Source organism: Quercus suber, unplaced genomic scaffold (genome assembly GCF_002906115.3).
Source record: "Quercus suber isolate HL8 unplaced genomic scaffold, Cork oak 2.0 scaffold_545, whole genome shotgun sequence".
NCBI lineage: Eukaryota > Viridiplantae > Streptophyta > Magnoliopsida > Fagales > Fagaceae > Quercus > Quercus suber.
In genome coordinates this window covers 408,731-480,819 of record NW_027069993.1, presented here as the reverse complement: position 1 = coordinate 480,819, position 72,089 = coordinate 408,731, and the positions used below count along the sequence as shown (strand labels likewise).

Sequence of the window (72,089 nt, the reverse complement as noted above, 5' to 3'; positions counted from 1 at the left end):
CTTGGAATCAGATATAGAAGAAGAGTTGTCATTATAATTGCAAGTAGAAGCGTCCAAATAGAAAGGAGAATTCACCGGTTTTTCACAACTCATCAAAACCAAACTCCGTGATAGTTCGTGATCATTGATGAGTCCAGAAATATCATTAAGGTCGTCCATTAATAGGGATGACCTTGCATCATTAGTAGGCCATCAAAAATAACCGCTCAACATATTCAATAACGACAATCAAAGGTCATAAACTCTCATCAAGACAAAGAACGTTACAATCAAGGTAATAATCACCCTAAATTATGTACAACAACTACTTAAGTCACCTATAAAAAGGACAATCTGTCTCACTAGCTATGGTATGTCAAAAGCTACTACAAAACACTGTCTAAATACGAAAGATATGAGTGAATACTAACTTAAGCATCGGAGGCTCCCCCATCGGGCACAACCCGGTGGTCTCTTTGATCTATCTCTCCTTTATTTTGCAGGTCCTATGAGATCGTCTAATACTTCGGATTGGATAAGTAATCCAACTGACGATTTTAGCATCATCAGTTTGGCGCCGTCTGTGCGGAAGATTAGCCATTAAGCTCTTCCTGCAACAAAGGGTTACTCTTTTTCAATTTGGAGTAATGGATGGTAAAGTACAGTACCAAATAACCCAAAATAACACTCCAATCAAGGAATCCTCCCATTTGAATCTCTAATACACTATTGGAGCACCTTCGTCGTTTTGCTGGTGAAGGGCGCATGTAAAAAAAAAAACCCTTCTTATAAGTGGGTGTTAAATGGATGCATTCCATGGGCTAACCCACTAATCCATCCATTGAGTGTAATCGTTCAGGTACGTTTGACGGTTTGATTCTCCTTATACTAATATTTCTATTTGGTAGAATTATGTTTTGCCTAAGATTTTATAGTCTCACCTCTTAGGTGACTCCAAATAAGGCATAAACAATTTTTGGAAACAATTATGTTATAGCTATCAGATCGTGTATTTACAATTTGGTATTGCATAACTTAATTTTAGGCTAGTATTCTAGAAAATTTGCTTAAAAACGAATAGTCCCAGTTAAGCAAAGCACCTATAAAAAAGGTCAACTATGGAGACAATGGATACATGTATAACAATTCAATTTTTTTTAAGAAATTTACCATAATCGTCACTACACCAAAAATAGTGAATAATTTCACAAGAATAGTGTAAATCTCATATTACTTATTTCAAATAGTCACAGAAATCACAAGAGGAATAAAAAAATTTTGTGGCCAAAAATTAGCGAAATATTATGATCTTGAATCCGATTTATGCCATTGGAAAGGCTTTTACTACCTTTCCTAATATAACAGATTGTTTTTATTTTCAATTGATATACTAATAACACCCTTATTGATGTTCATGCATTATGACATTTTATATCACTATTTTTCTTTCCTAATAAATCTTGTAAGATAAAGAAGATGGAAAGCGAAATATTATTTCTTTACCAAAAATAATACTCCATAAATCTTAACTTTCGGCATGTGAGAAAAGTGAAAGTGAAATGTATTATCTTAATAGTATTATAGTATGTCATAATTCTAAGCATTAAAGAAGTGAATTCATATCTCATTGCCTTTTCAAGTTTGATAACCCCAATTTCAGACCAGAAATTATTCATACATATTTTCAGAAATTTGATTTATATCTCAATAAAGCTCTTCAACAAAGAAAGGAAATAAATGTACTTTTCTACATTTAGTTCCGTAATGAAAATTATGGATCTCGTTAATGTTCCTTAGACGGTATTCACATTAAATTCGTCATTTGAGGTCAATCAACAAAAGCTCTTGGAAAGGTCCAAAACACACATATTGCCTCCCATGGTTGATGCTTCGTGGACTTTTATTTCCACAAGGAAGACTAGTTCAACAACAAACCATTGATAAAGCTATGTAATTTACACTTAGTAGAAAGTATGTGGACTGCAAAGAAATTATTACTCAATAGTGAAAGAAGCAGCAAAGCATAGCAGGTATGTTCATAATTACACTCTCTTGTCATGTTTCAATATCTACTATTTACGCAACATAGTAGGGCCTTTTCTTTCTTAATGCATTTTGATAAGATTGGAAATAAGGAAGTCAAATATTATTGTGCATGATAATGTATCATAACTTTAGGCATTTAAGAAAAATGAAGCCGAAACTTTTTTTTACTAAAATTATGATCTTAAATATAGGCATTAAAATAGGAAAGAATACCTTAATTGCTACAACCTACACACTTCAAAGAAAGTCAATGGCTAAGAAGCCAGGATGATCTCTTTGAAATCTTTGTCATTAAAGCCAAATATATGTCATATATTGTGGCCTTAATATCATAATTATGGCCATTAAAGGGTTTCATTACATTTTCTACTATAACTAAAACAATCCGTTTGTGCCATTTTATGTGTCAAATTAATGCTATGCTAAAGAAGGAATATAAATGATAAACAACAGAAGGATAATACCTTGGTTGATAACTTGATATTCACGAGTAGCAAAGTTGTGTCATAGGGCCATCCCCCAAATTTATATTTGTATTTATTGATAACAACAGTAAAAGATGAAAGTATAGAAATAGAAAAAATACACTCTCTACAGTTATGAATGAGTTATTGGTTCATCGACTGACTAATGACACATTACTAAAAAAAAAAAAAAAATCCAAAAAGATTTAAAAGAAAGCTTAAGAAATAAAATGCATGAATGGCCTATTTGGCCTTGCGTACAGAATAATTTTCAAAGTGAATGCAAGGTAGGACTAGGGTTGAAAGGCCCAAAGAATTACAAACTTCAGTCCTTACAGAAAAACTGCAATAGTTAAGCAAAAATCATTTTCAAAATATTATGAAATTTTTACCTTGAAATGTCCCACAATCAAACGAACAAAATTTACTATTCAAACTTTTCCATGTATCAATATATGTTGCTCTGACTTTGAGAATGGAGAATTTAAATGGTTCGATCTATACACAACCATGCGTTCGAGCATTCAAAGGGAAAAATGTGGGACTCTTACTGTGTCACAACCCACAAGTATGGTTCAATAGAAGTGGCTATACAGGTACGATGTTTTTATTTTATGCTCGCACTTGTGACATCACCAGAGTAAATACTTACTTACATATGTGATATACAAGCAGAGCTTACTGTCTCTAAATAGTAAGTAGTGTCAAATTGTTTCCATGTGATTCCATTAGACAAAAATTAGTTAAGGACCATGTGAATGCACCTTAAAGTAGTTGGCCAAATATATATTTTGACCCGAATGACATGTACTCTATATCAAGCTTACCATTTGAGAACAATCGAAATTATTTAGTATTTTTTGGAGCAAAGTGAAGCTAGTAAAGCTAAAAAAAAAAAAAAAAAAAAAAGGATCAACAAAAAGCTCAACATGAAATAAATCATCCAGCAGAAAAAGGTCATGGACATGGACCTGCAATAATTGTTGAGAATATTGCAGATGTTTTCCTAGCAGGTTAGGTCCCTATACTTGAATTTCCTCTTATTTATATTATAACATTACTTGCTTTACTTAGAATAGAGCAAATTCTAAAAGTATTCAAACCACAATATGAGGGAAAGATATTACACCCTCCTTTTAGCAACCTTATTTATGGGTAATCTATTTCCCCATCGTAGTTGCTATTGTCTAGATAATTTCTATGTTAAGGGCCAAGAGTTGAACAATTGTATGCTTAAATAGTTGTTGACAGATTTCATAGTCAACTGATGGAGGGAACATATTTCATAAAAAGAAAGCAAATGAGACGGTAGGCTAATTCTGCATGCTTTATTGCCACAAAACTTGGCAACCAATGTGCACATGCATGTCATATGGGCTGGAATATATACAATAATTTATTCTCTTATTTGTTTACACCAAATTCCACCACTCTTTAAAATACTTTGCCTAGTGTTATTTAGTGGCATGCGAATAAGGTACTAGTTATGAAAATGATTGTTGGAAAGGCAAATTGCTAAATTACAAGATTAGTACAAACATGCACAATTGACACAAAAGGCTAGACAATTTCTTGCTAAAGTTAAAAGGCTTGACTAGTAATATCTACTCTAGCTAGTGTAACCTATTTTAGACTTTTGATCTCTAGCCGATCAAATGATCTTAAGTTAGTCCATTTCTTTTGCTATTCTACTATCGCCAAAACAAAGAAAAAAGTGGAAATGGTTGAACTACCTATAGAGCATGCACTTCATACATAAAAATAAATTTTGAAGGGGATGTCATAATTTGACGAAGAAAAACCCTCAAGAAGAAAATAGAGATATATCTAAAAGTTGTGAAAATTCCATCTACATCACAAATGTCGAGTTTAACTCCTGTAAATTATGGAGTTGTACAAATCCAACAAAGAAGAGTTGTATAAGTAAGAGTTCAACGACAAGGAGTTCATCAAGAAGACTACAACAATGAAAAGATCGAGGTATTTACAAAGTAGTATCGAGATTTAAGGTCTTCTATTGAGGCAACTCATTTCTTTCTTTCTTTTTAAATTATCCATGAGATTATTTTATTGAAACTAAATAAATATCAAGCTTGCATGATTATTACAAATGTGTATGTGGCACATGTTGAAAATATTGCTATAAAATTATTACAATCATCACAATCAATATAACTATATTATTAGTAGCATATGTTTCATTGTCAAGAATCTGAGAAGTTCTATCAAGTCTCTTAAACTTAAAATGCTAGATGATCGTGTTCATGAGTCTCAATAAATTTCCGCTATCTCTGTCAACTCACCAAAATATTTTTAAATTACTTTAAAGATTATACACGGTGCAAGCACCTAACAAAGACCAGCTTAAAGAAGCATATAGTCAAATAGCTTCAATTTTTATACTTCTCTATGATTCATATAGAATGCACTTTGTAAAAAAAAAAAAAAAAATGAAGCAAAAGAGATCTAGGCCTTAGACATGAAGTATCATGTTGAGCTTAAAAAATCTTGAAAAGAGAAGAGCTTGTCATCTTAAAAAGAGAAGAGCTTATCAAGAAGATCCTAGTAATGAAAAGATCGAAGTATGTGACAAAATAATGTCGTCATTTAAGACAGATCACAAAAAAGGTAAAACTCTAGGATTATAAGGAAATAAGAAAAATGTCCACCTAGGCTATTGGTAACTTACTATTTATATATGAATTGTTCTAAAATTCTTGTTTAACCAAGTCTTGGCAAGTGCATGTGCTACTTAATGCAAATATCAACATGGCCTCAAGAAGGTCCAAAACGACATAGTGTCAAGGAATCTTTCCAACAATAAGTGACAAAATTTCTTAAATGGATGTAAGTCGCAAAAAATGGCTAAGTGATAAGATTCTGCCAAGACGGATGTAAATCACTGACAAAGTCTAAGTGACAAGATTCCTTAAATGGATGTAAGTCACCAAAAAATGGCTAAGTGAGCTAAGTGATAAGATTCCGCCAAGACGGATGTAAATCACTGACGAAGCCTAAGCAACAAGATTCCTTAAATGGATGTAAGTCACCAAAAAATGGCTAAGTGATAAGATTCCGCCGAGACGGATGTAAATCACTAACAAAGTCTAAGTGACAAGATTCCTAAAAATGGATGTAAGTCACCAAAAAATAGCTAAGTGATAAGATTCCACCAAGACGGATGTAAATCACTAACGAAGCCTAAGTGACAAGATTCCTTAAATGGATGTAAGTCACTAAAAAATGGCTAAGTGGTAAGATTCCACCAAGATGGATGTAAATCACTGACGAAGTCTAAGTAACAAGATTCCTTAAATGGATGTGAGTCACCAAAAAATGGCTAAGTGATAAGATTCCACCAAGACGGATATAAATCACTGACGAAGCTTAAGTGACAAGATTCCTTAAATGGATGTATGTCACCAAAAAAATAAAAAGAAAAGGACAAGATTCCGCTAGACAGATGTAAATCGCTGACGAAGTCTAAATGACGAAGCCTTGTAACTGGATTTAAGTCACCCAAAAGTGGCTAAGTGGCTAAGTGACTAAATACCCTTAGACAAGTGTAAGCAGACAAGGATTCTCACACAAGTCACATGCAAATCAAGAATATCAAACGTGACAATCTAAAAATGAATAAAAGAAGAAGCATCGAAGTGATAAAAAATGGTCGTCCAAAGAAATCATCTTGCCCTTCAGCAGTGATAAAAAATGGTCGTCCAAAGAAATTAGCTTGCTCTTCAGCAGTGAAAAAAAAAAAAATGATCGTCTAAAGAAATTAGCTCACTTTCAAGATCAAGCTATGATCCCTCAAATGTCCAAAAAGACCTTCAAAAAGCAGATACTAAGAAGTCATCACAGAAATACTAACATTCCTGAAGAAGAAAGTAGTTGAAGATAAAGAAGCCTAAATCTAAACAAGTCAAGAATATTCCCTAAGCCTGACCAGCATAAAGCAAAATCAGACTTAGGAATGGGGGGCAACTGATGAGTCCAGAAATATCATTAAGGTCGTCCATTAATATGGATGACCTTGCATCATTAGTAGGCCATCAAAAATAACTGCTCAACATATTCAATAACGACAATCAAAGGTCATAAACTCTCATCAAGACAAAGAACATTACAATCAAGGTAATAATCACCCTAAATTATGTACAACAACTACCTAAGTCACCTATAAAAAGGACAATCTGTCTCACTAGCTATGGTATGTCAAAAACTACTACAAAACACTGTCTAAATACGAAAGATATGAGTGAATACTAACTTAAGCATCGGAGGCTCCCCCATCGGGCACAACCCGGTGGTCTCTTCGATCTATCTCTCCTTTATTTTGCAGGTCCTATGAGATCGTCTAATACTTCGGATTGGATAAGTAATCCAACTGACGATTTTAGCATCATCTCCGACTCCGTCCTTTTTTGCAGATACGTGGTATATGGATCAAAGCTGAAATTGTATCGATATAAAGAATAACTCGGAGTGGAGAAGTAATTGTCCTTTTGTATACTCGAGTCCACGATCCGGATTGTGTAGTTACTGTAAATGATTTCCTGTACGTAGTATTTGTATCTTCTTTCAAATAAGTATAGCACCATACGATTGTTCTCATCACACGACAGTACATACCTTGAGTCCCCGCAGTTTTCTGGGTCGCTATTCAATCGAAACGGAAAGCTTATGTTGGGAATATTGCCACAGGAAGAAGAATGGCCACAGGGAGGATTACTGCAATAAGTTGGAGGGACTAATAGAAGAAGAGCAATAAAGACCGTGAGTCCTGCAGCGAAGCCTAATCCTCTTACCATTATGGCTTTATGAGAGAGAGGAGTTTTTCCAATGGTTACAACTGCCTCAGATTTAGACAAAGATTATAAAGGGAGTGAGAGAGGAGCACAGCTGTACATAAAGGATAACAAACCTTTTTTTATGCTTTTATGGTAACCGTTAATTTAGTTCAATAACTTTTTTTAATAATATATATCGTAAAATAATAATATTTAAAAGTTATTTTCAATTTTTTTTTTTAATCTTTCAATAATGTGCATGTTTAGTGGGTCTAGTCTCTTTACGAGATGATTCTAAAAAAAAATAATAATAAATAAATAAATAAATCATTTTACGAGATGAGTTCAATGTTGAAAATGTTTAGTATATGAAATTCCCCTGAAGCAACCTTTGTTTGACCCCTTCACAAGTGTAGGAGCAATTGCATCAGTCACAACAAAATAGAAAAAGTACGAAAATTTACACAACATAGCACAAAATACACATGCATTAGTGTTTCTAAACCTTTATAAATATATAAAAATACTACAGTAACTGCGTAAATATACACAAGTACTGTAACTTTGTATACAATATTTTATTAATTTCTCTTTTTTTTTCTCTCTCTCTCTCTCTCTCTCTCTCTTCTTTGTTTGTGTCCATCCTTGTTTGCTGCAAATCCACCCAACACTGCCCAACCACTACTCAATCACCACCACCACAACCCATCACAACTCATCACAATCCATGATATTCCAATCACAAAATCAACCAAAAACAAAGGAAAATCAAACCCATCACACCGCCTAGCCACTGCTCATGGAGAGCTTGCTACTTTCTTTGCTCATGGAGAGCTTCTTGCTGCTTTCTTCCTCTTGTTCTCTCATTATCTCATAGAACCTGCAAGAGCACAACCACCAAAATGCAAATCCCACCATCCAACCACCACCACCACAAAACCTTTTAAAACAATATAACCACCACCAAAACTCGTTAAAAAAAAATGGAAAACCCAAAATACAACGAAATTCAAATCCGATCAACCCAAAATCCATAGAAAATCAAATCAAAATTAAACCATCAACTGAAAACCCATAACCCAAACCCAAAATCAAAATCAAACACAAATCCAATGGTGACAGAGCACTTGAAATCAGATAAGAGAGATATCTAACAATGCAAGCAGAGAGAGAGAGAGAGAGAGAGAGAGAGAGAGAGAGAGATTTCTTCAGATCCTTGAGATTCGACGAGCGTGAGATAGATATGATAAGAGAACATGAGTTTGGGGATCAGAGGAAAGAGAAGAGAGATATGGGCTGAGAACTGAGGAGAACGCGTGAAACAGATAAAGACTTCAGATAAAATATTAAAAAAATGAATTAATATGAATATTTAGATAAAATGGAAGATAGAATAGATATTTTGATATGGGTGTTTTGTAAAAGTGGTCTTGAAAAATAGAAAAAGTAGGTTGTTGGTGTAAAATAGATGGAAAAAATTAGCCGGACTAATGCAAATTCTCTAACATTGGCAAATAGCCAGAATTTGGATTTTAACCCTCGATATAAGGAGTATATATCGTAGGAGATTGAGAAGAGTACAAAAAAAAAACCTCTATATAAAGAATTTTTAAATGACAAATATGGATATCTAGGAGATTTGAGACCATAAATATGGATATTTCTCATAGAATTGTTATCCCAACCTTACTATTGTTTGTACTTTTCAACGTAGACCTTGAAGAAGGCCACAATACGTGTCCCAAATTATGGTGTGGAGAAGATGGCCCAGGCATTCGATTTCCTTTCCAACTCAAAGACAAGGCGATGGCAGTTGCTTGGAGAAGAATGCCTGAGGCAGGAGGCCACCATCTCCAGTGGAGGGCAGCAGCGTTGTGGTGGCTAGGGTTGGGCTTGTTCAATCTCTCTCTCTCCCCTTCTCTCTCTCTCTCTCTCTCTCTCTCTCTCTTGATAGGCCAAGAATGTATTGATCCCTTGTGATAAATTAACCAATTGATTTAGCCAAGTTAATTAATTAATTCATTTAACATGCAAAATGCGTGGTAGCACAAAAAAAAAAAATCACCAATTAATTAAAGTGCAGCGGAAATTAAATTGACATGGTGATTTGTTTACGAATGGGGAAAACCTACACGGCAAAAACCCTACTAGGTGATTTTAAAGTCACCACTTCCGAAAATCCACTATTATCAAAACAAGTGGTTACAAGTAAAGGAATCTCAGTACCTTATACCAACCTATAGTTGAACCCTTACCTTAATACCTAATTGGACTTGTTCTGTAGTAACAATCTCTCTTTTTCAATACACGGCTCCCAGTACGTGACTAACCAATAGATGCGCGGATCCCAGTACGCAACTTAATCACCAACTTGAGAAAGATGTTAGCTGCAAAGTTTTTCAATTCATCACACGATGAAGATCAAGAAATTTTTTGGTTACAAAACCCTAAATTGTACAAACACAGTAACTTCTTCAAGAGAAAGATGAACTAAGGCAAATTCTATCTCCGGTCACAATTTGCATGAATAAAACTTTGTTTCACACACTCATGCTACTATGTAACCTTTTACGGTTCTTAAGATAATCCTTATATATATTTTGGGCTGTGAGAAAAGAAAGTCCAAACATATATTCACGGATTGAATGAAAAACAGATCTGAAAAACTGAGTTCCATAAACCTCGATAGATAGCCATCTATCAAGCTAGCTGTCAAGCCATAGGCTAAAACAACTTTTAAACTTCAATAAATGCTAGTTGTCGAGATTTAAAATCCAGCACTTTCTCACTTGATTCTTGGACAGACTTACATGGTTTTAACACTTAAACTTGAAATCTTGTTAATTGAAGTATTAAACACATCCTAGATCTACCTAATTACAAGTAAAGTGCATTTATCAAAGGATTAGCCAATTACATGAAATAGTGACATATGTTCCTAACATTGAATCACATATGTCCTGACATCTCTCTCTCTCGGGTTTGTGAATCTCACATTAGATTTCAAATTTCAAATTTCAAATTGCAAATTGAGTTTTGTTTTGGAACCGAGTTAGGATTAGGATTTGAAATTTGGAACGGGTTTACTTTGTTTCTTAGGTGTAAATTCAATTTGTAATTTTTTAATAAAAAGAAATGCCAGGTTATTATTCCATTAGCCAAGTAAGCAAAATGACTTATATTGCTCATTTTGAAACCAATTGCACTCATTTGAAACTTGAGTGACCAATTGTGCTTATAGGGTAAACTTAAGGGACCAATAGTGTAGTTTTGCCTAAAATTAAATATCTCATTAAAACAAAGATTAATTGAATGAGTGCAACTAGAATAGCAAATATAAAATCCTATTTTCAAGAAACCACTCAAAGGTTTTCTGAGCTTGATCTTATGAAGTTGCATTAGTTCATATGACTTTCTGATAGCATTCCTATTTTCATGTTACCTGTCGTGGTCTCAATGGCAGTAAATATTAATAATTCTTAAAGTAATTCTTATTATTATTATAGGAGGTGTGATTCGAATCACCAACATGAAACACCACAAAATATTAATGGACTATCACTTCGACCCATACTTCTCACAGGTCTAGATTTGATGCTAGCAAATCAATGGATAAGATTGAAAATTAAAAATCACTTTTAATTTTAGTCAAGGAATGTTTGGAAACAATAGCTCTAAGGAAAGCTTTTGAATGAAATCCATGTTGCCATGAAGATCCTGAATAGTTCCAAATGCAATGGAGATCGTGGTCTCAATGGCAGTAAATATTAATAATTCTTAAAGTAATTCTTATTATTATTATAGGAGGTGTGATTCGAATCACCAACATGAAACACCACAAAATATTAATGGACTATCACTTCGACCCATACTTCTCACAGGTCTAGATTTGATGCTAGCAAATCAATGGATAAGATTGAAAATTAAAAATCACTTTTAATTTTAGTCAAGGAATGTTTGGAAACAATAGCTCTAAGGAAAGCTTTTGAATGAAATCCATGTTGCCATGAAGATCCTGAATAGTTCCAAATGCAATGGAGAAGAATTCATAAATGAAGTGGGAACAATGGATAGAATCAACCATGTTAATGTGGTTTGCTTGGTTGGCTTCTGTGCTGATGGATTTAGAAGAGCTTTAGTTTATGAGTTCTTACCAAATGATTCACTAGAGAAGTTCATTTCCTCAGTAGATTCTTACTTTTTCCTTGGTTGGGAAAAGTTACAAGTTGTTGCTCTCAGCATAGCAAAAGGAATTGAATATCTTCACCAAGGATGTGATCAACGAATCCTTCATTTTGATATTAAACCTCATAATATTTTGCTAGACCAAAATTTCAATCCAAAAATTTCTGATTTTGGTTTGACCAAGTTGTGTGCAAAGGTTCAGAGTGCAGTGTCTATGACCACAGCTACGGGGACCTTGTGTTACATTGTACCCGAAGTATTCTCTAGAAACTTTAGGAGCATGCCTTGAAAGTAAGATGTTTACAGTTTTGGAATATTGTTACTTGAAATGGTTGGAGGTAGGAAAAATCTTGATATAACCGTGGAGAACACTAGCCAAATATATTTCCAATAATGAATCTAAAATATGTTAGAACAAAAAGAAGATCTACGAGTCTATGTTGAGGATAATTGAGATGCTAAAATAGCAAAGAAACTAGCAATTAATTGTGGGACTCTGGTGCATCCAGTGGATACTTCTATGAAAGTTGTGGTTCAAATGTTGGAGGGAGAAGGAGATAAGTTAACCACACCTCCTAAATTCCTAGTCCATTTGCTACTATAAGCCCTACAATAATCAATGCAAGTATGCCTCTAAGGCGTCTAAACCAAGAGTTAGAAGTCATCCCAAAATCTAAGTAATTTTTTTTTTTTTTTTTGATGATGTAATTAATTATTTTTAAACTATGAGTATCCAACGATAATATAGGTCGTAATCATATTGTACTTAGGGATTAAAATTTTTAATGTTGCTGTCATTGTAGGGACTTCAAGTTTTCTTATATCAAGTATAAGCAAAATGATGCTTATAAAAATGTATCTCTTTATTCCAATTGAGGTAGTAAAAAATATGCCGTTAATTTTTTGTTGTTTATTAATGTTTTTATATTTATTCTTATAAAATTTAAGAATTTTGTAGAATAAGGCTTTATTTTTCCATAGTTTAGATAGTTTTTAAGATTATTTTAGTCAAACTTGAAATCCTTAAGATTTTTTTAAGAGTAATTTTTGGCTATATTTTTTTTCCCAACTTGTAGCCTTAAGGCATTCATACTTTTCTTTAATAAAAACTAGTCGCTAACTCGTGCGATGCACATGATAGTTAAATTTAAAATCACATATATTTAAAAAAAAAAAAACAAATAGAGAAATTATTTTATAATTTAAAATAGTTTCTCATAGGTATTGTTTAGGTATCAACAAAGTAGGATGCATATTTTAAATTTAAAAAAAGAAAAAAAGAAAAAAGACCGTAATGGTGGGCGGTGGTTGCTTTTGTTTCATTATTTTTCCCCCTAAAAAAAAAAAGAATTTGATAGGATATGAACAAATAAATTGTAGTAGAATTTGAATAGTTTCCCATAGGTATTGTATAGGTATAAACAAAGTGAGATGCATATCTTAAATAAATAAAAAAGACAAAACTTTATCTTCTAACTCTCACATGCACCAACACTACACCACCACCATATGTATAGAGGTTATTACATGCACTTGTTTAGTTTTTTTATCAATGTGAATTGGCACTTTTAATATGAATAATGCACCTCCTCACTCCAAATTATTCTCTATACTTCTCCTTTTTTCTTTTTCTTTTTTAAATACCTATGGACTATATCACAACAGTAATATAAAATTAATTATTGATGATAGAAAATTTGCGGTTTTGATGGTCAGGAATAAGCTCTTCTTGTTATTGATGACAATTTTTTTTATAGAGTTGTTTTTCCAAAATTATAAAAGGGTTCTATATATAACATACATAGTAGTACAAATTACACCAACGTTAGAGAATTTGATTGATGAAATTGTTAATTATTAAATCAAAATTACGATTAAATCTAATGTTTTAATTGTAAAAAAAAAATTTCACAATTAAAATTTTCACATGTAGATTTTTCATACTAATAAACTCACTCACAAGTCACAATAGTAACAATATTATAAAGTAGTAATCATAGAGAGTTAGAGCAAGAAAGACGACAACATGTCCTTACCTCTGCATTTACTCTAAGCAACTCCATTGATACAACATTACAACATTGCAAAATCTTCAATTTGCTGTATGTGTTTTCTTTGTGAAAATTTGAGTGAGTATGAAGGGTTTCGGTTTTATATATATATATATATATGATATTGGTGTCATTGAGGAATTCAAATAAATACCAAATTGTATTTACATTAATTAGCATTTGGATGTGTGTGAATTGTAAGTTGAGGTGGATAACCTAACTGAAACCTCTCCAAAAGAGATGGGTGCTGAGAATATGCTTACGTGCTCGCATCTCAGTGGCCAAATTATTCCATAATTGAGTTTTTAGCCTCTATTATTTTATCTTTGTATTCTATGCTTGTAGGGTTAAGATTTGTGGCCCAAGCCCAAAACAATAAATTTGTAGAGCGTGAATGATAGAGCTAAGTTGATTACGAAATTAACAACGATTAGTTACAACCTTCAAGTATAAACCAGCAGAAAGATACACGTAAAGACGAAATGAATTGAAGTTCGAAGAGGTTTATGATAAATTGAGTAGTGATTACAGTTCTTAGAGTTACAGTAAAGCCTCTCTATTTTCTCTGTCGTCTCTTTCTCCCCCCCCCCCCTTTTATCAGGAGCCCTTCTTCTTTATATAGCATCTTTCCCCATCATCCCCATCATCCACTTGTTTTTCATCTGAGTACCTACTTGAGTGTATGTCATGTCATATATCTTCTTTAGCTTTTGGTGAGTAGTGGTAGCTGAGGTTACATTATTCAGGGGTCTTCTCCACATAAATGCGGCCAGAAAAGTTGCTACAGTGCATTTAATACGGTGGTAGTAGTTTTTCCTTTAGATATTTCTTCGTTCTTATCCTTTCCAGACACACTCAGAGCTTATCTTTATCATTGGGGTTGCTAGGAAGATCATTCGGACCTTCCACGCATTTGATTAATCAAGACTATTCATATCCGAGGAGTAAGACCTCTTCGGACCGCTGGTGACCTCTTCGGATTGTACTCCTCCTTCGTTTCCAGGTATCCTTCTTCCAGATGGACTCCATCTCAATCGGTTCATTCTCTTCGAACAAACAGTAATCCTTAAATAGGGCGCTAGGCCCACTACGTAAGGTTGGGCTTTTCCCCCTCACAATGCTATTCTTCCGAATATTATTTACTAATATAATAGGTGAAAGTTTCTAAAATATATATATGTATATATATAATATAATACATGAAAAAAAATACTTAAATAAAAAGAGTAGGGGTTTATATTTGTTAAAATGTTTGTTATAGAATTTTAGTTGAAGTAGAATTTTCAAGCTCTTGAAACATATATCTAATAGAGTTTTACTTAAACTAAATTATTTTAACACTTATAAGATAATTACACGTTGAAGAGAAATAACAAATATATAAGATATAAAACCTAAAATAAAAAGAATTAAAAAAAAAAATGATGATGTGAAAAATTGTGAGAGTTTCAGAGACTTCGATTATATATATATATATAGATTTTCAAACAGTGTTTAGAACTTTTCGCTCATTCTATAACATTTTCTTGTAATCAAATTAAATTCTTAATATATTTTATTTTATGTAAAATTGGTTAAATTATATTAAGAAGAGCTTGAAGAATTGTTGTTGAAAGAAGCCTACTCAAGCCATGTGTCAATTTCACACAGTGCCACAAACAGCGCTAGTACCACATAATTAATGTGCCACATCATTTGCAAGTTGCAACGTTAGAACATTTGCAACAACATTTGCCAACGCTACAACATTTTCTCTCATATATTTTTTTTCTTTCCACTTCGAATTACAATGTTTGGATTTCAAAGAAGATAACATCTATAGGAAAGAAGATTTATGTTATAGTTGACCAAGACTAGTAAAAATGTTCAAAAACAAGATATACAATCTGGCATCTCATTCACACTAAAAACCAAAACAAAATGGTAGCTAAACGCGTAACTCTCTGCAAACTGCGAAGATGATGAGAAATTTCACTTGCAAGTTGACTGAAGAATATATGGTCCTCCTCAGTGACGGCAATGACCAAAAAAAAAAAATTCCTATCTTTTAAGCAATCATGTATCCAATAATTATGTTACGTACACGCACAAAAGATTGAAAGGACCACAATCCAAACTGGAGGAGAATGATTCTTTGTTCGAGTAAAAAAATCTGTTCTGATCACTTTGTCATGTTCAATCAATTTCATACTCTCAGCTTTTTTCAAGACGAATTTGTTTGACTTTTGAAAAGCTTTATTTGTATGATAAAGCGGTCACTGTGCTATTCCCCTAAAATTGCACTAAAAGGTCTCAACCGATATTTGTATGACAAAGTGGTTGCCGTGTGATAAAATCTCAAGCCAGTAGAGAAAACTGAGTCTTTAACAAGATAACAAGGGAGAACGATTGAAAGGAAACTAGACAGAGAGAGAATTTGGACAATTTCTTGATATTCTTCAGGGGTCATTCTACAGTACCCCTCATTTTTGTGGTGGGTACGGTACCCACATAAATCCTAACCACTAAATTTTACTTGTTTTAATCTCAACTGTTTATCTAATTTTAACTATTTTTTCTGTTAATCTTCTTTCCATATTGTGATTTACTCACTGATTAAGGTAAGGATCAAAATAAAACCCTAACTTCAAATGATCAGTGTTGACAGCATATCATTGCTCTCTAGTGGATTTTAAAAAGATATGTCAAATATTTGATTTAAAGTTTAATCACAAAAAAGAGGTGCATAACGTTCAAAGAATCAAAGTATATGTTTGATGTATTCAATTTTGAAGATTTGGGTATTTAATGATACAGTTTGGGTTTTCTATATGTTGTTTTATTTTATTTTTAATTTCTTTTTTATGGCCGGTGATATGGATGGCTGCTTTTAAGGGGTTGGTAAGACATTTCAATTTGTTTTCTATAAATTGAAGTCTGGGCTGTGTGAGTGTGTGTATTGTCAATCTGGATTTCATTTATTTGCATATGTTTGATATAGTGCGTTTCACTTGTGGTGTTTTAATTAAGGCTAATTTGTTTTTGTTTTTGTTTTTCAATCATAGTGTCTTGTTTCCATTGTTATTCTCTTGCTTTTAGTGATACTTGTTCATCCAGTGTTGGCAAGCCCGTATCCAATTTGGATTTTAATCTGGCAGTGCTACTTATTGGTCACAAGAAGTTGGATTTTTTTTTCTTTGTGTTAGGTAGCTTAATTAGTGGAGTTTTTTTGGCAATAAGTTCTCTTTTCCTCCTGCTTTCGTTAACCTCTCCTGCAATCATTTGAATTATAGGGAAAAGCTTCTTCTCAAATATGTGAATTTGTGTTTCCCTTATTGTTTGCTAGCTGATTCTTGTATTTTGTGTATTTCAGGTTGAATTTCACAAGTCTTAACTGATTCCTCAAAAAAAAAAAAAAAAAAAAAAATCTAATTCCAGCACTGCTCATCATGTTGCTGCAAAGTTGGTTTTTCTAGTTCAATTTGGTTCTCTCGAGCACAAATATGTATACTTTCTTTCCCTTATTGTTGGTTAGCTTGGTAATTATGACACTAAAAATTTGAAAGTCTTTTTGTGAAAGAAACGGCATGTTTGTATTGTGTGTATTTCAGGATGCATTTGCATGGTTTAAACCAACATTACTTGGCATGTTCATACTGTTCCCTTTTTTTTACTGCCTTTTACTTGCACTTATTACAACTTCTTAGGACTTGAAATCATCAATCTGGTCATTCTGGATTGCAACCTTTTTGCTTTTTTGATTCAATATTCTAATCCTTAAAATTGAAGGATAATGTTTTTGCTAGTGTGATTTTATTTAGTTTGCCAGCCTGCTATGCATTTCTTGGCATAGGTTTTTGAAAGAAGCAGATAAATTTAAATTTTCTTCTTCATTTGAGTGGTGGGATTTAAGTATTAGATCAAGCTATTTTTGAAAGTCATAGGGCACTCATTATGCTTGAATAGTATTATTATTATTTTTTTTCAAATCATTTCATCTTTAATTGAAAACAATAAATCACCGTTCTAATCCTTTTGTTGGAATGCAGCACATCCCTGTGTAGTTAACCTCTGCTCTATTATTGATTTCCTCCTTTGCTTTGTTTTAATGAGCATTCTAACCACCAAGAGGCTCCTTTCACCAATGTGTTGTTCACTAGTTATGGTTATGGGACCATTGTGGTGGGTTTGTCAATGATCATGGATTATGGTGGATTGTGTTTTGCCTAATAGTTTGTAGTTCTAATCATATTTAATGTGCATAGAGCTCTACTATTGCTTCAAATGTTTTATGGTCTTGAAATTAAAATTTTCACATTATATATTGTTGGCTAAATCAAGGTCAAGTAGGCCTCTCTGTAGTTTGTATTGCCAATTTGGGAAGTTGTAACCAAGAGGACATGAAATAGAATAAGGCGGAGCCCATAAGAACATGAACATGTGCAGTCTGAAGAACTATGGATGAATGTTGTCTTTTTAGAACAATTCCTCTATTTTTGTTATATGCTTGGGAAAGTGACTCACACCAGGGATAGAATAGAATACCCTGATTTCTCACCACTAGTAAGGTCCAAGGTGAAATGTCATCCTGGACGTTTGTTGAAAGATATATTTTCAAGACCCTTTGGTTCAAAGATTGAAAGCATTTTCGAATGAACTTCTCTCTTTTTATTTCTAATGAACATAATCGGTATGTATTTCTAATGAACTTTTCTTTGTAGTTCTAATTTTTTTGAAACAGATTTATGAGATCATGCGTGTTACAAGTAGTAGCCTTGACATTTAGTTGGAATTGTAAGACTTGTATTCTTCAAAATAATTAGAGTTGTAAAGAATGATGGTAGAAAAGACTTAGGAGAAATGCAACCAATGTACTCCATGTGATGGTTATACGTTCAAATGGCCAAAGTTTACTGGCCTAAGCATCAACCTGGGAGAAATGCAAATCAATTGAGCAAGGACAACAATCCTTTTTGTGATGGTTATACTTTCAAAATTACAAAGTGTACTCAAAATTGTATCTTGCTTGGCTAAGTTAATGAAAATAAATTCAAATCTGCTTATGAATGGAAGGATTTGCAATGTGAATCTTGTTTGTGATTATTTGTCCACAAACTACTACTTATGAAAACAATGGAGAAAGAAGGGTTTGAGGTGACTGACAAAAAGAGAAAGGTGAGAGATGAAGGCCTCTACGTCAGGGAGAGAGGTGGGAGGTGAAGGCTCTGCGTTTGAGCTATGCGAAAATGAAAGAGGGAGAGAGGCTTTTTTTTTTTTTTTTGATAAAACGTAAATAAATAATATTGGTGATGTGGAAATTTGTTGAGGTTCCAAAGCTTATGTTGCAAAATATGAGGAGTCAACCAATGGCTTCTTTGTATGTTGCATGTATGTATTAAAAATGTTACTAAAATTAAAATGCAAAAGGTTTTAAAAAAATAATTATTGAAAATAAAAATTGAGTGCTAGTTTGTTCTTTTGAATTTTGTGTAAAAGACACATATTTTGGATACTTTATCGTCTCTCTTGATATAAAACCTTTTAGCCATTAAGAACTTCAAAACAATTTTTTAATTTGAGATTTTAAATATTGTGAAAAAACTCATGCATTTGGGTTCTCTCTTTTTGTTGATATAGAACATTTTAGTTATCAATAGTTGGCAAGACACTTTTTTAGTTGGCTATGATGACAAATTATTAGTCGTCATCTTGTCAATGGATTATCAATAACTTTTTCATTACCTCATGTATTTATTAAAAAATGTTACTAAAATTAAAATGTATAAGGTTTAAGAAAAATAATAATTGGAAGAAACATTTTATTCATCTTAAATCCAAATCCAAATTTAGGTATCCAAGTATGGCAATTTATTATGGAAGCATAATGTAATTTTGGTCATTTTTTTGGTTTGAAGGGTATTTCAGTCATTTCTAAAGTTTTTTGGGATCATTTCGATCACATGTGATATTAGTACTGCCCACTAGTAGTCATTTTTTGGGTTTCATGGTCATTTAGGTCTTATTTTTTAGTATCTAAGGGTATTTCAATTATTTTTTAGGTTTAGAGGGTATTTCAGTCATTTTTTAGCTTTTAGGGTCATTTCAGTCATTTTTTAGGTTTTAAGGATATCCTAATAATTTTTTAGAGTTTCGAGGTTATTTTGATAATTTTTAATTGTTAGAATGCATTTTGGTAAATTTAGTATATTTAAGGGTATTTCGAAATTTTAGAGATTTTAGGAGTATTTTTGCTATATATATTCATCAATTATTAGGTAATCCAGTGGGGTTGGGTTGAGTTAGTTACGCCCTTATTTGATATTGATACTACTTAATGTGAGTAAAAAAAGAAAATGAACCATTGAATGTGACAAAAGTACGGTTATATATGATATTGGTACTACCCAATGTGACAATGGAACTATCAAGTATGATAAAACAAATTAGGGTACCACCAAATGTGACAAAACTACAATTAAAAGTGATATTGATATTGCACAGTGTGATAATGGAACTGTCAAATGTGAGAAAAAAATAGAATACCACTAAATGTGAAAAAAAGTACAAACAGATGTGATGTTGGTATTGCCTAATGTGACAATAGAACCATCAAATGTGAGAAAAAAAATAAGAGAACCCCAAAATGTGACAAAAGAACAGTCACATGTGATGTTGGAATTGCATAATATAAGGATGGAAATATCAAATGTGAGAATGAAACTATCAAATGTGAGAACAAAAATAAAGGAACCACCAGATGTGACAAAAGTACGGTTATATATGATATTGGTACTACCCAATGTGACAATGGAACTGTCAAATATGATAAAACAAATTAGGATTCCACCGAATATGATAAAAGTACAGTCAGAAGTGATGTTGATATTGCACAGTGTGATAATGGAACCGTCAAATGTGAGAAAAAAATAGGGTACCACTAAATGTGAAAAAAAGTACAGATAGATGTGATGTTGGTATTGCCTAATATGACAATAGAACCATCAAATGTGAGAAAAAAATAAGAGAACCACCTAATGTGACTAATGTGACAAAAGAACAGTCACATGTGATGTTGGAATTGCATAATGTGAGAATGAGACTATCAAATGTGAGAATGGAACTGTCAAATGTGAGAACAAAAATAAAGGAACCACCAAATGTGACAAAAGTATGGTCATATATGATATTGGTACTACCCAATGTGACAATAGAACTGTTAAATATGATAAAACAAATTAGGGTACCACCGAATGTGACAAAAGTAGAGTCAGAAGTGATGTTGATATTGCACAGTGTGATAATGGAACTGTCAAATGTAAGAAAAAAATAGGGTACCACTAAATGTGAAAAAAAGTACAGATAGATGTGATGTTGGTATTGCCTAATATGACAATAGAACCATCAAATGTGAGAAAAAAATAAGAGAACCACCTAATGTGACAAAAGAACAGTCACATGTGATGTTGGAATTGCATAATGTGAGAATGAGACTATCAAATGTGAGAATGAAACTGTCAAATGTGAGAACAAAAATAAAGGAACCACCAAATGTGACAAAAGTATGGTCATATATGATATTAGTACTACCCAATGTGACAATAGAATTGTTAAATATGATAAAACAAATTAGGGTACCACCGAATGTGATAAAAGTAGAGTCAGAAGTGATGTTGATATTGCACAGTGTGATAATGGAACTGTTAAATGTAAGAAAAAAATAGGGTACCACTAAATGTGAAAAAAAGTACAGACATGTGTGATGTTGGTATTGCTTAATGTGACAATGGAACCACTAAATGTGAGGAAAAAAAAAAACCACGAAATGTGACAAAAGAATAGTTACATGTGATGTTGGAATAGTATAATGTGAGGATAAAATTGTCAAATGTGAGAATAAAAATAAAGGAACCATCAAATGTGACAAAAGTATAGTCACATATGATACTGGAACTGCATAATATGAGGATGAAACAATCAAATGTGAGAAAAAAAATAAGGGAACCACCAAATATGAAAAAAGAACTGTCACATGTGATGTTAAAACTGCAGAATATGAGGATGAAACCATCAAATGTAAGAAATAAAATAAGAGAACCATCAAATGTGACAAAAGAATTCTCACATGTGATGTTGGAATTGCAATGTGAGGATGAATCCATCAAATGTGAGAAAAAAGTAATGGAACCACCGAATGTAACAAAAGAACTGTCACATTTGATGTTGGAACTGTACAATGTGAGGATGAAATCATCAAATATGAGGAAAAAAAATAAAAGAACCTCCTAATGTGAAAAAAGAGCTGTCACATATAATGTTGGAACTACAGAATGTGATGATGGAACCGTCAAATATGAGAAATAAATAAGAGAACCACCAAATGTGACAAAAGAATTGTCATATGTGATGTTGAAACTATACAATGTAAGGATGAAACCGTCAAATGTGAAAAAAAAAAAAAAAAAGTAAGGGAACTATCGAATGTGACAAAAAAACTATCACATATAATGTTAAAACTGTACAATATGAGGATAGAGCCATCAAATATGAGAAAAAAGTAAGGGAATTACCGAATGTGACAAAAAAAAATTATTATATGTGATGTTAGAACTACACAATATAAGAATAAAATAATCAAATATATAAAATAAAAAAAAATATAACCTGATATAAAATATTACCTACTAATGTGTAGTGTACTTTTTTGAGGAGATAGGGTAGAATTACCCTATTCGTGCTTAATTATCAGGATCCAGACATTTTTTTTTTTTTTTTTTTTTTTTTTTTTTTTTTTTTTTTTTTGAGAAGGAAGAAATACGGAATTGATCCGTGAAAGGTGTAATCAACTCACTATTCCGCCAATTATAACTGAACTATGGCCCACTAATACTGTCAACGTTGAGTAGAAATTAGACGCGTGGCTTGTCATTAAGTGAGACGACACTATTTATACATAGCCGTTGGTTCTCTTGTTTAATATTGCGCATGATGTTCCATGCACCTTTGAATCAAATTGAAGTTGCGGTTCCATACAAATTTCAATACGACTCTTGCGAATAGGGTTATTCATATTTTTGTTGTTTTCACATTTGAGATTCTATTCGTATTTTTAGCTTGAACCAGTCAAGCTAATGCACCCAATCTAGTCAGAGTTGTAAAACCATCGTTGCAGTAGATGCAGGTAATACCACTCCAAGAATGATTATAGATTTCACTACTATGTAAAAGTAACGTTGGCGTGGGACTAGGGCCAGTTTATACCGATCATATGTTCTACTCTTGACTTACGTGTTGGTATTTATTTAATTATCTAGGGCAAAATTTCACTAACTGAAAAAAGGATATATTGGAGCCATGAAAAAAAAGGAAGAATTATCCTATATGTTCTGCTTCAACTGCATTGGCTAGTTAAGTTTTTATTATTATTTATTATTAAAATAGGTAATAATTGTTAAAATATTTTGTATAGATTGTTTACGTGAGAAGGGGTGTGAATTTGTGTTTTAAGACTGGACATATATAAAGCAATTTTGAAAATTTATGGACATATGTTTTCTAGAAAGCTTTTTATTTTAGAAAATTTATGGACATTTTAGAGTATGTTAGCGTGTGTGGTGTACTTGAACATGAGCGTGTGATTTTACAAAAAGAAAAATTATTTGGATAACAAACTCCTTTGACCATGACAATTATCAATTTAAAGAAATGGTTTTTAACATTCGTCAAAGTTACATTCTTTTTCAAATAATTATCAATTTCCTTAACAATATGTGGTACCTTAAAATCTCACTAGGTCCCATGATGTGCACAGTATCAACTAGACTTCACAGAGTCCATGATAATTTAAGGTGTGAATCGTATGACAAAGGAATAAGGAACATCTTGACCCCCTTGTCATCTTCAATCAATTTCATACCAGCTCTTTTTTTCTTTTTCTTTTTTTCTTCTTTTCTTCCTCCTCGTGGAAGAATGGTTTTATTTATTTATTGGTTTTTTCACTTCACTTCTCGTCACCAAAATTTGTGTGAGGTTTTACTGTTTATATTGCTTGTTGTTGCTTTTAAGATGATATTTTTAGCGGTTGAAATAACTGTTTCTACCATTTGTTTGGAATAATTTATAAATTAACTCAATTAATCTACTATTAAATTGATTTATTTTATTAGTATTAGAGCATAGGTGTATTTGTTTAAGAACATTTTCCTGAGTTTCATCATTGACTTCTATTGTAGTGGATAAAGCATGGTCCTTCAATGTTCCCTCGTTTTGAGGGAACAATTATGTATTTTGGAAGGATTGGATGAGAACATGCCTTAAATAATTTGATGAGAGAGTTTGGCTATATGCAGGAAAACCGGACCAAACCAAAATCTAAAGTGAGTGAGAGGTACAAATAAGATCAACTGAATGATGCAATTGGAATAGAAAATGTAAAATCCTATTTTCATTGAAGTAATACATGCAACCACTAATAAGTTCTTTGAAATTGATCTTATGAAGCTGCATTAGTGCATACGAGAGTATATGACTTCTTGAAAGCATTCCTACATTCATGATTTCATGTTGCCTACTGTGGTCTCGAATATTTAATTTATAATTCCACGAGTAATTCCTACTACTACTACTACTACTACTATTATTATTATTACTAGTTGCTAATCTATGCGATGCATTAAGTATAAGATTTTAAAGAATAATATTTATTAAATATTTATTTTTATTTTTGTGTGTGTGTAATAGTTTGAGAGATTATCATTATATGAAATTATCATATATGGTCAATATTGTGCTATCTTCAACTTTCAATGGAATTCTATACTGGAATTTGTAATAGTTATATGTTATTGTGGCATTGCCATATGGAATTTATGAATAAACCCTAACATTTTCCTTCTGAGCGTGACAAAATCTTTGAAAACCCTAAAGCAGCTTCCTCTGTTCGTCTCCACTAAGAGAGAAAACCCTAAGCTTCAATTTCCTTGGTACACTTGCTCTTGGTTTTTCTCTTTTTTGTGAATAAGTTTTTTTTTTTTTTGTTGCTTTTGTTTTGTGTCTGGTGGATGTGATCTTGTGACTGTTTTTTCTTCCAAGCCCAATGAGACTTTACATGACTTTCATTGGCGATGGAGTAGTACTTTACATTATATAGTATAACTACAAGTATTGCAGTAAGTTTGCTAACTTTTTGTATGGTTCAAAGATGCTATATTCTATGTTATTTTAGATTATATAACCTTAAGCTTTACATTACGGAGACGCATGTTAGGTTGTCTCACATCAGAGGTATCTTATTGCATTTGTTGTACAAGTTTTCAATTCCTTTTGTGTGGATATTTTTTCACAGCTGTGGAGTAAGGTCTATGCACTATATGTTATATTATGTTTTCTGTTATGGTTTCATGCTTCTTTGTTTATTAATTGTGGGTTTCAGTTAACTCAACTGGTAAAGTCTCTGATGGTTGTATAAGAGATCTGGAATTCAATCCCCGCCTACACCAAAAACTGATTGGTGTCTTGGTCTGATGATAAAAAACTATCATCAGGAGCGGACGCCATAAGTTGAAACTCTCTAAAAAAAAAAAAAAAAGATTATGTTGGAAGCCTATATTATTTGCACCTTTAAAGTGTTTGACAATGTTTGAACCAAATTTTTCATCAATTAGGAAGAATTGGATAATAAAAACTTAAAAAAGCTTTCCATCCTTACTAAAATTGTCTCGCTATAATGGCTATATTTTTTTGTTTTGTTTTTATAATTTGTAAGTTCTAAATCTTTTGGTTTTTAATTTTATTGTCTTTTGAAAGTTTGACCATCTAAATTTTGGGTTCAATTTTTTGCAATATCTGAAACTGTTTGGCAAATTTCAACTGTTATAACTACGGATTATTATTCTTATTAAAAAAAAAAAAAACTACGGATTATTCTCTTGATGAAGGTAACCTATCTTTCTCTTATATTTCTCTATTTGGTAGTCATATATATTTTGTTTTATTTCAATAATTTCTAGGTGATGCCAGTGAATTTTCTAATTTTTTTTTTCCTTCAGGAAATTTTAGCATCTAAATTTTTTAGTTATTTTTTTGCTATATCTAAATTTGTTAGCTAGATTTTTTGCAACCTGTTGCATGTTCAGGTAATGACTTATTCATCAAATTATAACTCAAAAAGATAGGAGTAATTCACACAATAGTATAGTTTCATAATCAATTTAAAATTTTATAAAATTATTTTAGCCTATTATAAATAGGTAAATTCCCGTGTGTTGCCTAGGTTTTTGACTAGTAGTATTTTAATTGGGTGGAGATAAAAAAGTTTTTTTTTTTTTTTTAACTCTCAACTACCGCCGTATATAGCTGTGCACTATAGCAAGATATGTAAAAAATATACCTAAACCTTCACTGCTACAATACTTTTTAAATATAAAATGGTGCTAAAAATAGCTTTTTAGTATTTTTAGCACCACTGGTGCTAGTGGTCTTACAACTTTATGAAATTCTTTTTTATTTTTAAATATCAAGAGAAATAAAGCCAGCCGCACTTCCCCTACTCCCTCCGCGTGGGATTAAAAAACTCAGAATTGCTTTTGCGGCACTTTTGCTTTTCAGCCAACTTTGAATTGCTTTTTTCATACTTTTGCTTTGCCGACTTTGACCTGTAATCAAAATCAATTATGAATTTTCATCCCAAAAAAAAAAAAAAATCAGCTATGAATTACTAGCCTCATCACATTGATGAGTGCAATGAGAATCTCTTTCTGTAGGTTTTTTTTAGAACATGGGGTAGTTTTTTTTTTATAGGAACATGGGGTAATGGGAAGTTTTATAGAACATGGGTAGGTTTTTTTTTTTTATAATTTTTTTTTTATCAATTTACAATTTTTAATTTATTTTTATGTTTTAGGAATAAGGATAAGTTAATTAAATTAGGGATATTTTTGAAAAAAAAAAAGAGAATAACTAACTTTTTGAATCTTTTTAATATATAGAGATTATGTGTGGGGAACAAAAAGATTTGTTAGGCTAATTAACCAACGTTAGACATGATAACATATCATGTATCATAAGACTATAAGTTGGATTTAAGAAGTTGTGATTACCCCGAATGGACGTCCTTTTTAATTATCATATGGTTTTGTCAAATGACAGTAATTTTTATAGATAGAAACAACTACTTAATTGTTTTTATCAATTATTTTAATAAAAACAAAAGCTTAATATGTATAGGAAACTTGAAACTTTCATTAAACTGAAGAAAACATTACATCCTGATGAAAAACTTATTCCAAAAAACAAGGATTCTCTTCCATCCAAATAGAAAAATCAACAATATTAACAGCATGTTTTACTAAAAGATGGGCAGGTTTATTTCCCTACATACATACATAGGAAAACACAACACATTCCTAATTAACATCATGACATGAAGCTTGAATCCCATAAATTATAGGCATCACCGAAGCTGAAGGAGGAGACAGACTTGCAAGTGCACGAAAGACATTCAGAGAATTTCCTTCTAAAATGAATTCTTGTAATCCCACATCTTTGGCAAATTATGCTTTGGCCACCTCCTCCAAAGGACCCCAAGGAGCTTGAAATTTCTTACTCAATGCAGCCACCACTAGACCATTGGCATCATGAATTATTACCCCCACCCCAGATTCTTTTTGTGCTTTAAAAACAGTTCCATCCACATTAAATTTATACATGTGACCAGAAGTAGGAATCCAACGTTGTACCAACGAATCTGAGTGCTTTGGTACATCAGCAGTAACTTCCTGATACTCCAACACACCAATCCTTTTTCCTCCCTTTCGAATTTCATTTCGGTTACCCCACAACCACCAAGTAATTGTCCCCACCAACGCAATGACATCTTCATCGCAACAATCATTCATCGTCATCTTCCAAAATAGCTCTAGAAAACTATTGAATTGACCATCATAATTGGGTTTAAAAATCCCAGAATAGCCCCAAATTCTTTTAGCTCTCGGACATGACCAAAATAAATGGCCTGAAGTCTCGGACACGAATATGGACACAGATGTGGTATGATACGGGTATGGGAGGTATGACATTTTTTGGAAAATTAAGGTACGACAAGTTTGGGGTATGACTATTAATTAATTAATTAAAATTTATTTATGTATATTTTAAATATTTTTGGACATAATTCATATTTATTTTAAGTTTTAAAATTAGAAAAACCTATCAATCAAATTTTCAGTACTTATTTTGCCTACAATGTTTCAATTTAATAAATAATAAAAATTATATCACAGCAATAATACATTAACCAAATAAATTATTTTACCTAATGATATTTCAACTTAATAAATACTAAATAGAAAAATTGCTGACAGCCAGCAAACAAGTCACAACAAATAAAACTAAGTAGAGTCATCCCTATTTTTGTTGCATGCATCGTCATATCTAATTGAAGCCATGAGTCAACAAATAGCTTCTTATAAGCTGTGTTTTTCTACAAATTTGAACACTCACTTTTGCAAGAACTATCATCTCTATCTTTATTGCTTTCTCACTGAAACATTAACGACAACGTCGACAAATACAACTTATCATTCCAACACATTAAATTAACAAAATAATAATAATAATAATAATAATAGCTCAATGAAAAGTTAAACTCATTAAATAAAATTAAAGTTCAGTATGGTCATACCTCGTAAGAAAAGTTGATCAAAATTCTTCCTTCATTAGCTGCAGGAATGTCGTGAAAACAACTAGCTCAAATTAATGCGTGATTGTCATTTTTTTTTTAATGTATTAAATAAATCAAGAAGAAAGGGAAATCGCTATTCTTTTTCTGTCCTAAAAGCCATCAGCCTACAAAATCGGCCCATCCGACTTACAAAAAGTAGCCCATGAGAAGATTGTGATTCGTGAGCAATGGAATTTTACGTGTACATAAAGAAAACACAATACAAAAATCTTTCGGACTTTCATCATGAGCTTTATATAGTCTATAATGGGCCAGCCCAGTTGATATCTGAGGAGTTCTGAATCTTCTGATGTGTAGACCGACCTGGAAAAAAGTTACACGCGTGAGAATATTTTAGAGGATAACAGCCTTCATTGAATCAATGAATCCAAGCAAAAAAGCAAAAAACAAATGCACTTTGAAGTCCACCCGAAGAACGGTTGACCCAAGTCAACCGTTGATTGCTTAGAAATGGGTTAATAATCCATATAGTTAGTCTTAGATAATCTGGGGGATTTTTTAGAAAATAACAATAAAACCCAAATAATAGCATAAGTTAGGCAACGTTTGAAACTATATTGGTTTATAACAATTCGAGTCCAGAGAAATCGATTTCACTGTTCATTTGTCTACTTTACCCGTGGCTGAGATGGAAAAGTTATCCACGTAAGCCAAGAAATCGAGTTCACTGGACTTGATTTTCATACATGGAAATCGAGTCCACTGAACTCGTTTTCATACCCAGCCAAAAAACTTACACAGATTTTTTTCGTGTTCTTCCCTTTCCTTTTTTTTCCCTAAATGCCACCTAGGTTTCTCCATTTCCAAGCCCCAAAAACCCATGAAAAAATCAAATCCAAAACAAATCAAACCCACTCTCCAATGTGTTCTTCTCTCCTCCACTGGGTTTGCTTCGGCGCCTGGGTTCGTCGGCATCGTTGGTCAAAATCGGCGCCTGGGTATCGTTGTTCTTCGTTGAAATCATCGTTTGTTCTTCATTTGCTGGGTTCTATGTTTGTTCGTCAGTATTGCTGGGTTGTTCTTCGTGCTTTGTCGCCTGGGTTGATGGGTATTGCTGGGTTGTTGTTCGTGCTTCGTTGCGTGCATCGTTGATTCTTTCTTCCACTGGAGCGACGGCAAGAAACCACGTCCGATCCAATTTCCATCGCCAGCTTTCACCGGGGTTTGGTCAGAATCGGCACCTAGGTTCTTCGTTTGCTCGTCGATGTTGCTGGGTTCGTCGGGGTTTGGTCAGAATCGACGCCTGGGTTCGTCGGCAAGAAACCATGTTCGATTGTTGGGTTGTTCTTTGTTCTTCGTTTGTCATAGCTGGGCGTGGATAGCATGTTTTTTGTACACAAAAAAACCGAGTTCACTGGACTCGGTTTTTATACATGGAAAATGAGTTCAGTGGACTCAATTTCCATGTATGAAAATCAAGTCCAATGAACTCAATTTTTGTGTATAGGAAAGGAGTCCAGTGAACTCGATTTCTTGACCTACGTGGATAACTTTTCCACCTCAGCCGCGGGTAAAGTAGGCGAATGAACAGTGAAATCGATTTCTCTGAACTCGAATTGTTACAAACCAATATAGTTTCAAACGTTGCCTAACTTATGCTATTGTTTGGGTTTTATTGTTATTTTCTAAAAAATCCCATAATCTGGGGAGTGTGAGAAGCCTTTCCAGAGCACAGATATGGATATTTCCCATAGAATAGTTATCCCAACCTTACTGTTGTTTGTGCTTTTCATCGTAGACCTTGGAGAACGCCACAATAGTTGTCCCGAATTACGGTGTGGAGATGATGGCCCACCCATCCGATTTCCTTTCAGACTCAAAGACAGGCAGCCAGACCAGCACTGTGGCTATCCTGGCTTTGATCTCTACTGCTCTCATAATAATGATACTGTGCTTAAGCTGCCTACTTCAGTAAAAGCCTTTGTCAAACACATTGATTACAAATCTCAGTTAATTATAGTAACTTAACCCAGATAATTGCTTTCCATGGAAAACTCAGGGACTCCAGTTATCTTCCCTTCCTTTCCAATTCAAAAACTCTCTTTCTGACTATGCCCTTTTCAGTTGTACGCCAGATACAGAATATTCATATCAGGTCCATAGTCTTAATGGCGCTTCAACCTCAGTTCTTGCTTTTCCTTCGGACTATGACATCGACGACTTGCCCATATTATCGTGTACAAAGATGTATACCGTTTCATCAGTTCCATCTGATATATGGAGTTCTTCTCTTGAATTGACATGGTCCGGACCGAAGTGCGGACACTGTGAAGGGAAAGGCAAGATATGTAGATTCAAGAATAATAGCACTGATTTGAAAACAGAGTGCTTCGACCCCAACAAAGACAAAGGTATTGTATTATTTCCACCCAATTTCCACTTCTATAATCACACAAGTTCTGTTTCATGCCAACATATATTGATTTTATCAAAGATTAGTTTTTAAGTGTTCTGCAACGGTAATTTCCTGTAACAAGTCAAGAAATTTTTTTTTTTTTTTTTTAGGGAAGTGGGCTTGTGCCAAAAGAAAAATTATTAAATACTATTAGAGTAGAGCATAGAGCGATCTAATACTTCATTCTTTTACATAAATTGTGAATTTTATCATGAATTTAATTAATAAGTCTCACTATTACATGATATAGAAGAGAGTTTAAATTGTACTTCCATAATAATAGTACTAAATAATTACTCGTGCATGTCTATTTCTCCAAAAAAGTAGTAATTATACATGTGTGTGTATGTCTATTTCTCCAATAATAATAATAGTAATAATAATTACGTGCCTCAAAAGCCCTTGAATAGGCAGGTAGCTCATTAATTGAAACTAAACCTTGCAATATCAATATAAACTTTACCTAAAAAGATTGGCATAAGTGTGATTGCTCTGCACATTAAACAACTTAAAACTCTAAAACAGAACAAAAGTTTTGAATGCAACACTACCTTGCTAATAAGAGTAATTATTCAACATCTTATGGGTACAATGACTTGCATCTTAGGAGTACAATGACTTGATACTTCTACATCACATAATAACATATTCTACTAATTAAAGTCATGGTGGAATCCACTATTTATGTAATAGAATGGACTATCACGTTTATGTACACATGAATTATCTAAATATTGTTCGGCTAATAGTGATAAACTTTTACACAATTATCTTTTGTTTTCTAATAAGTGTAATTAGAAGTTGATCATGTTAAAATATTTTATAGGGAGATCAAGGAAAATAATGACCACTGGTGTGTTTTCCGTTGGCCATTTGAAAATTCAGTGTAAATTACTTTTTGTTTTCTTGACTCATGAATATTTAATATGCAGTTTCCATCTTAGGATCATTTCTTTTGACACTAGTAGTCTATGCACTCTACCGTGTCTATCACTATGACAAAACAGAAAAAGAAAATCAAGCTAGGATTGAAATTTTTTTGGAGGATTACAAAGCTCTCAAGCCCACAAGGTACTCATATAATGATGTTAAAAGAATAACAAATCAATTTACTAAGAAGTTAGGCCAAGGAGCCTATGGAACAGTGTTCAAAGGAAAGTTTTCAAATGAAATCCATGTAGCCGTGAAGATCTTGAATAGTTCCAAGGGAAATTGGGAAGAATTCATAAATGAAGTGGGAACAATGGGTAGAATCCACCATGTAAATGTGGTTCACCTGGTTGGCTTTTGTGCTGATGGATTTAGAAGAGCTCTAGTTTATGAGTTCTTACCAAATGATTCACTAGAGAAGTTCATTTCCTCAGTAGATTCTAACTGTTTCCTTGGTTGGGAAAAGTTACAAGACATTGCTCTCGGCATAGCAAAAGGAATTGAATATCTTCACCAAGGATGTGATCAACGAATCCTCCATTTTGATATTAAACCTCATAATATTTTGCTGGACCAAAATTTTAATCCAAAATTTTCTGATTTTGTTTTGGCCAAGTTGTGTGCAAAGGATCAAAGTGCAGTGTCCATGACCACAACTAGGGGGACCATGGGTTACATTGCACCCAAAGTGTTCTCTAGGAACTTTGGGAACGTGTCTTACAAATAAGATGTTTACAGTTTTGGAATATTGTTTTTCGAAATGGTTGGAGGTAGGAAAAATGTTGATGTAACTGTGGAGAACACTAGCCAAATATATTTCCCAGAATGGATCTACAATTTATTAGATCAAAAAGAAGACCTACGAGTCTATGTTGAGGATAACGGAGATGCTAAAATTGCAAAGAATCTCGCAATTGTGGGACTCTGGTGCATCCAGTGGCACCCAGTGGATCGTCCATCTATGAAAGTTGTGGTCCAAATGTTGGAGGGAGAAGGAGATAAGTTAACCATGCCCCCTAATCCATTTTCGTCTACAAACCCCACAAGAATCAATGTGAGTATGCATACAAGGTGTCTAAACCCGGAGTTAGAAGTCATCCTAGAATCAGAGTAAGTATATAAAGTAGGAGTCCTCGAAAATCTTAAAAGTTGCAATCATGTTGTACTCAAGGATTGAAATTATTAATCTTGTGGTCAATGTAGGGACTTCGAATTTTTTTATATGAAGAGCGCTCATAAAAATCTCTTAATTTCTTGTTAAGGTAGGAAAGAATATAAGGTTTTTTTTTTTTTTTTTATGTTTATTAAATTTTTATATTTTATTTTTATAATTTTCACAATTTTTTTTAGAATAAGGCTTTATTTCCTTATTTTAGAGATTTTTTAAGAGTATTTTGATTAAAATTGAGCCCTTATATGGAATGGCTGTTAGGGTACTTTGTTTGCACCTAACTTTATTTGAGTACCACCTATTTATACCACTATAAGTTATTGGGTTTTCCCAAACATTTTTTGGCTCTATTATTATATTATTCACAAATATTTCATATCTCATTATCTATATTGGGTCATGATATAAGCTATCACGAAAAGCCCAAAAAACTCCTATTTTATCCAATTTGATTATCATTATTTAGCTAAGCCCAAAACCGGCCCTATGAACCCAATACACACGTCTTATTCTATTTAAAGCCCAAGAATACTTATGCTTGGCAATATTTGAAGAGCCCATGATTCAAATCCATGGCAAAACAATTTTATCAATGGAATTCAAATCCATGACCAAAGCCCATGGTTTGAACCCATGGCAATTTATTTATCCAAATCCTAATTTACATTGGCAATATCAAAACCCAATTCTCATTGGCAACATTAAATCCCAATTCCCATTGGCAACATTCATCAAAGCCCAATTCCCATTGGCAACATCAAAACTCAATTCTCATTAGCAACATCAAAGCCCAATTCTCATCGGCAATATCAAAAGCCCAACTTACATTGGCACTATTAAAAGCCCAAGCTAACTACTTGGCACTATTTATCGAAAGCCCAAGGTTATCAATACTTGGCAAAATACTATATCATAATTATTTTATTTAAAAGTCCAATAATGAACAATACTTTATATTCTTAAACCTATTACTATGATATTACAAAGCTCATGGAATTTATGAATTATCTACTCTCAAAACCCATGGCGATCATCTCATAAAAGCCCATGGAAAGACATGTGTTGTAGTGGTACACTCATGGTTGCTCCAAGGGCTTATAAACCATGAGTGGGGTGCATTTCTTACCAATGTGGGACAAAGTCCAAGTGCAATGCTTGCTTGTCCACGTCGCTTGAGAACAAAACTGTGCGGGCTTGGCTCCCCAAAGCGGGACAAAGAGCTTGTATGGGAAATCTCCCTACAACTTCCTTGGTGATTTCTGATATAATTTAGTGGTTGTAGCCTTTAGGCATTCATACTATTTAGTAATAAAAAATTTCAAAGAGTGTTTATTGTTTTTTTCTGATGGATGCTAGAGGACTCTTTGCTCACTCCATGAAATTTGCTTGTGATCAAATTAAATTCTTAATGTGTGTGTGTATATATATATATATATATATTTTAATGTAAAATGAGTTAAATTTTGTTAAGAAGAGCTTGAAGAATTGCTATTGGAAGAAGCCTACACAAACCGTGTGCCAAACAACACATGTCACCTTCACAAAGTGGCCACGTTTATGTACAACACCCACTGCGCAAAAAAAAAAAAAGGGTATTTTTCACAGGTCTAAATCCTTGAAAAATGTATGAAAAACTCTCAAAAAAAAAATTATCTTTTAGAGCCCAGATGAACCTTGATGACCTTTGAAATATACACCATCGAAAACGAAATTTTGAAAGCCTTCACGAACCTCAAAACAAGTGTTTTATTTTTATTGATGATCACCAACCCTTGAAAAAGGTAAAAATAACTAAAAGTTCAAAGATTTGAAATTACAACCTTAGATAAATGAGGTTGTTGAAGGTCTCCCAACCCTCAAAATAAGGTTTTTCTCTTTTTTTCTTTAAAAAAAAAAAAATAAAAAAAAAAAAACCCACAACCATGCACATATACTTTAAAGAACTACATTTTACAAAATCTATATCAAAAGAAAATATTATGGGCCTTTTCGGTAAGGAAACTTGAAAATAGTTTTGTGTTGATTAAATGCCAAATTCGTGGGCCCCACTTTTAAGTTATGTGTTTGACAAGGGTACTCAAATGAGGTTTTTTAGATAACAGTTCTCAGTGTAGGTGATTGAAAACGTGTATTTTATTTTTATTTTTTATTTTATACATGTTTTGAGAACTCTTGAAGAGTAGTTTTTAGTATTCAAATATAACCGGGTCCAAATCTCCTTCTATGTGTACCGCAAGTCTTCAACCATACATTCATCAAATAAAAAGACTACATATTACAAACTCCACAATAGATCTAAAATTATAACAGGATAACCGGAATACATCAAAATGAAATAACAAAAGTTCACGTATCCTTGCATGCCTTAAGGTAGTACCTGCCATTCAATAGGGAAAAAATCAATAACTTTGTGATATCTCCTAGTTTTGAAAAGCCACGTCAAAAAGTTAATTATTTAACTTTGCAATTAGTAAACTTTCTTTTTTTTAATATATATATTTCAAGCATGTTTTAACTTATTCCAAGGGAATTAATAACATTTGAGATAAAATTGAGTAATATAACCACGCAACTTTGTAGTTTACTAGCTAATTGTATTGACAGATTTAAGTGAACTTAGACAAAGTGGACTAAAATAAGTAAAGTTTTTTTATGTAGGACTCATTTGCAACATTAGCATTGAATTGGGTTATCCAACCTGATCCAACCCGCAATCTAAACAGCAAATTAGATCAGTCTGATCTAGAGCATGAAATGAACCAAACTGGATTGTTCATCAATGACCAGGAGTTGATATTGATCATTTACCTTGACTTCAAGGGTTGATTTTTTCAATTCAACTAATTTTTACACAATATTTTGTGTTGATTCTATGTTTATAGTCTATTAGTTCATATTTTGCGTCTAAATGGTTCATTCTAAGATTTCTCACTCTATCCATGTTGCCTTATATTGCAGCAACTATTAAAGTACTAATTAATGTCAAATTGCAATATTTGGATTTCAAAGAAGATAAGAAGTATAAGAAAGAAGATTTATGTTCTATTTGACCCAGACTAGTAAATGTTCAAAAACAAGATATAAAATCTGGCATCTCATTCGCACTAATAACCAAAGCAAAATGGTAGGAAAACGCGTAACTAAAAGTAGGACAAATGATCTATGTAAACTGGCCTTTTAGTCTTATGTCCAACTGAGAAGATGGTGAGAAGTTTACTAAAGAATAAATGGTCTTTATTGATGGCAATAATAAAAAGAAAAAAAAAAATCCTATCTTAAAAGCAATCATGTATCCAATAATTAATTTGCACAAAAGACTGATTGATTAGAAACGACCACAGTCCACATAGGGAAAAATGATTATTTGTTGAGTAAAAAAATTAGTACTGGCCACTTTATAATGTTCATTCAATTTCATACCAGCTCTTTTTGAACATGAATTTGTTGACTATTTGGAAAGCTATATTTTTATGATAAAGTGGCACCGTGCTATTCCCCTAAAATTGCGCTAAAAAATCTCACTAATATTTGTCTGATGTTTCATGCACCTTCCTATCAAATTGAAGCCTTTTGCAAGTACTGTCATTCACATTTGGGATTCTATCTGTATTTTTTTAATGTAATCATGTGATGGAGATTCATGTTGTACTTTACCTCCTAAACCGAGAATTACTCCATTATTTTGACGTAGTATTATTGCTTTTGTGAAAAGGTTCTCTACATGACAATATAGAATCCAGGGAGAAATAATAATGAAACTTCTATGAACTTGTTAAATTATATAAGGGGGCACTCACAGATTAACATGACCCACCATCACCAACCAAAACACAATTATGGTCTATGGAATTTTCATGGAAGTCTCTTTATAAATATGTGGCAGCTTTTCACTTGGTTTAGCTTGTGTGTTATGCATACAAAAACAGGACACAAGCGATGTCTCTGTTTAGTTGGCTAAATTCCACGAAGCGACACATGCATCACAAATTCACAAAAATCCATTAACACTTTGGTTTGGGAGTTTTAAAAAGCGAGGTAAAAATGGAATGAGTAAATTATAAAAAGAACAAACAAGAAATGAATAAAATGGAATGTATTTAAGTAATGGAATCTAATGAGAAATAATAATAAAACTTGTACCTAAAATCATTTTTTAGAGGAGATGCCCCCATATTAATCCTAAAACTGTAAACCTATGCTCTAATACCAATTGAAAATTCACGTTATAAGAGATACCTCCATATTAATCTTTGAAGCAATGAACTTATGCTCTGATACCAATTGAAAAATTGCTATTTAGACCCCTAATTTGGCATCAATCTTGGCACTAGATACTTTTTTCAATTTGGCATTACATTATTGTAAGGTTGAATTTAATCAACCATTTTATTGGCTTTATTCCGTGACCAATTTGCTTGTAATTTAGCACTTAGCAACCCTGTATTTAGGTGGGAAAATTGTAAGGGTAGTGTGTAAGAAGATGTGAAGAAAAGCTCAAGAGTGTGCAAGAAAAACAGAGGCTCGCGGCTAGGGCTCGCGGGTGGATCTCGACTGGCAAGCCGCCAAAGGCTGGCACGTGAGAGGCACACTAAGAAGCTGAAGGGCCGCGCCAGCTGTCACGCTACAGGACAAAAGTTCCAGTCTGGCCAGGCTGTTATGTCGCGACTTGAACTCGCGACTTGGACAAGCCGCGAGACCAAGTCGCCAACTTGTCCTGTTTGGCAAAAACTGACGTTTTGCATTCCCTTCTCACCCTACTATATATATACCCTTATACTCATCATATTGAGAGAGCTTCCAAAGAGAATTTTGTGAGAGAAAACCCTAGAGAAAAACAAGATTGCCTCATCCCCAATCTTCATCTAAAGAGACTCTACAAATTCCTCTACTCTCTTCCTCTCCATTGTCATACCCTTGAGAGGTCATTTACCAAACCCTTATCTCACCACACCCACGTCTGTGAGAAGGTTCATTTGGTGCTTTGGGAAGCAGTTTGGAAAGGAACCAATATACATTGGTTGATGCTATGGTCAAGTAGCGGAATCCGGCAAGCTAAAGAAGAAATAGGTTCGGCGTAACCTCGTTGGAGCAAGAAGCTTTTTTTTTTTTTTTTTTTTCACGGGTTTCAGACTTTCAGTCCACTTTTTTTTACTGTTCATTACTGTTGTAGCTACTGTTCATGGACCCACAAATTTCACTTTTCAGCAACTTTTTCATTAAAAATGGGTCCCACGGTACTATTTACATATTTAAAAATTATTTGCTACAGTATTTTTTAGTTTTCAGTTTTCAGTTTTCAGTTTTCAGCTGTATCCAAACGGATCCTTAGACCCCTAGTTTGGCATCAATCTTGGCACTAGATACTTTTTTTCAATTTGGCATTACATTCATGAACTAGTTCTTCTTCCAAGCTCTTCACCTTAACCCTATGGAAGAAATTCTCACAGTTAACTTCATCTATTATGACATTCAACTAATTGTAATCTTGGCAATAGTTCTTCTTACATTCAACCATTTGTAATGTTGGCAAATTCCAAGTCAAAAATTAAAAAAGGTTTCAGTGTAATTGCAAGTTTCCATGTATTTTTTAATTTCATTTTAAATTGTAATTGCATTGAGTCATTGAAGTTCAAGTTCCGAAGAAAGAGTACAAATGTTGCAAAAGGAATCTTGATTGAGCAAGATTCATCGTGTTAGGTGAAATTATGAGTGAGACAACAAAATTTGGGTTTTAGTTACACAAAACAGTTTCCTTGAAATTCGTCCAGCACTCAATTGAGCAAGTTTGCCTAAGAAAATCAGGTTTTTTTTTTTTTTGAATAATAAACTCCTTTGAGTGGGACAGTCATCAATTTTAATTTTTAAGAAATGGTTTTACATTATTTTTCATATAATTATCAATTTTATTAAGAATCACACATTAGAAAGCTTTGAGAGAGAATCTCTATATGCAATTGTATATCAAAAACTGAATGTAAAATACATAGCCTCTGTGTTTATATACAAAGCCAGAGGGGAGCGGGAAAATAGGAAAAGAACTAACTGACTATTACACGTGTGCTAACCAACTCCACATTATAAGCTTAAGTAAAACACATGTCGTTTAGCTACTTCAATCATAAACTACTAGTAGCTTAGACAGTTGAATAGATACTGCTCCTCTATCAACTGCAGCTCTGCTATATTCCCAGTTACACTAATTTGCAAAGAAAAAACTCGCTTTGGACTAGAACCACAAATACGTTGTAACTTAAAATGTCACTAAATCCCATTATGTGCGTTGCATTGACTATAACTTTATGGAGTCCATGATAATTTAAATTATGTCGAAGTAAAGAGGAACATTTTGGCCACCTTGTCATGTTCAATCAATTTCATACCAACTCTTTTTTTTTTCTCTATTCTTTGTTTCCTCCTTGTGGAATTTCATACTAGCTCTTAGTTTTCCTTGAAACAACGTTATCATTATTGAATAAATGAAGCTTTCTTAACTTTTTCATAGTCCCAAACTTGATATGAACCGAATTTAAAGATAAATTTATAAACTATAATTTTTTTTGTCAATGATGGATACTATAAGTTCATAAAAAAGACACCAATTTCTTTTCGTGTAAGCAGGATTTGAATTTAAGTCTCTTATTTGAGATTTTTTATTTTTTATTTTATTTATTTATTTTTACGATTGGGTCAATTGGAATTCATGAACTTATTAACTGTTTATTTCTTTTGAAAATTTGATAATAGGGTTCAAGAGTTATGTAACTCAATTGATACCGCTTGGTGTTTTAAAGTTTTTAATGAAGATGTTTATAATTCAAATCCTTCCAACTTGACTATCAAAATATAAAGACATTTTTATTGGAAACACAAAAAAAAATATCAATTACGTTACAAGTTTTTTGTGAATTTATTAACTATAGGGTAGAAAGCTTATTGGATGATAAGAGACTCACCAACAATATGAACAAGTTTGGTGTGGACCAACCTGGAAAATAGCTTCTATTCATGTAAACTTGAAAATGACTTTTTGCAAGTTGTGTCATGTCATCCCTATCTTTGTGTGTGTGTGTGTGTGTGTGTGGAGATAAACTACAATATATACTAAAAACTAAAATACAGGAATAGATGAGCAATCACCCTTACCGACAGAGTCTAAAAACTCATGGAAGATTGTCTTTATTAAAGCAAAAAAAAAATCTTTATAGACTAGGGATAGGCAATCACCCTATCTTTCTTTGTTGCTTTCTCACAACATCAATTAAAAATACAACTTGAGATCCTACACATTAAATTAAATAGCTCAGTGAAAAGTTCAACACGTTCAATTAAATTAATCTCACTGCTAAAACGTCAATGAAAAATACAATGGGTCATATACCGAGTAAGAAAAGTTGATCTTCGTTATTCAACCACAAGAATATTAGGAAACTCGTAGCTCAAATTAATCCAAGAAGCGACCGCTTCCCACCAGCCTTACCAAAAGAGGCCCATGACAAGTTGAGAGCAATGAAATTTTACACACCGAGGCACAAATAGAAAAACCCAACACAAAAAACTTTTTAGCATGGGCTTTATATATTCTATAATGGGTTGTAAAGCCCAATTTATCTTTGAGAAGTTCTTATGTGTAGACCAACCTAGAGAATAGTTATATTTGTGAGTAATTTTCACTCAATGGCAAAAGACTTCTTGAGCCACCTGTATCTATTAGTAATTTTCACTCAACGGCAAAAGACTTCTAGAGCCAGTTGGTATCTGAGATTTCTTCTAAATGAGTAAGTTAGGCTTTGTTTGGTTGGAGTGAAAATAGGAGGCATGGAAAAGGAAGAGAGGAAAACAGGGATGAAAATGATGTTTTCGCTTGTTTGGTTCAGGAGAGAAAACACAAAGGATGGAAAACATAGGGAAAAAAAAAATACACCCAGGGCCATAAATTTTTATTCTCCCGATTTGGGAGGAAAACTGAGAAGAAAAGAGAGAAAATGAGGGCTTAGTTCTTGAATTACATATTTACCCCCTCCAAGTTGATGTCTTATATGTGGGGTTTTCCCCTTTTTATTATTTTATTTTAATTTAAAATTTTATTAAGGGAAGTTGCGTGCTGGTGATTTTGGTACTTGACTCCTTATCTTTTCTTCCTCTTTTTTTATTTTTTATTTATTTTTTCTTTTTTAAGTTTTGGGTTCTTAAACTTCTTATCCTCTTTTTATTTTATTTTTTTAATGAAGAAATCATTCATACATTTTTTTTAATAAAAATATAATGTATTATTTTTGTTTTACCTAAGCTGCACATAATGGTAAATTTATACAAACTTTATTTTCTATCCTCTCACTTTTATTTTCAACCAAACAAAAGAGTTTTCTATCCCTCCACTTTTCTACCCTCCCAACCAAACACATATTAGAGAAAACTAAATCTTTTCTATCATTCCACTTTTCTATCCTCTCTTTATTTTATATCCTCCCACTTTTCCACTCCCCCATCCAAACGGACCCAAGTTTGATTATTATTCACTCTTCCTATGGGATGTGCTCGATGACTTTTAGCAAAATAAAAATTAAAACTGTCGGACCGTGTGCCTTACTGATCCATCCAACGACCAATTGGTGAATGATGAAGGGGCACAAATCTTTTATAGCATCCGATCATAGACCAAGCCCATTGTTTATTGGAGCGAATTGTGAAATCCCTCACAATCCCTCCCTCACAATTCGGCTCCAACAACTCGAACCTATGACCGAGCTCTGATGCGACTTGTCGAATTGTGTGCCTTACCGATCCATCCAACGACCAATTGGTGAAGGATGAGGGGGCACAAATCTTTTATAGCATTCGATCATAAACCAAACCTATTGGTATTGGAGCGAATTGTGAAATCCCTCACAAAAACTTTCAAACAAAAATTAGAAGTTGGGTGCAACAATATTCCAATATTTGTTTATTTTTTGGTAGAATCAATATTTGTTTCATCCACAGCAATTGATTGCAATTTGCAAAAAAGATTCTAATATTTAGTATTTGTTTCAAATGTTAAAATGCACTAGCACTCCTTGAACTTTCGAGTTGTTACATTAAAGCTCCATACTTTTTTTTTTTTGTGTGGTCATTTTGGTACAATAACTTTGATACTGTATCAATATTTAGGCCCCCTTCTATTAGTGCCCAGTCCATTTTCAACCAAATGGAACACCCAGTCTCAGAACACACATGGGTCGCAGATAAGCCAAAATGTTTTTGCATCCAATAATAAAAAAATGAAGGAAATATTGAGAAAACCAAGATTGAAAGTAGGAATTTGTCTTTGAGGAACCAAACCATGAATAATAAAATTTTTTGATCATTCACTTCAAGAATAAAAATATATACTAAAATTCAAATCTAAATTTGTATACAAAAGATAAAACTAGTATATATTTTGTATGAACAAAATATAAATAAAATAAAAGACACAAATAATAATTTTTGAATATATTTGATATTATTTAGGATATTTTAAAATGCAAACTTTATTGGTGAGTCCCACCATAAGAACTCTCATTTTCTCTCCCTTGGGAGGAAAGACTGTGGTTGGTTTAGGAAGAAAACGGATCCCTCAATTTTCTATTCTCCTTTTTCCAATTATTTTGATCCTTTTTTTTTTTTTTTTTTTTATGGAATCATTTTGATCCTTAAGTTACGAAATTATTGTGACCTTACTCCGTATGATGATCGTACTCCAGCGATTCAGGACATTCTCCAAATTCTTGGTCCTGACCATGACATTTCCAGCACAGGCACATTAATTAGTACTACCAAGTTTTCACCTGAGTTGACTACATTGAAGCTAATTATGTTTTCAAACCTCTATCCGTTGACCAACACGGTGTATATAAATCTTGGAAGGGCTCAATTTCTATGTGATCTCATCACTGGCACCACCATTGACATCTGTGCCCATATTTATCACATCATAAGAAAGACAGCAACCAGAACAGTAGCACGAGGGTGACTTCCATTCTATAGTCTTATTATGAACTTCGTTCTACGTGAAGCTGTTACTCCTCCCTCAATTGAGAACGTGATTGCTCGTCCTCGACCAATCTCTATATTCACTTTACAGGGCAGCAAGAGTCATTCATCTAAAGCTCCAAAGAGTACACATCTATTTTCTCCTACCTCTTCTACTTTTGAGCAACCGGGCATTACATAACGACAGTCTGCCCCTCAGCCTGACAAGTTGCAAATGCTCTTTAATAACCTTCACAAACGTCTTACGGAAATGGAAAAGACCCTCAGAGATGGCCAGAAAGAGCAGTTGGAGAGATTGGTTGCCATGCAGGACCAGATTGATGTGTTAGCAGCTCAAGTTGATGGCATTTTCACAAAGTTGAAACAGTGACCCTTTGGACATTCTGGTCAAAAAGGGGGAGAACTTTTGGGGCAGCTCTTGAAGGGGAGTGCTTGTTTTGAGGGGGAGATTTCTTCATCATTTTTTTTAAGTTGTTTTTCTGTATATAATACCTTGATAACTCAAAATACAATAGTGGTAGTTGTTTATTTCAGCACTTATATAGTATGATGTTTTTCAGCTTTAAGCTCTGTTTGATTGTAGGTTTGTACCCATTGTTGCTTTTGTAAGTTTTGAGGGTTGTTTCTTGTTCTTATGCACTGTTTGTAGGCTTTTATGGTTTGTGCCATGTATTTGCAAAACTTTGCATATGCAGCCTTTGTGCTTTGTGTTGTTAATGCCTTGCATTATATTAAGTACAACACTTTTGTGCCCGTGTAGGATTGTTCCTAGATGCATATATGTTTGTATGCATTGGTTGAGTGTTGGACTTGCAAATGATTCTCTTCAATTGAGTTTATCATTTTTACATGTCCGGATGTTCATTCCTTGTATGAATGAACATAGTAATCACTTTTGCTTAAGTGACTACTGATGTTGATCTTGCCATGAATTATTGCTTTTATGCTTATGTTCATTTTTGCTTGATCATGCTTATTTTGCTCCATATGCATATTAAGTTTTCTGCATACAATGATATTGCTGTGTTACTGTGTTTTAGGAGTTAGTTATTCATATGTTCACGAGCTTTACAGAATCTAGAGTTAGGTGTAAGTGAGTTTTCCAACTGTTCCCAACTCTCGTTTAAGTCTAGAGTCTGTTGTAGGGTTTTGTCACGGAATAGCCAAAGGGGGAGATTGTAAGGTTGAATTTAATCAACCATTTTATTGGCTTTATTCCGTGACCAATTTGCTTGTAATTTAGCACTTAGCAACCCTGTATTTATGTGGAAAAATTGTAAGGGTAGTGTGTGAGAAGATGTGAAGAAAAGCTCAAGAGTGTGCAAAAAAAACAGAGGCTCGCGGCTAGGGCTCGCGGGTGGATCGCGACTGGCAAGCCGCCAAAGGCTGGCACGTGAGAGGCACACTAAGAAGCTGAAGGGTCGCGCCAGCTGTCACGCTACAGGACAAAAGTTCTAGTCTGGCCAGGCCGTTACGTCGCGACTTGAACTCGCGACTTGGACAAGCCGCGAGACCAAGTCGCCAACTTGTCCTGTTTGGCAAAAACTGACATTTTGCATTCCCTTCTCACCCTACTATATATACACCCTTATACCCATCATATTGAGAGAGCTTCCAGAGAGAATTTTGTGAGAGAAAACCCTAGAGAAAAACAAGATTGCCTCATCTCCAATCTTCATCTAAAGAGACTCTACAAATTCTTCTACTCTCTTCCTTTCCATTGTCATACCCTTGAGAGGTCATTTACCAAACCCTTATCTCACCACACCCACGTCTGTGAGAAGATTCATTTGGTGCTTTGGGAAGCAGTTTGGAAAGGAACTAATATACATTGGTTGATGCTATGGTCAAGTAGCGGAATCCGACAAGCTAAAGAAGAAATAGATTCGGCGTAACCTCGTTGGAGCAAGAAGCTTGGAGGGCTTAAGTACTTGGGTAGATTAGGCTTGGAGGGTCTTCTGCTGTTCATGTATCCCAACTATATTCTTTAGTGGATTTTATCACCGCTTGCAGGGCGGCGGAGAGGTTTTACGCCGAGGACTTCGGTTTCCTCTTCGATAACACATCGCGTGTTGTCCGTGTGTTTGCATCTCTCTTTCCTTTATCTTTGCCTTATATTTACTGTTGTGGATGTGTTTATATTTGGCTTAGATTGGTTTATCAATTCTGTTATAAGCTTGTTATCATATTCCGCACATTAATTGTTTGATATAAAGCTTGAATTGATATTTTTCTTTCTGGGAGTCTAAACGTTCAAGGGTGTTTCATACCCATTTTGAACTTTCATTCATGAACTAGTTCTTCTTCCAAGCTCTTCACCTTAACCCTATAGAAAAAATTCTCACAATTAACTTCATCTATTACGACATTCAACTAATTGTAATCTTGGCAATAGTTCTTCTTACATTCAACCATTTGTAATGTTGGCAAATTCCAAGTCAAAAATTAAAAAAGGTTTCAGTGTAATTGCAAGTTTCCATGTATTTTTTAATTTCATTTTAAATTGTAATTGCATTGAGTCATTGAAGTTCAAGTTCTGAAGAAAGAGTACAAATGCTGCAAAAGGAATCTTGAATGAGCAAGATTCATCGTGTTAAGTGAAATTATGAGTGAGACAACAAAATTTGGGTTTTAGTTACACAAAACAGTTTCCTTGAAATTCGTCCAGCACTCAATTGAGCAAGTTTGCCTAAGAAAATCAGTTTTTTTTTTTTTTTTTTGAATAATAAACTCCTTTGAGTGGGACAGTCATCAATTTTAATTTTTAAGAAATGGTTTTACATTATTTTTCATATAATTATCAATTTTATTAAGAATCACACATTAGAAAGCTTTGAGAGAGAATCTCTATATGCAATTGTATATCAAAAACTGAATGTAAAATACATAGCCTCTGTGTTTATATACAGAGCCAGAGGAGAGCGGGAAAATAGGAAAAGAACTAAATGACTATTACACGTGTGCTAACCAACTCCACATTATAAGCTTAAGTAAAACACATGTCGTTTAGCTACTTCAATCATAAACTACTAGTAGCTTAGACAATTGAATAGATACTGCTCCTCTATCAACTGTAGCTCTGCTATATTCCTAGTTACACTAATTTGCAAAGAAAAAACTCGCTTTGGACTAGAACCACAAATACGTTGTAACTTAAAATGTCACTAAATCCCATTATGTGCATTGCATTGACTATAACTTTATGGAGTCCATGATAATTTAAATTATGTCGAAGTAAAGAGGAACATTTTGGCCACCTTGTCATGTTCAATCAATTTCATACCAACTCTTTTTTTCACTATTCTTTGTTTCCTCCTTGTGGAATTTCATACTAGCTCTTAGTTTTCCTTGAAACAACGTTATCATTATTGAAGAAATGAAGCTTTCTTATCTTTTTCATAGTCCCAAACTTGATATGAACCGAATTTAAAGATAAATTTATAAACTATAATTTTTTTTGTCAATGATGGATACTATAAGTTCATAAAAAAGACACCAATTTGTTTTCGTGTAAGCAGGATTTGAATTTAAGTCTCTTATTTGAGATTTTTTATTTTTTATTTTGTTTATTTATTTATTTTTACGATTGGGTCAATTGGAATTCATGAACTTATTAACTGTTTATTTCTTTTGAAAATTTGATAATAGGGTTCAAGAGTTATGTAACTCAATTGATACTACTGGGTGTTTTAAAGTGTTTAATGAAGACGTTTATAATTCAAATCCTTCCAACTTGACTATCAAAATATAAAGACATTTTTATTGGAAACACAAAAAAAAAATATCAATTACGTTACAAGCTTTTTGTGAATTTATTAACTATAGGGTAGAAAGCTTATTGGATGATAAGAGACTCACCAACAATATGAACAAGTTTGGTGTGGACCAACCTGGAAAATAGCTTCTATTCACATAAACTTGAAAATGACTTTTTGCAAGTTGTGTCATGTCATCCCTATCATTTTTTTTTTTTTTTTTTTTTATGGAGATAAACTACAATATATACTAAAAACTAAAATACAGGAATAGATAAGCAATCACCCTTACCGACAGAGTCTAAAAACTCTTGGAAGATTGTCTTTGTTAAAGCAAAAAAAAAAATTCTTTATAGACTAGGGAATGGCAATCACCCTATCTTTCTTTGTTGCTTTCTCACAACATCAATTAAAAATACAACTTGAGGTCCTACACATTAAATTAAATAACTCAGTGAAAAGTTCAACACGTTCAATTAAATTAAATATCTCACTACTAAAACGTCAATGAAAAATACAATGGGTCATATACCGCGTAAGAAAAGTTGATCTTCGTTATTCAACCACAAGAATATTAGGAAACTCATAGCTCAAATTAATCCAAGAAGCGACCGCTTCCCACCAGCCTTACCAAAAGAGGCTCATGACAAGATTGAGAGCAATGAAATTTTACACACCGAGGCACAAATAGAAAAACCCAACACAAAAAACTTTTTAGCATGAGCTTTATATATTCTATAATGGGTTGTAAGGCCCAGTTTATCTTTGAGAAGTTCTTATGTGTAGACCAACCTAGAAAATAGTTATATTTGTGAGTAATTTTCACTCAATGACAAAAGACTTCTTGAGCCACCTGTATCTGTGAGTAATTTTCACTCAACGGCAAAAGACTTCTAGAGCCAGTTGGTATCTGAGATTTCTTCTAAATGAGTAAGTTAGGCTTTGTTTGGTTGGAGTGAAAATAGGAGGCATGGAAAAGGAAGAGAGGAAAACAGGGATGAAAATGATGTTTTCGCTTGTTTGGTTAGGAGAGTAAACACAAAGGATGGAAAACATAGGGAAAAAAAAATACACCCAGGGCCATAAATTTTTATTCTCCCGATTTGGGAGGAAAACTGAGAAGAAAAGAGAGAAAATGAGGGCTTAGTTCTTGAATTACATATTTACCCCCTCCAAGTTGATGTCTTATATGTGGGGTTTTCCCCTTTTTATTATTTTATTTTATTTTAAAATTTTATTAAGGGAAGTTGCGTGCTGGTGATTTTGGTACTTGACTCCTTATCTTTTCTTCCTCTTTTTTTATTTTTTATTTATTTTTTATTTTTTAAGTTTTGGGTTCTTAAACTTCTTATCCTCTTTTTATTTTATTTTTTTAATGAAGAAATCATTCATACATTTTTTTTTAATAAAAATATAATGTATTATTTTTGTTTTACCTAAGCTGGACATAATGGTAAATTTATACAAACTTTATTTTCTATCCTCTCACTTTTATTTTCAATCAAACAAAAGAGTTTTCTATCCCTCCACTTTTCTACCCTCCCAACCAAACACATATTAGAGAAAACTAAATCTTTTCTATCATTCCACTTTTCTATCCTCTCTTAATTTTATATCCTCCCACTTTTCCACTCTTCCATCCAAACAGACCCAAGTTTGATTATTATTCACTCTTCCTATGGGATGTGCTCGATGACTTTTAGCAAAATAAAAATTAAAACTTTCGGACCGTGTGCCTTATCGATCCATCCAACGACCAATTGGTGAATGATGAAGGGGCACAAATCTTTTATAACATTCGATCATAGACCAAGCCCATTGTTTATTGGAGCGAATTGTGAAATCCCTCACAATCCCTCCCTCACAATGCGGCTCCAACGACTCGAACCTATGACCGAGCTCTAATGCAACTTGTCGGATTGTGTGCCTTACCGATCCATCCAACGACCAATTGGTGAAGGATGAGGGGGCACAAATCTTTATAGCATTCGATCGTAGATCAAGCCCATTGGTATTGGAGCAAATTGTGAAATCCCTCACAAAACCTTTCAAACAAAAATTAGAAGTTGAGTGCAACAATATTCCAATATTTGTTTATTTTTTGGTAGAATCAATATTTGCTTCATCCACAGGAATTGATTGCAATTTGCAAAAAAGATTCTAATATTTAGTATTTGTTTCAGATGTTAAAATGCACTAGCACTCCTTGAACTTTCGAGTTGTTACATTAAAGCTCCATACTTTTTTTTTTTGGGTCATTTTGGTACAATAACTTTGATACTGTATCAATATTTAGGCCCCCTTCTATTAGTGCCCAGTCCATTTTCAACCAAATGGAACACCCAGTCTCAGAACACACATGGGTCGCAGATGAGCCAAAATGTTTTTGCATCCAATAATAAAAAAATGAAGGAAATATTGAGAAAACCAAGATTGAAAGTAGGAATTTGTCTTTGAAGAACCAAACCATGAATAATAAATTTTTTTGATCATTCACTTCAAGAATAAAAATATATACTAAAATTCAAATCTAAATTTGTATACAAAAGATAAAACTAGTATATATTTTGTATGAACAAAATATAAACAAAATAAAAGACACAAATAATAGTTTTTGAATATATTTGATATTATTTAGGATATTTTAAAATGCAAACTTTATTGGTGAGTCCCACCATAAGAACTCTCATTTTCTCTCCCTTGGGAGGAAAGACTATGGTTGGTTCAGGAAGAAAACGGATCCCTCAATTTTCTATTCCCCTTTTTCCAATTATTTTGATCCTTTTTTTTTTCTTTTATGGAATCATTTTGATCCTTAAGTTACGAAATTATTGTCATTTAAGTACTTGTAATCTCACTTGACACATAATAAATAAATGAAAAAAAAAAAAAAAAACTCTCTAGCTTCATTTTATTTTCTTTCATTTCTTGCGAAAGTTAGTGTAGAGTACAAAATTTGGCATGACGGATCCGTTCAAGTAGACCCGACGGTACAAGGTTAGTGGGTTGTCAGAGATGAGGCAACAAAGGGGCACCAGAAAAATGGAACATATGACGGATAGTCTACTCCCCATAGTAGACGGATAGTCCCCCGATATAGATGGATTCAAGTTACATGAATACAAGGTAGACGGATACTGAAGCCACGTGGTACCAACATGGTTTTGAGTGGGCTCCAAGGAATCCTAAATGGAAATATGGCATGCAGAGTCCAAGTTAGGCGTGATTCATAAAGCCGAAGTTGTATATTCATAGACAAGTTTAACTCCTTCCCACACACAAATAAATAAAGCTATGCCCTGTTATCTCGTGCACTTAAATTTTTGTGACATCTTGTGCACTTAAATTAGTACAAGACGTTTCTCACAAAAGAAAAAAAAAATAGTACAAGACGAATACGTAAAAATAAAAGAAGTCACATTTTCAAGAGCTAAACACAGGAATATTTTCATTCAATGGGACAATTCTAATTGAGCAGCCTGGTTGATTAAGGGATATTAATTATGTGCCCAACAATAATTTGTCCTCTGTAGGAGGCAGGGCAGCCACTAATTATTTATGAATTGATCGCCTTTTTTTTTGGATGATAATAACATGAATTAATTGCTTAACCATGCATATGAGTACTGAATATATAAATAGGAGTAAAGCAATTTCTACTACTGGGCTATTGCCACTCCAAAATATATTGCCCGGTTTTTCAGCATTCTTTATTAACTTAATCAATTACACATTCACAATTATAAATTTATAAATATTTTTTTCCTCTTAAAAAGACTTTAACAAATAAATATACCACGCACTAAGCAAAAAAGAAAAATTGTTGTAGGTAAGGATTTCTATCATAAATCAAGGGACCAATTATTTGTCATACAAAAATATGAAGTGTCTTTATGCTATCATATACGTGAAGAATAATTGCCCCAGTCCTGCTGCGGTGTTAGCTTTCCCTTGCATTTAAAGTTTAGCCAATTCACTTGATTCACTTAATTGAAATGATGAACTAGTTGAATTTAAGTTGTCTCCTACATCTCTTGTCTGTCTCGTTGGTGATGATGATAGGAAAGGCTTGGAAGGCATTTGTAAGCATTCAACTTCTCCTTCAAGCATTTCTACAACTTTGTTCATTGAAGGACGGTCACTAGGCTTCATCTGTATGCACCATAATGCGACTATGATCATTTTCTTAACAATTTTCTTCTCCTCCACTGTGGCATCTTCTATTTCTATGTCATTTCCTTCACTAATTTGGCCATAGACCCAAGTTGGGAAGTAAATTTGGCTTGAATGGTTAGCAAATGCATTCACGTTCTTTCTTCTGCTTGCCATTTCTAACAATAACATGCCAAAACTATAAACATCAGCTTTATAGGAGACCCCTCCAATGTTTTTATAGAACAACTCTGGAGCTATATATCCTAGTGTTCCTCTTGCAGCAGTCAAAGACACTATGCTATCATTTGCTGGATAAAGTTTTGCAAGCCCAAAATCAGAAACTTTGGGAATGAAGTTCTCATCGAGAAGAATGTTATGAGGCTTGATATCAAAATGCAGAATTTGCATGTCACATCCTCGATGTAGATATTCAATCCCACGAGCCACTCCAAGAGAAATCTTATATGTTTTCTCAATACTTAAGGGGATACTTCCTTCTAGAGAAAAAATGTATTTTTCAAGAGAACCATTAGGCATGAATTCATATATAAGGGCACGCTTTGATCCCTCAGCACAAAAGCCAATGAGTTGCACCACATTCATGTGGTGAATTCTTCCAATTGTTGCAACTTCGTTGATAAATTCTTGCCCATTAGTTTTGGAGTTACCCAACATCTTTATAGCTACAAAAGAGCCACTTTCGAGCTTTCCTTTATATACAAAGCCATAACCTCCTTCACCCAATTTGTCCTTGAAACCTTTGGACATCTTTTTAATTTCTGAGTAAGTGTACCTAATTGGCATGAGGTTAATTTGGCTTTGCAGAAATTCTTCAATAGCATCATACATTGATAAATGCCTTCTACGCCACTTATATATCAAAAGGGCTACCACACACGGAGTCCCAAATACCATTTTTGCAGCAAGGAGTAATAGCACTGTGCAGGAACATCACCCAAAAAAACTATGAGTAAAAAAATTTGTTGTTGCACTGCTGTCAGCATTTTTAGTTTTTAGTTGAAAAATTAGTTAAACTTAAAACTAAAGTGCTTTCCTAATTATAGTAATTAAAATTTATTCGCACAATATATGTTGTTGAGTTCTTAAATTACTCTACCATATAAAATTATTTAAAATTTGACCCATTGAACCAAAATAATTAATCCAGTTAATTAAAAAAAATAGTAATCCAGGAAAAAAAAACTGTAAATCTCTCTTGCTCCCACAGCAATTCCAGTAGCACTTTCCATTTTCATTTCACTCTCTTTCTCTATCTCTCAGGCTCGCCTCCTGCTCATTGGTCCTCCTTACCTCGATTCGTCCATTGCCTTTTCTTCGGAAGAGTGCCACCATGACACAGCTGTGGCACCGGTGAAGGGCTGATAGAGGTGATGATGCAGCCAAGCAATGGATCTGGGTTCAGTGGCTGTTCTAGGGCCGAATCGGGTCTGGGTTTGATGGGTTTGGTGGTGGTGTTTGATTTATGTCGCCAACTCTGTGGTCATTGTAATTGTTCACTTTGATTTGGTATCTGAAAGGTTTAGCGATGTTCCATTGTCAGATACCAGCTGAAGATGTTAATTTGGAGCTGGGGATTTTGGAAGGCTGCCTTTGTACAACTCATAATTCCAATGGAAGTTGCTTTGAGACATGGGGATGAGAGAATATGGGTAAAGAAATTTTGGTCCAAATTATTCGCCATCTCAGAATCATTTGAATCTTTGATTCCAATGTGTTTCACAAGGAATGGTGATGTTATAATGGGGGTAAATGAAAGAAATTTATTTTTAATCTTAAAGAAAATACTCAAAGTTCCTCGAAGAAAGAAAGTGTTCAAAGAAGTGCCAGGCAGAATCCGAAAGTGCTTGTTTGCTACGGTGTTCTTAACAAAATAACTCTTTATAGAGCTCTAGAACTACCAGCTGATTTAAATGATGTATTTCAAAATGATTTGATTCATTAATAAAAAAATTTTTGATACCTTTTTCTATAAAAAAAAATCATAAAAACTCTAAAAGATTTTAATACATTATTTCCATGTTAATGCCACTAATATTTAGGTTTTGTCTGCACTGTAAACTATTTTTTATGTGAAATTAAATTAAATTAGGGCCGGGCGTAAAAGGTCTTTATCTACATCCTCCAATAATATGGTGCCATATTAGATAATTGCAAATACTTGCATATAAACTATTAAGGCCTGATGCATAGAATCACTCTCTATTTTAGAAAGTTGAAACCCAAAACGTTAAAATCACCCCCTCTTTGCACATTGGCTCCTTACTGAATTTAATATCCTTTGAAACACAATGTACGTTAAGGAATGATAATTTTTTTTTTTTGGGATAAAAAAGGAATGATAATTCTAAAAAATAGTTGAAGAAGAGATTTAGGTTATTACCAATATTCAATATTCTATAAAAGATGATGGCGAGAATCTCATTACGACTGACGTACAGTGGTAGGAACAAATTTTCTGCAAGAAATACATTAAAAAATAGTTGAAATTAATTTTTCATAACAAAAAGATGAATTTCTAATTAGAGAAACAAGTGACCTTTTTTTTTTCTTTTTTGAGAAAAAGAGAAAGAAGTGACCTGAATAACTTGAAAAGTCTAAGGCCTAATAAAACTGCATTGACAACTCCCATTGGTGCTTAACAATAAATATAAACAACCATAAAAACTAGTTGACTTTATATAATAGGACTTTAAATTGGGATGTCACTTTATTAACATGGAGCTCGATCAAGTGAGAGGAATTTACAGTGAAGGTGGTCTATTAGCAGGAAATCCTTGTGACTACGTTATTGTGGGTTTGAGTAGTGGCAAGTTCTACTATTACACGAATGGTCCCATGCTATTCATGAGTATAGTTTAAGTGGGCCGGATATAGCTAGTGACCACTCTTGTGAGTTGCTTTTTTTTGGGGTGGGGGGAATGCATTGACCTCTCCTGAGGTTTACTCAAATTACATTGACCTCCCTCTTAGTTTAGATTGTTACTTTTAAAATAAAATAGCTACAGATCCACGTGATGCATGAGAATATATAAATATTATGTAATGGAGTGTAAAATATAAAAAGTAACAATTATTTAAAGTATTTTCTATTTTTTTAAATATTTCTACAAGTATTTTTTTTTAATCTTTTTATCTCTACAAATATATCATTCTATTATTTTTTGTATGTTCGATTACTATTTTTTTAAGGTGAACCATATTCTTCTAACTTCTGTTGTAGTGTGTTATATTTGCTAAATATACAACTAAACTTTATAAGTTTCAAATTTATTATTCAAATTTCTTATCTCTTAAAAAATAAGAAGATTATAATAGTAATTAATCAAAACTCATTACAAAATTATAATGTTATTTTAACCAAAATTAAAATGAAACCAAAGGAATATATATATATTATATAATAATTTTTTACTCAAACAATTGGTAGGCATATCCAAATTTATAGCCATGTAGAATGTGTTTTGATATAAACTCAAATTCCTATTCCAAAAAATCCCAAGTATTAACCTAAACCAAAATTCAACCAAACCTATAAAAGGGAGAGAGATGATTTTGGGACGGGAAATTAAAAAAAACACAATACCTAAACACATATTTATAAAAGAAAAAATAAAAATCATTAATCTTAATTAGAGTTATAAGAAATAACAAAAATTTACGAAGAGAGAGAGAGTACTCACAATTTTTGTGTGAGAAAATATGGATTAAATGAGAGAAATTATATCAAATTTATACAAAATAAAATAGGGGAGAAGAAGAGTCAANGGGGGGGGGGTGTGGGGGGCGAAATATGGACATAACAACATAACATATGATAGGAGTTTTGTGGATTACATAGAGATTTAGGGTTTGAAAGTTTTGCTAAATGCGTTTGGTTTAGGTGTAATTTTTTTAATTTATGTTAGTGGATTCAACAAAGTTAAGGTGTAGGGGAGGTGAGTGTAATTTATTTTGAAAGTAAGGGAAGTTAGTGTACAATTTAAAACTAAGAGGAAGGTCAGTATAATTTAAGTAAACTTCGAGGGAGGTCAATATAATTTTCAATTTTTTAATAAAAAAAAAAAAAAGATTGGGCATAGAAATTTGCCCATCAAGTCAAGCAAATGACAATTTAATAAAATGTTATGATAGAAGATGTTGGGTCCAAATCTATTCTCTTGTAAATTGAGAAAATCAATTAACAATTTTAATTAATCTCTAAAAAAATATTATCACCAAAATTACGAAGTCAAAGAAGGAAACACTACGAGACAAATTCTGAATAATTTTACTATTATAATATCTTCTTAATATATCTCTCTCAGAATTTATGTGAACTCACGTAGATCTTCACTCACTTTGAATACAACAACTCCCTGTGGTTATAGCACCAAGAAACCTCTTTTTAGAGAGAATCCCAAATTTATCTTCTTTTTTGTATGTGTCGTAGATAAAGAAAAATCTTTTTATTTTATTAACTCTCACACACATTGACTACACCTTTTTCTTCTTTACCATTGTACTCACTGTGATTATTCTTTTAAACTTGTAGTCTCTCTCCTTATGCTACCTCCCAAACAAAAATCGCTTTATTATTTTTTTGTTTCCTGCTCAATTATATATATATATATATTTCCCCCTCTCCCTATAGGGGAAGAACCCTCCACCCCTAAGACATCAAATTCTTTGTAGAACCATCTACTTATAAGACTCAATCCCTATTCCTTGGTGGACAAGGAATACATTACTTCATTAAATAAGAATAGTCCTTTCTTTCATTCCAAGGAATAACCTTTTCCCAAGAAAATCCAAAAAAATAACAATTTACAGCCCATTAGGTAGGGCATTTCAAGCACACTTTTGAGCATTTTAAACACACTTACACATATTTCCATATATTTTTACACTCACACGTATATCAAAAATATTCAAACAATATTACTCAAACTCCTCTACCAAACACCCTCTTAATTTTTTCTTTCTTCAACAAGAAAACCTATTTAGCTTCCAAGTCATAAAAGGAATTTAAGGTAATTTCCCAATAGAATAATAAATGTTCAAACATGCATTGTGCAATAAATTTTACAAAAATCGCTTTATTATTTTTTTGTTTCCTGCTCAATTATATATATATATATATATATTTTTTTTTTCCCCCTCTCCCTATAGGGGAAGAACCCTCCACCCCTAAGACATCAAATTCTTTGTAGAACCATCTACTTATAAGACTCAATCCCTATTCCTTGGTGGACAAGGAATACATTACTTCATTAAATAAGAATAGTCTTTTCTTTCATTCCAAGGAATAACCTTTTCCCAAGAAAATCCAAAAAAATAACAATTTATAGCCCATTAGAGCATTCGCATCAGCTCTTGTAAATTTTATGTCTATTTTACACGAATAAACATACTTTTTCTATTTTACACATCTACTCTTACAATTCCTCTACATCAGTTTATCTATTCTACACATTTATTCAATAAAATATTCATTATTTTACAATTTTTTATTATTCACTCCTCTCTCTCTCACTGACCCACAGCCACCATCACCACCATCATCACCGCCCAACCACCATCACCACCATCATCAGAAGCCAAAAGCGATTAAATCAGAAACGCCGATCAAAACGCCGATCAACCCACACCGATCAATCAACGCCGATCAAAACGCCATCGTCTCAATGTGATGGTAAGATCAACCCACACCAATCAACCCACAAAACAACATCAGATCAACCAACAATCAACCCACACCGATCAATTCACAAAAAAACATTAGATCAACCAACAACAATCAACCCACATCGCCGATCAAAACGCACAACCCACAACCCAAATCAACCCAGACCAAGCAAACCCACACAAACCAAGACCAACCCACACCATAAACTCAGATTAAACCACCATCGAGACCACCCCACGTCGCCGCCACGCTGTGAACTCCACGTCGCCACCACGCTATGAACTCCACGTTGCCGCCACGTCGCCGCCACGCACAACCCACGCCGATCTCGCCACGCTGTGCATGCTTTGAACGAGAGAGAGAGATGTGAGAGAGGGAGAGAGAACTGTGAGTTTTTTGTGAGAGAAAGAGTTTGTGAGAGAAAGAGAGAACACAGCGCTGAGACAGAGAAAGAGGGGGGTGAGAGAAAAAACTACTAAAAAACTAAATAGGTGAGCTACAGTGCCCGTGTAAATTTACACGGGTACTGTAGCTCGTGGATAATTTTACACGGGTTTACACATTTTTAAATAGACTGATGTAGAGTGTTTTTTGGTTTATAATGTGCAAAAGTGGTCAAAATGTGTATTTTACACATTTATAAAAGAGCTGATGTGAATGCTTTTAGGTAGGGCATTTCAAGCACACTTTTGAACATTTTAAACACACTTACACATATTTCCACATACTTTTACACTCACACGTATATCAAAAATATTCAAACAATATTACTCAAACTCCTCTACCAAACACTTCCTTAATTTTTTCTTTCTTCAACAAGAAAACCTATTTAGCTTCCAAGTCATAAAAGGAATTTAAGGTAATTTCCCAATAGAATAATAAATGTTCAAACATGCATTGTGCAATAAATTAAAAAAAAAAAAAAAACCCTTTTATCATCATAGAAATATAGGGGCAAGGAAATTAAACTTTTTATTTAAGGGAAGAAGCTAATTTCTTTAGAAGTTCGATAATATTTACTTATCATTTCCTCGAACCTAAAAGATTGAGATCGACCAATTGCCCAAATACATGGTTATTCCTCTATGCTTTTGTCATCAACATACATCAGGCACAATTGCTCATGCAATTTTATTTCATTGTCTATCGTTTTTTTTTTTTTTCGAAAACTATTATTTTATTGTTCATTCTTATTAATTACTATCCTTCAAACAACTGTTTTGAGACAGAAACCTCACCTGGCAAAAGATCCCGTAGAGTGTAAGGCCACACTGTTTTTTTGACAAAGAAAAGAGTAACATCAGCGTTGGGAACTTTGAAATTTAAATTTAGTCCTTGTACGGAAACTACAATAAACATTCCCTAACATAACGCCCAAGTACATGTTATTTCTCTACTTGTGTCATCATCACATCAGAAAAAATTACTCATACAATTTTATTTTAGATGAATAATCATATTACTATCAATTGATACATACATATTTGTAGTAGTTAATTAACTTAATTTGGTTTATATTATTTTCAACTTTAAATCAATTTCCATTAATGAGTTGACAGTAAGAACTAAATTTACTGCTAGTTAGAAATAACATGAACCAAATTGACAATAATTTTAAAATATAGGGACCAAGTAATTTTCACCTCCATTTTATTGTCCATTATATATTATCCTTCAAATAAACTACTATTTGAGATAACTAGAAACCTCACCTCGGAGACCAAGTAGCATAAGTTCAAGAAATCCTGAGATCATGACAAATAAAAGAATAACATCAGCGTTTGGAAACCTTAAAATTAAATCTAGTCATTATATTGAAACTTCAACAAATTGAACCTAGCATGTCTATTACATTGGTATGGACAGGGTATGAACCAAGGAATTTCGTGCTATAGAAGTTCAATACATGAATGAATGGTTAGTGACAGTGAAAAAATGCAACAGTTTAGGGGGAAAATGCAAGAGGAAAATAATGGTGAACATGTAAGGTATTTAATTAGAGAATGGAAGGTGTTATGGCCTTTGTTGCATTATTTACCCACCTCTGCTGCATCGAACATGGTTCTTGTCATTGAGGTAGCAACTGGCGTACTTTCTTTTGCAAATACTGTCACAATTACCTAGGAGCCATGAAATCTCAAAACCATATACCAATTCATTGTGGACGTCTTTACAGGAGATATTTGGGTCATCGTTTCTTGGCCAAGATGTCAGGAACATCTGCTCTACTTTGCACGAGTCCACCACATCGGTTGCATTCGTTCTACCAACCTTAACATATCTATACCTCTTGAAATGAGAAGTAGAAGTGTTAGGAGAAGACTTTCCATTGTCCATGCAAGTAGAAGCGCCCAAATAGGATGGAGAATTCACTGGTTTTTCACAGCTCATCAAAACCACACTCCTCGATAGTTTGTCATCCTCTGTCTCCTTCGGCAGATCCGTCGTATATGCAGAATCAGATTGAGTGAAATTATATCCATATAAAGAAAAATTCGAGGTGGTGAAGGGGAAGTAATTGTCCTTGTATATACCTGAGTCCACGATCCTGATTGTGTACTTACTGTAATTGATTTCCTGTACATAGTATTTTCCTTCAAATAAGTATAGCACCGCACGATTGTTCTCACAAGACAGTTCATACCTTGAGTCCCCGCACCTTTTAGGATCGGTCTTCAATCGAAACGGAAAGCTTATGTTGTGGATATTGCCACAGGATGAAGGGGCACAGTGATGATTAACCTTAGTAGTAGCACTGCAAGTTTCGTGGACTAGTACAAGAGCAATAAAGGCCGTGAGTCCTGCACTCAATGTTAATCCTCTTGCCATTGAGGTAGGTAGAGAGGAATATTTCCTCTACTACATATATACTATAGTACATACTAGAATAATTCCGTAGATGTAGACAAAGCATAATAAAAAGTTAAAAACTCCTTTTTGTGGTCATAAAAGTATCTTCAACAAGAAAGTAAAAGGTAGAGTTTCCACTGAAAGAAGGTGAAGCGCAAGTTCGTGATAGTGGAACAATATTATATCAACATCAATATCACTATCACTATCTGGCGTTAGCACATGCGTCATCTTGGTTAATAATTTTTTACAGTAATTAAGGTTTTTTTAAAACATTTTGATAGACATTTAGGTTTTTTTTTTTTTTTTTGAGAAGGAACATTTAGTTAAATTAATCACGCACTACCACGCTTTTTATTAATTATTATAATCACTACTAAGTTTTATTGGTGATAAAAATGTGAGTGGTGACATGATCTTAATGGTTATTACTAACAAATTTTACATGTAGCGGTAAGAAAGAAATGACTTGATTATCGGAAGAAAAAAATTGATGATGGCAAATGTAACGGAATTCTCTTCCAAAATTTGTAAATAATATCTTTTTAATATGATTTTTTTTTTTATTTTAAAGCCTTTTTTTTTTTTTTTTTGAAATAGCTACAATATTCTACTAACTTTGAGTTCAAACATTTTCCTCTCTAAATTTCTAAGCACTTTGTATATAAGGATATGTCAATTCAGCTACCAAGCCCTTGACTATTTTAAAGTTATTTAAATATTTAGTATTTTCTTGAAAATCGTGCATTAATCACCACAATTAAAAAGAATAAAATAACCTCTTTCCTTTTCAACGTGGGATTAAACATATTTACTAACTCCTCATCTTCCATATTCACTCCCACATCTTTACATTTATGTTATAACATTAATTCATTTTAATTATTTAATATTAAAATGCTCCAACAAAGTTGATCATAGCACATAACCCAATATCTGAGATAATTCATTTTGGCCCATTAATCACCACAATTAAAAAGAATAAAATAACCTCTCTCCTTTTCAATGTGGGATTAAGCATATTCACTAACTCCTCATCTTCCATATTCACTCTCACATCTTTACATTTATGTTATAACATTAATTCATTTTAATTATTTAATATTAAAATGCTCCAACAAAGTTGATCATAGCACATAGCCCAAGTTGTTGGAAAAATGATCTTACCCATGTATTGTCAATTGTGAGGTTGCAGCGGAAACATGAGATACCACCTGGTGTGTGTTGGCTTATATTGGTCACCACAGCATAACACTGTTTTGGTTCTTTCTAGCCGCTATTTTGGCAATTACAAATTAGCTACTATTTAAAAGTTTTTGTTAACTAATACCTTGAGGGAATTTGTTTAGAAAATATATTTAAAAAATTTTTATAGGAAAGGAAAAAAGTAATTAATTTTTTTGACAGTTTTTTTTATACTCCTCATAAAAATTGTATTGAAACTGTAGGGTCTGTTTTTGTAGCCCTAGCCCAAAGGATATGGGTTAATGGCCCAACGAACCCAGAACAATGAATTTGTAGAGAGTGGATTGAAGGTTTAGGCGCTGGCCAGCGTTCACGAAGCATGAACTCTTTTATTTCTTTTATTGAAAAATACTTAGAACAATTTACAACTGGGGGATGCTCCTCGACCATGGCTTTTTCTTCCCCCTCATCCAAAAACCCCCAAAAGAACTCCCCAAAATACCAAAAGACCGTCCTCTTTACATTTTGCTCACATTTCTTATATATCCCTTTCTTCCTCCTCCTATTGATCATCTATTGACTTCCCCCCTGACCGTCTATCCCATCAACGGTCATATCCGTGCTCAAGTGGTTCACCCTGATCGATGTCGCCATGTCAAGGGGTTACATCCCCATTAATGCGGCCAGAAGGGTTAGGTGAGCGTATTCAATGCCGAGGTGACAGTTCGCCCAGGGCTTGCCCCTTCTTTGTACTGAGGTCTCGGACGACCGAGGATAGGGTCATCCTCGGACCCATCATGCGTCCTCGGCGTGGGCCATTTGGGCCTGGGTTGAAGTGGGCCGAAGCTACCCTATTTTCTGGTCCCACAATAGCCCCTCAAAATCTTGCTGCACGCATCCTCGGGCAGGGAGAAGGATTTTGACATCCTCGGCCTTATTCCCCCCCCACCCCTCGTCCGTGCTGGGGTCCATTCACCTGCCAAAGGCACGTCGCTGACGTTTCAGAGCACGTAACGTGCCTATCATTAAATTCAGGCAGCTCTGTACTCCCCACGTTTAATGAGGCGTTACCCATCCAACGGTGGAGATTCGTCTTGCATTTATGGGCGGGAAAACCCGCATGGTTCCTCGATTTGGGGTATAAATACCCGTACGAACCGCTTCTTCCCGTTCCTCATTTGTAATCGAGAATATTCGTGCGCCCCTCCTGAGTTCAACCACACTCTCACTAGCACCTCCAGCACAAAAGCCTGTCCGAGGAGCCCTTCCTCTTTCCAGTAAGTCGCTCTGTCTCTCTTTGACCTCTCTTTATCTTTACCCTTTTTTCTACTTCGCCTGCTCTTTCTTAGTTCTTTTAGGCGTCAACTGGGATAGGTAGGTTTAAGAAATATGTCGATACTGCGGAGGCAATGGAGAAGTTCATCACCGACCGCAGAATTCCTAGTAATGTAGGCCTGAAATACTGTGAGGACGGGGAATGGCGCATACACAGGCAGGAGGGCAATGTGGTAATTCTCATAGTCGCCTTCCTTGAAGGGGGGATGACGATCCCCATGGGGCCGGTGATGAGGGATTACCTCATGCACTTCCAGTTGGCCCCCACCTAGTGTGGGATAAATGTCTTTAGGATTCTGGGCTGTGTGGATGCCCTGAACGAGAAGATGGGGCTGAGGTTGACCCACCATGACGTGAACTGGTGTTACAACCTTCAGCTTCTTAAGTGCAAGTCGTATTACCTGAAGACGAGGGACGACAGGGTGCGGCTCATTCAGTGCCTCCCCGAGTCCAGCAAGGGGTTCTACGAGGATTTCCTCATCGTGTCAAGGGAGTGGCACGATGGCCTTCACTGCCCAACAACAGAGGGAATACCAGGTGGGGCAGTGGGAGACAGAAAGGGTTTCAAGCTCTCGTCTTTTTTCTTTCCCTTTTTTTTTTTTTACTAACGCGGTGGTGCTTTCCGTTTGCAGACCCGCACGCCTTTCAGCGTCACTTCCATCTAGTCAACCAGGAAGATTTGCAAAAAGTGCTGAGGGCGCCGGTGTATATAAACGAGGACGACAATCAGTTTAGGGCTGCCCACATAATTTTGGGTTATAAACCTACCCAGAAATCGTTCCCAGTTCCGAAGCACGTCATCCTCGCCGGCGATCCTCGGCTTCAGAGGATTACCGTGACCGAAGACAGATTTTCGTTCTCCGAGAAGCCCTCCGACCAGGAAGCTGTCACAATAACCGTCCCCTCCTCTGCCCAACCCTTCGCCGAGGCCGCCGAGGAAGCTCCAGAGGGGGAAGGGGACGCGTTTGACGCTTTCGCTCAACTTGATCAGTCCGAGGACCCTCCTGGGGACTTGGGTGATCCCAATCTGACCGAAGCAGACCTCTTTGCTTCAGAAGCCACTCCTCGGCCGTCAATGGGTTACAAGAGGAAGCCCACCACCAACTTACTGGACCTGATTGAGGGCCAGCCGGGGGAGTCCCAACAGAAACCTCCTACTCCACCTCTGAAAGCTAGGTCGACTTTCGCTCGGCAGAAGCTCCCTCCTTCTCCTTCTCAGATGCGCTCGCCCTCTGGGTCCGTACCTGCTAGCCCCAAGAAGAAGAAGGATAAGAGTAAAAGGATCGTGGAGGATAGGATGGTGTCCTCGCAAGAGGAGGAAACTACTTTGCGGCCGTCCAAGCAGCTTAAAATAGGCGACAAGAGCCAGGAGAGGCAGGTCGTTGACACCACCTCTTCCGAGGTCCAGGCCTGGCTCCCAGCCCCGATGCTCCGTGGGGAGCTCTTGAGGGATAACGCCTCTCTCAGGGACTTCAATGAGGGCGATGGCGCGCGCGTGGCTGAAGCGCTAGAGAGGAGCTTGCTACTCCCAGCAGATATGGCTGAGCTTAACTCTTTGACGAGCGAGCAGGTCTTCCTCAGCCTCAAGCGATATGTGGGGATGGTAAGGGCTACAACCTCGACTCTTCCCCCACTCTTTTTCTTTTATTGGGCTCATAGCACATTGGTTATTCTGGCAGGCTGTCCAAGCTATCTTTATGTTGGAGGGGGCGGCAAACAAGCAGAAGGAGGACCTCAAACGGGAGCGTGATTGGCGCTACCAGGCCACCGGGGCTCTGAAGAATTCCAAGGCTGACCTTACCAAGGCCCGAGAGGCTTTGACGGCGGTGACCAGGGAGCGGGACAGTGCACTGTCCGGTCTTGAGGTGCCCAGAAGCAGGCCAATAAGCAAACGAGGCGCCTGGGCGAGGCGAAGGAGCAATTGCGGATCGCGAGGGATCTAATCGCTGATCTGCAGGCTAAGGTGACAAAGGCCGAGGGGTCCCAGAGGGAGGCCGAATGGGCCAGAGACCAGGCTCGGCGGCCTAAGGACGAGGCTGACCATGGCAAGGAGATGGTCGAGTGTGCCAAGGAGGAGGCTGAAACCGCAGCCTATGCTGATGGGATGGCTGCGGTAGAGGCCGCCTACAAGGCTCAAATCCCGGGGGTGTGTAGGCGATATTGTTCCCAGGTCTGGGCTGAGGCCCTCAAACAAGCTGGGGTAGAGGCCACGTCTGACCTATGGAAGGCAGAGAACGTGTATTACCCCCCCGCTATCCGCAAGGCCGCCCCTGAGGACCCTAAGGTTGGGGAGATTGTTAAAGAGGTGCGGGCAGCTAAACTGGGGGAGCCTTCGAGCGAGGAGGTGCCCCAAGAGGTAGTGGAGATCCCTTCCGATGATCCAACCGCCACCACCGAGGAAGCAGCTGCTCTCGCCGTACCCCCGCAGGCCGTCCCCTCAGGCCAGGGCTTGGAGGGGTCAGGGGTTGCCCCTGTCCAGCCTGAGCAAAAGGAGTAGACTCCCCGGCGTCTCGGCTCGTCCTACTTTCACATTGTCATTTTATTTTGTTGTGCTTCTCCTCTGTGTACTGTGGCTCTTACCGTGCAATTTTTACGAACTCATCGTTGTAATGCGAATTTAATTTCCCTTTATTTGAATTGCTTACTTGTATGCACGCTGCCTGCTTTTCCTTTTTTCCTTAAATCTATACGATTTTAGCTTGAATTGTATGTCGGACAATCGCGCCAGTAACGATGATAAGGAGAGAGAACGTATGCATGGGCAGCTCTCTTGCATCTCGAGGGCTAGGTGGGGCTTGATCCTTTCCTAACTTGGGATATTTTGAAGTTGGTCTCCCTATAGGCCTGAGTCCGAGGGCCATGCGATTTCCCTGTTCTGTTCAGCACCCAGGTCTAGTTGAGCAGTTAGTTTTCCCATAGGCCTGAGTCCGAGGACCATGCAATGCTTTGGTTCTGTCTAACGCTTTCATTTCTCTGTAAGTATCTAGTTTCCCCATAGGTTTGAGTCTGAAGACCATGCAATACCTTGGTTCTGTCTAGTACCTAAGTATAGCGGAGCGGTTAGTTTCCCCATAGGCTTGAGTCCCAGGACCATGCAATGCCTTGGTTCTGTCTAACACTTTCATTTCTCTGTAAGTATCTAGTTTCCCCATAGGTTTGAGTCCGAGGACCATGCAATAACTTGGTTCTGTCTAGTACCCAGGTATAGAGGAGCGGTTAGTTTCCCCATAGGCTTGAGTTCGAGGACCATGCAATGCCTTAGTTCTGTCTAACGCTTTCATTTCTCTGTAAGTATCTAGTTTCCCCACAGGTTTGAGTCCGAAGACCATGCAATACCTTGGTTCTGTCTAGTACCTAGGTATAGAGGAGCGGTTAGTTTCCCCATAGGCTTGAGTCCGAGGACCATGCAATGCCTTGGTTCTGTCTAACGCTTTCATTTCTCTATAAGTATCTAGTTTCCCCACAGGTTTGAGTCCGAAGACCATGCAATACCTTGGTTCTATCTAGTACCCAGGTATAGAGGAGCGGTTAGTTTCCCCATAGGCTTGAGTCTGAGGACCATGCAATGCCTTGGTTCTGTCTAACGCTTTCATTTCTCTGTAAGTATCTAGTTTCCCCACAGGTTTGAGTCCGAAGACCATGCAATACCTTGGTTCTGTCTAGTACCCAGGTATAGAGGAGCGGTTAGTTTCCCCATAGGCCTGAGTCCGAAGACCATGCAGTGCCTTGGTTCTGTCTAACGCTTTCATTTCTCTGTAAGTATTTAGTTTCCCCATAGGTTTGAGTCCGAAACCATGCAATACCTTGGTTCTGTCTAGTACACAAGTATAGAAGAGCGGTTAGTTTCCCCATAGGCTTGAGTCCAAGGACCATGCAATGCCTTGGTTCTGTCTAACGCTTTCATTTCTCTGTAAGGAGGGGTTTGTCCTCGGACCGCTTTATTGGAGACGATTCCTCCTTGGGTCGGATTATGATCTTACATGTGGCGTTGATCTTGCCTCCAGCTTGAGCCCCCATCTTTTTCATTTACGAAGCGTCCTTTGGCCGTTCGTGTTCCGCGCTTGACGTTTCGGTGCATGAGACGCGCCTTCATTAATGTCCTCGTGAATTAACACAAGTCTAGCGGTCTACAGTCCCCTTGGAATTTGGTAGCTTCATTATTAGCCCTGCTGGTAACTCTCTTTTCGAATTCTGCGTGGATTAATTCTCACCAACCTTCATCCTCTATATAAGGCTTTCCGGGGGGATGGTTTCTCCATACTCCATGAACTTCCCAACACAAACAGAAAACACACCCTTTCAGCTCCCCAAGCCCCTTTAATAACCCCGCCAGAATTGTTACTGGAGTTGGTAGATATGAGGCGGCTTTAGGCGGGTGTGAGGACATCCGTGCCAAGAGCCGCCGTGACCGCAGCCCTCACTGGGCTTCCGGTGCGGCAGAGTCTAGGCGTAACACTGACAGTGCCGTACGCGGTGGCTAGGAGGGACATTGCTGAAGTACCTAACGTCTCTCCCCGGAGCGCACCCCGACGGAGGAGACGCACGAACCTATGTCATGGCTGGTGCTCGAGTGTTGCCGTCTCCAACAGCCAACACTCGTGAGGATTAGAGAGAATCAAGGGAACATCACGGGGGAGGGCGTCCCGGAGCCCCTGCATCTGCTCCTCGTTTTGTTCAAGCTCCGCCGCACCGAGAAAGGAGTTGTTGGTGGCCTTGAAGCGAGCCAGCCTCAGCCCCTTTCCCCTCTTATTGTCAAGTTCTCCCATTCTCTTGATGCCAATAAGAGTACGGGTTGACACTTCCCTCTAGCTAGTTTTAGGCCAGGTCCGCCTGGGCCTCTGATTGTAGAACTAGCTTGTAGGAATGATTTTAAAACACGCCTGCCTGAGCCTCTGATTGTATATTGTAACTTTTCTTTTTATGAAATAATATCAAGCTTTCTTTTTTTTTGCTGTTGAATCTTCTGTCTCAAACTTTTACCTTTCTGCAGTGTTTGTTTGGTAATAGTTTTTTTTTCTTTTTTTTTTTGCATCACCACCAATCTTCCGTAGAACGATTACTTAGAACGATCGCCTATTGCGCCGGCCAGTGCACTAATCCTCTCCACAGACGGCTCCAATTGTAGGGTCTGTTTTTGTAGCCCTAGCCCAAAGGATATGGGTTAAAGGCCCAACGAACCTAGAACAATGAATTTGTAGAGAGTGGATCGAAGGTTTAGGCGCTGGCCGGCATTCACGAAACATGAACTCTTTTCTTTCTTTTATTGAAAAATACTTAGAACAATTTACAACTAGGGGATGCTCCTCGGCCCATGGCCGAGGAGGCTTTTTCTTCCCCCTCATCCAAAAACCCCCAAAAGACCAAAAGACCGTCCTCTTTACATTTTGCTCACATTTCTTATATATCCCTTTCTTCCTCCTCCTGTTGATCATCTATTGGCTTCCCCCCTGACCGTCTATCCCATCAACGGTCATATCCGTGCTCAAGTGGTTCACCCTGATCGATGTCGCCCTGTCAAGGGGTTGCATCCCCATTAATGCGGCCAGAAGGGTTAGGTGAGCGTATTCAATGCCGAGGTGACAGTTCGCCCAGGGCTTGCCCCTTCTTTGTACTGAGGTCTCGGACGACCGAGGATAAGGTCATCCTCGGACCCATCATGTGTCCTCGGCGTAGGCCATTTGGGCCTGGGTTGAAGTGGGCTGAAGCTACCCGATTTTCTGGCCCCACAGAAACTTTTTAAAAATTGTTCATTAACAAATACTCTAGGAGCATCCGTTAACCGAACTCATATCTAAAATGGAAAAACACTTCATAACTTTTATTTTTTGATACTTTGATAGTTACAATAATGGGAGAGGGGGGGGGGGATTTGGACTCTGGTTCTCTTAATTAAGAAGAAGGATTGCAACACTAAAAGTTAGTACAAGGCTTTTGACAAAACACCCCATAACATTAGTTTTATAATATCATATAATACTTCTTTGGCACATGAGGAGGGTTTTTTTTGCTGCAAGTTGCTCGAATTTCAATCAATCCTTCAACTGACTGAGCAACAAATAGCTTTAATCAATTGATTATAGAAACATGATGAAACTGGAAACAAAAAGGGCGTTGAAGATTGAATGCTTCAACTGAATTGGCTAATTCAGTTTTGTTTTTTATTTTGTTGTTTTTTTTTTTAAACAGGTAAAATTGTTAAAATATTTTGTGTAGATTGTCTAGGTAAGAAAGGGTGTGAGTTTGTGTCTTAAGACTTTTTTTTCATCTTGAAGGAATATAACTTCTTTTGAAAATATAAAGTAACTCTATTGCTTCTGTTTGCATGCATTGTGATTGCCAAGCTACCATAGCACGTGTTAAGAGCAAAATCTATAATGGGAAAAGTTGACATATCCAATTAAGGCAAAATATTGTGAGGCAGCTTATTGATAATGGTGTAATGTCCTTAGACTTTATGAGGTCAGAAAGGAATTCGACTGATCCTTTGATCAAGCCACTAGTAAAAAGGCTGATGAGTGAGACATCGAGAGGGATAGGATTGATACCCAAGTTGTGACACTGTGGCCAATGCCCATCCTCTATGATGGGTGATTCCATTCAAGGGGTTAAATGGGTAAAGGTCATTAGTAGTCCATATGAGCACTGTCAATTATTGTGTTTTCCGCTATCTCATGGACGAGATTAGTGATGAGTCCATCCTTATGGTATGAGACAATGCTAAGTTATAGATTGTTTGCTCGCGAGGGAAAGAGAGTGAGAAGAGAGTGAGTTTGTGTTGTTTGATCCGTGATATGTTCTAATTTGGAATTAAAACGTGTTTGTCTAACGTCTGGGGGTGAGGTGGGCAACGGGGGAGTAACGGATTGAAGTTCAGGTGAGCAAAGTGATAAGTTTTGAACCACGGGTAGGCAAAGTGAAAACGCGCCAAACCTCAGGTGGGTTTACTGTAATTATCCCAAAATATAAAGTAACTCTATTGCCTCTGTTTGCATGCATTGTGATTGCCAAGCTACCATAGCACGTGTTAAGAGCAAAATCTCTAATGGGAAAAGTTGACATATCCAATTAAGGCAAAATATTGTGAGGCAGCTTATTGATAATGGTGTAATGTCCTTAGACTTTATGAGGTCAGAAAGGAATTCGACTGATCCTTTGATCAAGCCACTAGTAAAAAGGCTAATGAGTGAGACATCGAGAGGGATAGGACTGATACCCAAGTTGTGACACTGTGGCTAATGCCCAACCTCTATGATGGGTGATTCCATTTAAGGGGTTAAATGGGTAAAGGTCATTAGTGGTCCATATAAGCACTGTCAATTATTGTGTTTTCCGCTATCTCATGGATGAGATTAGTGATGAGTCCATCCTTATGGTATGAGACAATGCTAAGTTATAGATTGTTAGAGGATGAGCTTTTAGCTCTTAATGGATCCATAGTCCCTACCTGTTGGGATGGGGTGTACTACACAAACACCTGATGGATGCCACCTATGTGTGAGTGGAAGTTGTGCCGCTTCCTATGAGCCTTGGGCAAGTCTCTAGAGCTCTCATGAATCCCAATGGCATATGGCCTTTATAAGGCACCAACCCGCTTATGGAACAACCTTCATAAAGAAAGGTATGTGGGTGGTAAGTTTGGCTATCTAATAGCTTGGTTAAAAGAGTTTAACTCTATCATTGTCTAGTAGTTCTTACTTATCTATCCTAAATATGGTTAAAACTTTTTAGTACCATATTGATGCATGCTTTCTTGAGTTTCTTGCCTTTCCTAGTTTAGTGTTTGTAATATGTGGGGGATTGTTGGAGTGGGTTGTGTTTCAAACACTTAACCTTTGGCTTTGTGTCCCACATAGGTTAGAGATGAATCAAGTTATATGTTTTTAATTCCTTCTAGCCCAAATTTAATGCCTAGCCGTTGGGCATTTATTGTGCATAGTAAAAGTTGTAAGCCTACCCCTTAGGCAGCCCACTAATTCATTTATTTGGTCTTGGCTTATAAAATCCTAAAGTATTCTATTTTCTCCTCATCTCTTTCTTTTCATTCTCCAACCACCTACTGCTACTCTGTTTATTCTCTTCTTCCACAAATTTTATGCACTTGTTTTTTAGTGTAAGGAAAGGCAAAATAAGAAGCTTGTTCCTCAGTTCTTCTTGATTGGGTGTGCGTCCATCTTGAAGATATTTGCTATAGTCTGATCCTGGGGGGTTGTTCGGCCAAGAGAGCCTAATGCGTCGAGTTCTACTCTTGGTGGCATGAATCAACCTTGAAGGGCAACGATATTTGCATGATTCTATAGTTTGTGAGATCTTTCTAACTCTTTATTTTATGCGAAAATATAATTTTAGTCCCTACATTTTGGGCCAACTCTCATTTTGGTCCCTAAATTGATTTCCTGCCTACCTCAGTCCTTGAAAATCGAAAATTGTGGCTAATAAAATAATATTAAAAATTTTATTTAGCATTTAAAATTGCCACATTAGCATATAAATTAATAAAAACAAAAAAATTAATCTCTTGATTTTAATTTAAACTAGAAAAATTTAAAACAAAAAATAAAAAAGCTTTATCAGTTTTAAAAATTGAGAAAAAAAATTATAACAATTTTCTCAAATTTTCTTAGTCAACTAGCATAACATCACAAAAATTGAAATTTCCAGTTTTTAGACCAAATAAAGGGGGGAAAAAACCAACCTAATACTCTACTAAATAAAAACCTATTATAAAAAAAATAATAATAAAAACAAAAATCCAAACCCATGAACCTAACCCAATACCAGATATCTCTCTTTGCCCATTAAGTTCTCTCACTCTCTATTTCTCTCTTTGATCTACTCCAAACCCTCTACTCCAAACCGAGTCACCCATGGCAAAAGACACCAAGCTCCAAACACAGACACCCATGGATAAATTAAACAAAACTCTCTCTTCGATCTACCTAGAAACCCACCTTGTTCTTCGTGATCAAGTCCATGACTTTCTTAGGTACTCTCTTCATGTTGACATGCAAGTCGTAGTGCTTAAAGTAGATTGGCACGTGCATCACCTCCATCGCACAGGATCAGCGTCACCGCTTCAAAGCTTCATCACTAGGTCAAGGCATCTAGGTGACAGATCGAGTCTAGGAAAGGATTACAAAATTGAATGAGATGATGGATTTTTTTTTTTTTTTTTTTTTTTTTTTGTGTGTGTGTGTGTTTGTTGTGACTTGTTGCTGTGTTTGGTTGCTAAGAGAGTGGGAAAAAGAACCATTTAGATCACTCTATCTCTAACCTAGGTTTGTTTTTCCCTATGGGTGTTTATTTGCTTTAAATTTCTGAGTTTGGTTTTTTCATGTGGGTTTGATGAATTTTTTTGGGTTGGAGGTTTGATGATTTTTCTGGGTTGGTTTTTTCATGTAGGTTTGATGATTTTTTCATATCGGAGGTTTCAATCGAGAATAGGGATTTTGTATGAATTTTTGCATGTTTATTTGCTAAGAAAATACAAGAAAAGAAAAGAAAATCTTAGATTATTTTAATTTTATGGGCAACCCGAAGAACACGAAGAACATGTTACCCCTTGTTCTTCTAAAATAATTCAACGTTTGTTGTTTTTTTTAATATTATTAAATTATTTATTTTAATTAGATTAATGTTTATTTTTAATTTTCTAACCTGGCTTTTTTTATTAATTTAAATGCTAATGTGGCATTTAAAAAATGCCAAATAAAATTTATTATTATTACTTTATTAGCCACGTCAACATTTTCTGTGCAAACAATTGTATTTTATTATGAGAATAAAAATATGTACCTACGGTGAGATCCAATAAATGTGGTGGCAACTACCATCCCTCCAATCACGTCAGGGCTAATCCCCTCTCTGAAGCTCTTCCTCTATGATGTGGCCCCCCTTTGGTAACGCGCCCTTGACGTGGCAATGGCTCGCCTCTCCAACTTTACTGTTTGAGCGTATAGGCTCCTCGGAACTATCCTGACCTCCTCAGTCTTGGGTATGACACGTGGCATGATTAGCTTATTAAATTTCTATACCCCACAAGTATCATCTCCCTAACAATTGTCCTTTATTTATTTATTTTTTTTTTAGAGTTTCAACCTATGACGTCCGTTCCTAATGATAGCTCTTTATCATTAGACCAAGACACCAATCAGTTTTTGGTGTAGGTAGGGATTGAACCCCAGATCTCTTATACAACCATCAGAGATTTACTAATTAAGCTAACTGGAACCCACTAATAATTGTCTTTTATTATTAGGCCAAGACACTAATTGATTTCTTTTTTTGTTTGGATTAACTTTGAATCTAAGTCTTTTATTTGACTACAAGAAATTTTACCCATTAAACTAACAAAAACGCATATTGTTTACAAATTTTAAATCAATGTT

At 35.1% G+C, this 72,089-nt stretch overlaps 1 protein-coding gene and 1 pseudogene across 1 annotated transcript; one reads left to right on the top strand and one right to left on the bottom strand.

Moving 5' to 3' along the window:
• Positions 1–29,907: 29,907 nt before the first annotated feature.
• LOC112027944 (rust resistance kinase Lr10-like) lies at positions 29,908–32,802 on the top strand (annotated as a pseudogene).
• Positions 32,803–50,163: 17,361 nt separating this feature from the next.
• On the bottom strand, positions 50,164–59,229 carry LOC111993654 (LEAF RUST 10 DISEASE-RESISTANCE LOCUS RECEPTOR-LIKE PROTEIN KINASE-like 2.4). Its single transcript, XM_065764218.1, has 5 exons — positions 58,377–59,229; positions 58,047–58,079; positions 57,573–57,605; positions 53,050–53,124; positions 50,164–51,586 (listed from the first exon to the last, which is right to left on the bottom strand). Exons 1-5 carry the CDS (start codon positions 59,161–59,163, stop codon positions 50,451–50,453), a joined length of 2,064 nt encoding a protein of 687 aa, XP_065620290.1. The 5' UTR covers positions 59,164–59,229; the 3' UTR covers positions 50,164–50,450.
• Between the last annotated feature and the right edge of the window lie 12,860 nt (positions 59,230–72,089).

Coding starts and splice junctions, on each gene's coding strand:
- LOC111993654 (XM_065764218.1), bottom strand. CDS start 59,163: ATGGCAAGAGGATTAACATTGAGTGCAGGACTCACGGCCTTTATTGCT. Junction 58,080..58,376: donor CCATGTTCGATGCAGCAGAG/GTGGGTAAATAA, acceptor TCATGATCTCAG/GATTTCTTGAACTTATGCTA. Junction 51,587..53,049: donor TTATAGAATATTGAATATTG/GTAATAACCTAA, acceptor GTTCCTGCACAG/TGCTATTACTCCTTGCTGCA.